The sequence below is a fragment of the Stegostoma tigrinum genome, chromosome 4 (assembly GCF_030684315.1).
Source record: "Stegostoma tigrinum isolate sSteTig4 chromosome 4, sSteTig4.hap1, whole genome shotgun sequence".
Classification (NCBI taxonomy): domain Eukaryota; kingdom Metazoa; phylum Chordata; class Chondrichthyes; order Orectolobiformes; family Stegostomatidae; genus Stegostoma; species Stegostoma tigrinum.
The window spans coordinates 82736895-82808983 of NC_081357.1; positions in this window are offsets into that span (position 1 = coordinate 82736895).

Here is a 72089-nt window from a genome sequence, read left to right on the forward strand (position 1 = left end):
ACTTCAGAAGAGCAAAATCTCAACTTCACCAAACGAATCAACTCTTGATTCTGCTTTCACTGAAAAGCATACTTCAGTGAGATAAGCACTTGAGAATATCAAAATCTCAATTTCACCAACTGGCTCAACATTTCATGTATGGTTTCACTGAAATGCTTATTTAAGTGAGATAAGCACTTCAGAAGAACAAAATCTCAACTTCACCAAACGAATCAACTCTTGATTCTGCTTTCACTGAAGAGCTTACTTCAGTGAGATAAGCACTTGAGAATATCAAAATCTCAATTTCACCAACTGGCTCAACATTTCATGCATGGTTTCACTGAAATGCTTATTACAGTACAATAAGCACTTTAGAATATCATAATCTCAACTTCAACAAACGACTCAACTTTTTGATGCTGGTTTCACTGAAATGCTTATTTGAGTGAGATAAGCACTTCGGAAGACTGATATATCAAATTTTCAAAACGTGGCAACTTTTAATGTTGGTTTCACTGAAATCCTTATTTCAGTGAGATAAGCACTTGAGAGTATCATATTCTCATCTTCACCAAACGACTCAACTTTTGATTCTGGTTTCATGAAATGCTTATTTCAGTGAGATAAGCACTTCAGCAGTGCTAAATCTCATCTTCACCAATCGACTCAACTTTTGATGGTGGTTTCACTGATCTGCTTACTTCTTTGAGATAAGCACTTCAGAAGAGCAAAATCTCAACTTCACCAAACGACTCAACTCTTGATTCTGCTTTCACTGAAAAGCTTACTTCAGTGAGATAAGCACTTCAGAATATCAAAATCTCAATTTCACCAACTGACTCAACATTTCATGCTGGTTTCACTGAAAAGCTTATTTCAATGAGACTAGAACTTCAGAAGACAAAAATCTCGACTTCACCAAACGAGGCAACTTTTGACGCTGGTTTCACGGAAATGCTTATTTGAGTGAGATAAGTACTTCAGAAGACTGACATCTCAAATTGTCAAAACGTGGCAACTTTTAATGTTGGTTTCACTGAAATGCTTATTTCAGTGAGATAAGCAATTCAGAAGACCAAAATCTCAACTTCTCCAAACGACTCAAATCTTGATTCTGCTTTCACTGAAAAGCTTATTTCAGTAAGATAAGCACTTCAGAAGACCAAAATCTCACCCTCTCCAAACGACTCAAATCTTGGTCCTGGTTTCACTGGAAAGCTTGTTTCACTCAGATAAGCACTTCAGAATATAAAAATCTCAAATTCACCAATCGACTAAACTTTTGATTTTGCTTTGACTGAACTGCTTATTTCAGTGAGATAAGCACTTCAGAAGACAAAAATCTCAACTTCTCCAAACGACTCAATTCTTGTTCCTGGTTTCACTGAAATGCTTATTTCAGTGAGATAAGCACTTCAGAATATCAAAATCTCAATGTCACCAACTGACTCAACATTTCATGCTGGTTACACTGAAATGCTTATTTCAGTGAGATAAGCACTTCAGAAGACCAAAATCTCAACCTCTCCAAACGACTCAAATCTTGTTCCTGGTTTCACTGGAAAGCTTGTTTCACTCAGATAAGCACTTCAGCATATCAAAATCTCAACTTCACCAACTGACTCAACATTTCATGCTGGTTTCACTGAAATGCTTATTACAGTACAATAAGCACTTCAGAATATCATAATCTCAACAAACGACTCAACTTTTTGTTGCTGGTTTCACTGAAATGCTTATTTGAGTGAGATAAGCACTACGGAAGACTGATATCTCAAATTGTCAAAACGTGGCAACTTTTAATGTTGGTTTCACTGAAATGCTTCTTTCAGTGAGATACACACTTCAGAAGAGCAAAATCTCAACTTCACCAAACGACTCAACTCTTGATTCTGCATTCACTGAAATGCTATTTCAAGGAGATAAGCACTTCAGAGTATCAAAATCTCATCTTCACCAAACGACTCAACTTTTGATTCTGGTTTCACTGAAATGCTTATTTCAGTGAGATAAGCACTTCAGAAGAGCTAAATCTCAACTTCATCAATCGACTCAACTTTTGATGGTGGTTTCATTGAACTGCTTATTTCAGTGAGATAAGCACTTCAGAAGAGCAAAATCTCAACTTCACCAAACGACTCAACTCTTCATTCTGGTTACACTGAATAGCTTACTTCAGTCAGATAAGCACTTCAGAAGAGCAAAATGTGAACTTCAGCAACTGACTCAACATTTCATGCTGGTTTCACTGGAAAGCTTGTTTCACTCAGATAAGCACCTCAGAATATCAAAATCTCAACTTCACCAACTGACTCAACATTTCATGCTGGTTTCACTGAAATGCTTATTTCAGTGAGATAAGCACTTCATAATATCATAATCTCAACTTCACCAAACGACTCAACATTTCATGCTGGTTTCACTGAAATGCTTATTACAGTACAATAAGCACTTCAGAATATCATAATCTCAACTTCAACAAACGACTCAACTTTTTGTTGCTGGTTTCACTGAAATGCTTATTTGAGTGAGATAAGCACTACGGAAGACTGATATCTCAAATTGTCAAAACGTGGCAACTTTTAATGTTGGTTTCACTGAAATGCTTCTTTCAGTGAGATACACACTTCAGAAGAGCAAAATCTCAACTTCACCAAACGACTCAACTCTTGATTCTGCATTCACTGAAATGCTATTTCAGTGAGATAAGCACTTCAGAGTATCAAAATCTCATCTTCACCAAACGACTCAACGTTTGATTCTGGTTTCACTGAAATGCTTATTTCAGTGAGATAAGCACTTCAGAAGAGCAAAATGTGAACTTCAGCAACTGACTCAACATTTCATGCTGGTTTCACTGGAAAGCTTGTTTCACTCAGATAAGCACCTCAGAATATCAAAATCTCAACTTCACCAACTGACTCAACATTTCATGCTGGTTTCACTGAAATGCTTATTTCAGTGAGATAAGCACTTCATAATATCATAATCTCAACTTCACCAAACGACTCAATTTTTAATGCTCGTTTCACTCAAATGCTTATTTCAATGAGACTAGCACATCAGAAGACAAAAATATCGACTTCACCAAACGAGGCAACTTTTGACGCTGGTTTCACTGAAATGCTTATTTGAACTCACTCAAATAAGCACTACAGAAGACTGATATCTCAAATTGTCAAAACGTGGCAACTTTTAATGTTGGTTTCACTGAAATGCTTATTTCAGTGAGATAAGCACTTCAGCAGTGCTAAATCTCATCTTCACCAATCGACTCAACTTTTGATGGTGGTTTCACTGATCTGCTTACTTCTTTGAGATAAGCACTTCAGAAGAGCAAAATCTCAACTTCACCAAACGACTCAACTCTTGATTCTGCTTTCACTGAAAAGCTTACTTCAGTGAGATAAGCACTTCAGAATATCAAAATCTCAATTTCACCAACTGACTCAACATTTCATGCTGGTTTCACTGAAAAGCTTATTTCAATGAGACTAGAACTTCAGAAGACAAAAATCTCGACTTCACCAAACGAGGCAACTTTTGACGCTGGTTTCACGGAAATGCTTATTTGAGTGAGATAAGTACTTCAGAAGACTGACATCTCAAATTGTCAAAACGTGGCAACTTTTAATGTTGGTTTCACTGAAATGCTCATTTCAGTGAGATAAGCAATTCAGAAGACCAAAATCTCAACTTCTCCAAACGACTCAAATCTTGATTCTGCTTTCACTGAAAAGCTTATTTCAGTAAGATAAGCACTTCAGAAGACCAAAATCTCACCCTCTCCAAACGACTCAAATCTTGGTCCTGGTTTCACTGGAAAGCTTGTTTCACTCAGATAAGCACTTCAGAATATAAAAATCTCAACTTCACCAATCGACTAAACTTTTGATTTTGCTTTGACTGAACTGCTTATTTCAGTGAGATAAGCACTTCAGAAGACAAAAATCTCAACTTCTCCAAACGACTCAATTCTTGTTCCTGGTTTCACTGAAATGCTTATTTCAGTGAGATAAGCACTTCAGAATATCAAAATCTCAATGTCACCAACTGACTCAACATTTCATGCTGGTTACACTGAAATGCTTATTTCAGTGCGATAAGCACTTCAGAAGACCAAAATCTCAACCTCTCCAAACGACTCAAATCTTGTTCCTGGTTTCACTGGAAAGCTTGTTTCACTCAGATAAGCACTTCAGCATATCAAAATCTCAACTTCACCAACTGACTCAACATTTCATGCTGGTTTCACTGAAATGCTTATTACAGTACAATAAGCACTTCAGAATATCATAATCTCAACAAACGACTCAACTTTTTGTTGCTGGTTTCACTGAAATGCTTATTTGAGCGAGATAAGCACTACGGAAGACTGATATCTCAAATTGTCAAAACGTGGCAACTTTTAATGTTGGTTTCACTGAAATGCTTCTTTCAGTGAGATACACACTTCAGAAGAGCAAAATCTCAACTTCACCAAACGACTCAACTCTTGATTCTGCATTCACTGAAATGCTATTTCAAGGAGATAAGCACTTCAGAGTATCAAAATCTCATCTTCACCAAACGACTCAACTTTTGATTCTGGTTTCACTGAAATGCTTATTTCAGTGAGATAAGCACTTCAGAAGAGCTAAATCTCAACTTCATCAATCGACTCAACTTTTGATGGTGGTTTCATTGAACTGCTTATTTCAGTGAGATAAGCACTTCAGAAGAGCAAAATCTCAACTTCACCAAACGACTCAACTCTTCATTCTGGTTACACTGAATAGCTTACTTCAGTGAGATAAGCACTTCAGAAGAGCAAAATGTGAACTTCAGCAACTGACTCAACATTTCATGCTGGTTTCACTGGAAAGCTTGTTTCACTCAGATAAGCACCTCAGAATATCAAAATCTCAACTTCACCAACTGACTCAACATTTCATGCTGGTTTCACTGAAATGCTTATTTCAGTGAGATAAGCACTTCATAATATCATAATCTCAACTTCACCAAACGACTCAACATTTCATGCTGGTTTCACTGAAATGCTTATTACAGTACAATAAGCACTTCAGAATATCATAATCTCAACTTCAACAAACGACTCAACTTTTTGTTGCTGGTTTCACTGAAATGCTTATTTGAGTGAGATAAGCACTACGGAAGACTGATATCTCAAATTGTCAAAACGTGGCAACTTTTAATGTTGGTTTCACTGAAATGCTTCTTTCAGTGAGATACACACTTCAGAAGAGCAAAATCTCAACTTCACCAAACGACTCAACTCTTGATTCTGCATTCACTGAAATGCTATTTCAGTGAGATAAGCACTTCAGAGTATCAAAATCTCATCTTCACCAAACGACTCAACGTTTGATTCTGGTTTCACTGAAATGCTTATTTCAGTGAGATAAGCACTTCAGAAGAGCAAAATGTGAACTTCAGCAACTGACTCAACATTTCATGCTGGTTTCACTGGAAAGCTTGTTTCACTCAGATAAGCACCTCAGAATATCAAAATCTCAACTTCACCAACTGACTCAACATTTCATGCTGGTTTCACTGAAATGCTTATTTCAGTGAGATAAGCACTTCATAATATCATAATCTCAACTTCACCAAACGACTCAATTTTTAATGCTCGTTTCACTCAAATGCTTATTTCAATGAGACTAGCACTTCAGAAGACAAAAATATCGACTTCACCAAACGAGGCAACTTTTGACGCTGGTTTCACTGAAATGCTTATTTGAGTGAGATAAGCACTATAGAAGACTGATATCTCAAATTGTCAAAACGTGGCAACTTTTAATGTTGGTTTCACTGAAATGCTTATTTCAGTGAGATACACACTTCAGAAGAGCAAAATCTCAACTTCACCAAACGAATCAACTCTTGATTCTGCTTTCACTGAAGAGCTTACTTCAGTGAGATAAGCACTTGAGAATATCAAAATCTCAATTTCACCAACTGGCTCAACATTTCATGCATGGTTTCACTGAAATGCTTATTACAGTACAATAAGCACTTCAGAATATCATAATCTCAACTTCAACAAACGACTCAACTTTTTGATGCTGGTTTCACTGAAATGCTTATTTGAGTGAGATAAGCACTTCGGAAGACTGATATATCAAATTTTCAAAACGTGGCAACTTTTAATGTTGGTTTCACTGAAATCCTTATTTCAGTGAGATAAGCACTTGAGAGTATCATATTCTCATCTTCACCAAACGACTCAACTTTTGATTCTGGTTTCATGAAATGCTTATTTCAGTGAGATAAGCACTTCAGCAGTGCTTAATCTCATCTTCACCAATCGACTCAACTTTTGATGGTGGTTTCACTGAAATGCTTATTTCAGTGAGATAAGGACTTCAGTTGAGCAAAATCTCAACTTCACCAAACGACTCAACTCTTGATTCTGGTTTCACTGAAAAGCTTACTTCAGTGAGATAAGCACTTCAGAATATCAAAATCTGCATTTCAGTAACTGACTCAACATTTCATGCTGGTTTCACTGAAATGCTTATTACAGTGAGATAAGCACTTCAGAAGACCAAAATCTCAACCTCTCCAAACGACTCAAATCTTGTTCCTGGTATCACTGGAAAGCTTGTTTCACTCAGATAAGCACTTTAGAATATCAAAATCTCAACTTCACCAACTGACTCAACATTTCATGCTGGTTTCACTGAAATGCTTATTACAGTGAGATAAGCACTTCATAATATCATAATCTCACCTTCACCAAACGACTCAATTTTTAATGCTCGTTTCACTCAAATGGTTATTTCAATTCTACTGGCACTTCAGAAGACAAAAATCTCGACTTCACCAAACGAGGCAACTTTTGACGCTGGTTTCACTGAAATGCTTATTTGAGTGAGATAAGCACTTCAGAAGACTGATATCTCAAATTGTCAAAGCGTGGCAACTTTTAATGTTGGTTTCACTGAAATGCTTCTTTCAGTGAGATACACACTTCAGAAGAGCAAAATCTCAACTTCACCAAACGACTGAACTCTTGATTCTGCATTCACTGAAATGCTATTTCAAGGAGATAAGCACTTCAGAGTATCAAAATCTCATCTTCACCAAACGACTCAACTTTTGATTCTGGTTTCACTGAAATGCTTATTTCAGTGAGATAAGCACTTCAGAAGAGCTAAGTCTCAACTTCATCAATCGATTCAACTTTTGATGGTGGTTTCATTGAACTGCTTATTTCAGTGCGATGCACACTTCAGAAGAGCAAAATCTCAACTTCACCAAACGACTCAACTCTTGATTCTGCTTTCACTGAAAAGCTTACTTCAGTGAGATAAGCACTTCAGAAGAGCAAAATGTGAACTTCAGCAACTGACTCAACATTTCATGCTGGTTTCACTGGAAAGCTTGTTTCACTCAGATAAGCACCTCAGAATATCAAAATCTCAACTTCACCAACTGACTCAACATTTCATGCTGGTTTCACTGAAATGCTTATTTCAGTGAGATAAGCACTTCATAATATCATAATCTCAACTTCACCAAACGGCTCAATTTTTAATGCTCGTTTCACTCAAATGCTTATTTCAATGAGACTAGCACATCAGAAGACAAAAATATCGACTTCACCAAACGAGGCAACTTTTGACGCTGGTTTCACTGAAATGCTTATTTGAACTCACTCAAATAAGCACTACAGAAGACTGATATCTCAAATTGTCAAAACGTGGCAACTTTTAATGTTGGTTTCACTGAAATGCTTATTTCAGTGAGATACACACTTCAGAAGAGCAAAATCTCAACTTCACCAAACGAATCAACTCTTGATTCTGCTTTCACTGAAAAGCATACTTCAGTGAGATAAGCACTTGAGAATATCAAAATCTCAATTTCACCAACTGGCTCAACATTTCATGTATGGTTTCACTGAAATGCTTATTTAAGTGAGATAAGCACTTCAGAAGAACAAAATCTCAACTTCACCAAACGAATCAACTCTTGATTCTGCTTTCACTGAAGAGCTTACTTCAGTGAGATAAGCACTTGAGAATATCAAAATCTCAATTTCACCAACTGGCTCAACATTTCATGCATGGTTTCACTGAAATGCTTATTACAGTACAATAAGCACTTTAGAATATCATAATCTCAACTTCAACAAACGACTCAACTTTTTGATGCTGGTTTCACTGAAATGCTTATTTGAGTGAGATAAGCACTTCGGAAGACTGATATATCAAATTTTCAAAACGTGGCAACTTTTAATGTTGGTTTCACTGAAATCCTTATTTCAGTGAGATAAGCACTTGAGAGTATCATATTCTCATCTTCACCAAACGACTCAACTTTTGATTCTGGTTTCATGAAATGCTTATTTCAGTGAGATAAGCACTTCAGCAGTGCTAAATCTCATCTTCACCAATCGACTCAACTTTTGATGGTGGTTTCACTGATCTGCTTACTTCTTTGAGATAAGCACTTCAGAAGAGCAAAATCTCAACTTCACCAAACGACTCAACTCTTGATTCTGCTTTCACTGAAAAGCTTACTTCAGTGAGATAAGCACTTCAGAATATCAAAATCTCAATTTCACCAACTGACTCAACATTTCATGCTGGTTTCACTGAAAAGCTTATTTCAATGAGACTAGAACTTCAGAAGACAAAAATCTCGACTTCACCAAACGAGGCAACTTTTGACGCTGGTTTCACGGAAATGCTTATTTGAGTGAGATAAGTACTTCAGAAGACTGACATCTCAAATTGTCAAAACGTGGCAACTTTTAATGTTGGTTTCACTGAAATGCTTATTTCAGTGAGATAAGCAATTCAGAAGACCAAAATCTCAACTTCTCCAAACGACTCAAATCTTGATTCTGCTTTCACTGAAAAGCTTATTTCAGTAAGATAAGCACTTCAGAAGACCAAAATCTCACCCTCTCCAAACGACTCAAATCTTGGTCCTGGTTTCACTGGAAAGCTTGTTTCACTCAGATAAGCACTTCAGAATATAAAAATCTCAACTTCACCAATCGACTAAACTTTTGATTTTGCTTTGACTGAACTGCTTATTTCAGTGAGATAAGCACTTCAGAAGACAAAAATCTCAACTTCTCCAAACGACTCAATTCTTGTTCCTGGTTTCACTGAAATGCTTATTTCAGTGAGATAAGCACTTCAGAATATCAAAATCTCAATGTCACCAACTGACTCAACATTTCATGCTGGTTACACTGAAATGCTTATTTCAGTGAGATAAGCACTTCAGAAGACCAAAATCTCAACCTCTCCAAACGACTCAAATCTTGTTCCTGGTTTCACTGGAAAGCTTGTTTCACTCAGATAAGCACTTCAGCATATCAAAATCTCAACTTCACCAACTGGCTCAACATTTCATGCATGGTTTCACTGAGATGCTTATTACAGTACAATAAGCACTTTAGAATATCATAATCTCAACTTCAACAAACGACTCAACTTTTTGATGCTGGTTTCACTGAAATGCTTATTTGAGTGAGATAAGCACTTCGGAAGACTGATATATCAAATTTTCAAAACGTGGCAACTTTTAATGTTGGTTTCACTGAAATCCTTATTTCAGTGAGATAAGCACTTGAGAGTATCATATTCTCATCTTCACCAAACGACTCAACTTTTAATTCTGGTTTCATGAAATGCTTATTTCAGTGAGATAAGCACTTCAGCAGTGCTAAATCTCATCTTCACCAATCGACTCAACTTTTGATGGTGGTTTCACTGATCTGCTTACTTCTTTGAGATAAGCACTTCAGAAGAGCAAAATCTCAACTTCACCAAACGACTCAACTCTTGATTCTGCTTTCACTGAAAAGCTTACTTCAGTGAGATAAGCACTTCAGAATATCAAAATCTCAATTTCACCAACTGACTCAACATTTCATGCTGGTTTCACTGAAAAGCTGATTTCAATGAGACTAGAACTTCAGAAGACAAAAATCTCGACTTCACCAAACGAGGCAACTTTTGACGCTGGTTTCACGGAAATGCTTATTTGAGTGAGATAAGTACTTCAGAAGACTGACATCTCAAATTGTCAAAACGTGGCAACTTTTAATGTTGGTTTCACTGAAATGCTTATTTCAGTGAGATAAGCAATTCAGAAGACCAAAATCTCAACTTCTCCAAACGACTCAAATCTTGATTCTGCTTTCACTGAAAAGCTTATTTCAGTAAGATAAGCACTTCAGAAGACCAAAATCTCACCCTCTCCAAACGACTCAAATCTTGGTCCTGGTTTCACTGGAAAGCTTGTTTCACTCAGATAAGCACTTCAGAATATAAAAATCTCAACTTCACCAATCGACTAAACTTTTGATTTTGCTTTGACTGAACTGCTTATTTCAGTGAGATAAGCACTTCAGAAGACAAAAATCTCAACTTCTCCAAACGACTCAATTCTTGTTCCTGGTTTCACTGAAATGCTTATTTCAGTGAGATAAGCACTTCAGAATATCAAAATCTCAATGTCACCAACTGACTCAACATTTCATGCTGGTTACACTGAAATGCTTATTTCAGTGAGATAAGCACTTCAGAAGACCAAAATCTCAACCTCTCCAAACGACTCAAATCTTGTTCCTGGTTTCACTGGAAAGCTTGTTTCACTCAGATAAGCACTTCAGCATATCAAAATCTCAACTTCACCAACTGGCTCAACATTTCATGCATGGTTTCACTGAGATGCTTATTACAGTACAATAAGCACTTTAGAATATCATAATCTCAACTTCAACAAACGACTCAACTTTTTGATGCTGGTTTCACTGAAATGCTTATTTGAGTGAGATAAGCACTTCGGAAGACTGATATATCAAATTTTCAAAACGTGGCAACTTTTAATGTTGGTTTCACTGAAATCCTTATTTCAGTGAGATAAGCACTTGAGAGTATCATATTCTCATCTTCACCAAACGACTCAACTTTTAATTCTGGTTTCATGAAATGCTTATTTCAGTGAGATAAGCACTTCAGCAGTGCTAAATCTCATCTTCACCAATCGACTCAACTTTTGATGGTGGTTTCACTGATCTGCTTACTTCTTTGAGATAAGCACTTCAGAAGAGCAAAATCTCAACTTCACCAAACGACTCAACTCTTGATTCTGCTTTCACTGAAAAGCTTACTTCAGTGAGATAAGCACTTCAGAATATCAAAATCTCAATTTCACCAACTGACTCAACATTTCATGCTGGTTTCACTGAAAAGCTGATTTCAATGAGACTAGAACTTCAGAAGACAAAAATCTCGACTTCACCAAACGAGGCAACTTTTGACGCTGGTTTCACGGAAATGCTTATTTGAGTGAGATAAGTACTTCAGAAGACTGACATCTCAAATTGTCAAAACGTGGCAACTTTTAATGTTGGTTTCACTGAAATGCTTATTTCAGTGAGATAAGCAATTCAGAAGACCAAAATCTCAACTTCTCCAAACGACTCAAATCTTGATTCTGCTTTCACTGAAAAGCTTATTTCAGTAAGATAAGCACTTCAGAAGACCAAAATCTCACCCTCTCCAAACGACTCAAATCTTGGTCCTGGTTTCACTGGAAAGCTTGTTTCACTCAGATAAGCACTTCAGAATATAAAAATCTCAACTTCACCAATCGACTAAACTTTTGATTTTGCTTTGACTGAACTGCTTATTTCAGTGAGATAAGCACTTCAGAAGACAAAAATCTCAACTTCTCCAAACGACTCAATTCTTGTTCCTGGTTTCACTGAAATGCTTATTTCAGTGAGATAAGCACTTCAGAATATCAAAATCTCAATGTCACCAACTGACTCAACATTTCATGCTGGTTACACTGAAATGCTTATTTCAGTGAGATAAGCACTTCAGAAGACCAAAATCTCAACCTCTCCAAACGACTCAAATCTTGTTCCTGGTTTCACTGGAAAGCTTGTTTCACTCAGATAAGCACTTCAGCATATCAAAATCTCAACTTCACCAACTGGCTCAACATTTCATGCATGGTTTCACTGAGATGCTTATTACAGTACAATAAGCACTTTAGAATATCATAATCTCAACTTCAACAAACGACTCAACTTTTTGATGCTGGTTTCACTGAAATGCTTATTTGAGTGAGATAAGCACTTCGGAAGACTGATATATCAAATTTTCAAAACGTGGCAACTTTTAATGTTGGTTTCACTGAAATCCTTATTTCAGTGAGATAAGCACTTGAGAGTATCATATTCTCATCTTCACCAAACGACTCAACTTTTAATTCTGGTTTCATGAAATGCTTATTTCAGTGAGATAAGCACTTCAGCAGTGCTAAATCTCATCTTCACCAATCGACTCAACTTTTGATGGTGGTTTCACTGATCTGCTTACTTCTTTGAGATAAGCACTTCAGAAGAGCAAAATCTCAACTTCACCAAACGACTCAACTCTTGATTCTGCTTTCACTGAAAAGCTTACTTCAGTGAGATAAGCACTTCAGAATATCAAAATCTCAATTTCACCAACTGACTCAACATTTCATGCTGGTTTCACTGAAAAGCTGATTTCAATGAGACTAGAACTTCAGAAGACAAAAATCTCGACTTCACCAAACGAGGCAACTTTTGACGCTGGTTTCACGGAAATGCTTATTTGAGTGAGATAAGTACTTCAGAAGACTGACATCTCAAATTGTCAAAACGTGGCAACTTTTAATGTTGGTTTCACTGAAATGCTTATTTCAGTGAGATAAGCAATTCAGAAGACCAAAATCTCAACTTCTCCAAACGACTCAAATCTTGATTCTGCTTTCACTGAAAAGCTTATTTCAGTAAGATAAGCACTTCAGAAGACCAAAATCTCACCCTCTCCAAACGACTCAAATCTTGGTCCTGGTTTCACTGGAAAGCTTGTTTCACTCAGATAAGCACTTCAGAATATAAAAATCTCAACTTCACCAATCGACTAAACTTTTGATTTTGCTTTGACTGAACTGCTTATTTCAGTGAGATAAGCACTTCAGAAGACAAAAATCTCAACTTCTCCAAACGACTCAATTCTTGTTCCTGGTTTCACTGAAATGCTTATTTCAGTGAGATAAGCACTTCAGAATATCAAAATCTCAATGTCACCAACTGACTCAACATTTCATGCTGGTTACACTGAAATGCTTATTTCAGTGAGATAAGCACTTCAGAAGACCAAAATCTCAACCTCTCCAAACGACTCAAATCTTGTTCCTGGTTTCACTGGAAAGCTTGTTTCACTCAGATAAGCACTTCAGCATATCAAAATCTCAACTTCACCAACTGGCTCAACATTTCATGCATGGTTTCACTGAGATGCTTATTACAGTACAATAAGCACTTTAGAATATCATAATCTCAACTTCAACAAACGACTCAACTTTTTGATGCTGGTTTCACTGAAATGCTTATTTGAGTGAGATAAGCACTTCGGAAGACTGATATATCAAATTTTCAAAACGTGGCAACTTTTAATGTTGGTTTCACTGAAATCCTTATTTCAGTGAGATAAGCACTTGAGAGTATCATATTCTCATCTTCACCAAACGACTCAACTTTTAATTCTGGTTTCATGAAATGCTTATTTCAGTGAGATAAGCACTTCAGCAGTGCTAAATCTCATCTTCACCAATCGACTCAACTTTTGATGGTGGTTTCACTGATCTGCTTACTTCTTTGAGATAAGCACTTCAGAAGAGCAAAATCTCAACTTCACCAAACGACTCAACTCTTGATTCTGCTTTCACTGAAAAGCTTACTTCAGTGAGATAAGCACTTCAGAATATCAAAATCTCAATTTCACCAACTGACTCAACATTTCATGCTGGTTTCACTGAAAAGCTGATTTCAATGAGACTAGAACTTCAGAAGACAAAAATCTCGACTTCACCAAACGAGGCAACTTTTGACGCTGGTTTCACGGAAATGCTTATTTGAGTGAGATAAGTACTTCAGAAGACTGACATCTCAAATTGTCAAAACGTGGCAACTTTTAATGTTGGTTTCACTGAAATGCTTATTTCAGTGAGATAAGCAATTCAGAAGACCAAAATCTCAACTTCTCCAAACGACTCAAATCTTGATTCTGCTTTCACTGAAAAGCTTATTTCAGTAAGATAAGCACTTCAGAAGACCAAAATCTCACCCTCTCCAAACGACTCAAATCTTGGTCCTGGTTTCACTGGAAAGCTTGTTTCACTCAGATAAGCACTTCAGAATATAAAAATCTCAACTTCACCAATCGACTAAACTTTTGATTTTGCTTTGACTGAACTGCTTATTTCAGTGAGATAAGCACTTCAGAAGACAAAAATCTCAACTTCTCCAAACGACTCAATTCTTGTTCCTGGTTTCACTGAAATGCTTATTTCAGTGAGATAAGCACTTCAGAATATCAAAATCTCAATGTCACCAACTGACTCAACATTTCATGCTGGTTACACTGAAATGCTTATTTCAGTGAGATAAGCACTTCAGAAGACCAAAATCTCAACCTCTCCAAACGACTCAAATCTTGTTCCTGGTTTCACTGGAAAGCTTGTTTCACTCAGATAAGCACTTCAGCATATCAAAATCTCAACTTCACCAACTGGCTCAACATTTCATGCATGGTTTCACTGAGATGCTTATTACAGTACAATAAGCACTTTAGAATATCATAATCTCAACTTCAACAAACGACTCAACTTTTTGATGCTGGTTTCACTGAAATGCTTATTTGAGTGAGATAAGCACTTCGGAAGACTGATATATCAAATTTTCAAAACGTGGCAACTTTTAATGTTGGTTTCACTGAAATCCTTATTTCAGTGAGATAAGCACTTGAGAGTATCATATTCTCATCTTCACCAAACGACTCAACTTTTGATTCTGGTTTCATGAAATGCTTATTTCAGTGAGATAAGCACTTCAGCAGTGCTAAATCTCATCTTCACCAATCGACTCAACTTTTGATGGTGGTTTCACTGATCTGCTTACTTCTTTGAGATAAGCACTTCAGAAGAGCAAAATCTCAACTTCACCAAACGACTCAACTCTTGATTCTGCTTTCACTGAAAAGCTTACTTCAGTGAGATAAGCACTTCAGAATATCAAAATCTCAATTTCACCAACTGACTCAACATTTCATGCTGGTTTCACTGAAAAGCTTATTTCAATGAGACTAGAACTTCAGAAGACAAAAATCTCGACTTCACCAAACGAGGCAACTTTTGACGCTGGTTTCACGGAAATGCTTATTTGAGTGAGATAAGTACTTCAGAAGACTGACATCTCAAATTGTCAAAACGTGGCAACTTTTAATGTTGGTTTCACTGAAATGCTTATTTCAGTGAGATAAGCAATTCAGAAGACCAAAATCTCAACTTCTCCAAACGACTCAAATCTTGATTCTGCTTTCACTGAAAAGCTTATTTCAGTAAGATAAGCACTTCAGAAGACCAAAATCTCACCCTCTCCAAACGACTCAAATCTTGGTCCTGGTTTCACTGGAAAGCTTGTTTCACTCAGATAAGCACTTCAGAATATAAAAATCTCAACTTCACCAATCGACTAAACTTTTGATTTTGCTTTGACTGAACTGCTTATTTCAGTGAGATAAGCACTTCAGAAGACAAAAATCTCAACTTCTCCAAACGACTCAATTCTTGTTCCTGGTTTCACTGAAATGCTTATTTCAGTGAGATAAGCACTTCAGAATATCAAAATCTCAATGTCACCAACTGACTCAACATTTCATGCTGGTTACACTGAAATGCTTATTTCAGTGAGATAAGCACTTCAGAAGACCAAAATCTCAACCTCTCCAAACGACTCAAATCTTGTTCCTGGTTTCACTGGAAAGCTTGTTTCACTCAGATAAGCACTTCAGCATATCAAAATCTCAACTTCACCAATTGACTCAACATTTCATGCTGGTTTCACTGAAATGCTTATTACAGTACAATAAGCACTTCAGAATATCATAATCTCAACAAACGACTCAACTTTTTGTTGCTGGTTTCACTGAAATGCTTATTTGAGTGAGATAAGCACTACGGAAGACTGATATCTCAAATTGTCAAAACGTGGCAACTTTTAATGTTGGTTTCACTGAAATGCTTCTTTCAGTGAGATACACACTTCAGAAGAGCAAAATCTCAACTTCACCAAACGACTCAACTCTTGATTCTGCATTCACTGAAATGCTATTTCAGTGAGATAAGCACTTCAGAGTATCAAAATCTCATCTTCACCAAACGACTCAACTTTTGATTCTGGTTTCACTGAAATGCTTATTTCAGTGAGATAAGCACTTCAGAAGAGCTAAATCTCAACTTCATCAATCGACTCAACTTTTGATGGTGGTTTCATTGAACTGCTTATTTCAGTGAGATAAGCACTTCAGAAGAGCAAAATCTCAACTTCACCAAACGACTCAACTCTTCATTCTGGTTACACTGAATAGCTTACTTCAGTGAGATAAGCACTTCAGAAGAGCAAAATGTGAACTTCAGCAACTGACTCAACATTTCATGCTGGTTTCACTGGAAAGCTTGTTTCACTCAGATAAGCACCTCAGAATATCAAAATCTCAACTTCACCAACTGACTCAACATTTCATGCTGGTTTCACTGAAATGCTTATTTCAGTGAGATAAGCACTTCATAATATCATAATCTCAACTTCAACAAACGACTCAACATTTCATGCTGGTTTCACTGAAATGCTTATTACAGTACAATAAGCACTTCAGAATATCATAATCTCAACTTCAACAAACGACTCAACTTTTTGTTGCTGGTTTCACTGAAATGCTTATTTGAGTGAGATAAGCACTACGGAAGACTGATATCTCAAATTGTCAAAACGTGGCAACTTTTAATGTTGGTTTCACTGAAATGCTTCTTTCAGTGAGATACACACTTCAGAAGAGCAAAATCTCAACTTCACCAAACGACTCAACTCTTGATTCTGCATTCACTGAAATGCTATTTCAGTGAGATAAGCACTTCAGAGTATCAAAATCTCATCTTCACCAAACGACTCAACTCTTCATTCTGGTTACACTGAATAGCTTATTTCAGTGAGATAAGCACTTCAGAAGAGCAAAATGTGAACTTCAGCAACTGACTCAACATTTCATGCTGGTTTCACTGGAAAGCTTGTTTCACTCAGATAAGCACCTCAGAATATCAAAATCTCAACTTCACCAACTGACTCAACATTTCATGCTGGTTTCACTGAAATGCTTATTTCAGTGAGATAAGCACTTCATAATATCATAATCTCAACTTCACCAAACGACTCAATTTTTAATGCTCGTTTCACTCAAATGCTTATTTCAATGAGACTAGCACATCAGAAGACAAAAATATCGACTTCACCAAACGAGGCAACTTTTGACGCTGGTTTCACTGAAATGCTTATTTGAGTGAGATAAGCACTATAGAAGACTGATATCTCAAATTGTCAAAACGTGGCAACTTTTAATGTTGGTTTCACTGAAATGCTTATTTCAGTGAGATACACACTTCAGAAGAGCAAAATCTCAACTTCACCAAACGAATCAACTCTTGATTCTGCTTTCACTGAAGAGCTTACTTCAGTGAGATAAGCACTTGAGAATATCAAAATCTCAATTTCACCAACTGGCTCAACATTTCATGCATGGTTTCACTGAAATGCTTATTACAGTACAATAAGCACTTCAGAATATCATAATCTCAACTTCAACAAACGACTCAACTTTTTGATGCTGGTTTCACTGAAATGCTTATTTGAGTGAGATAAGCACTTCGGAAGACTGATATATCAAATTTTCAAAACGTGGCAACTTTTAATGTTGGTTTCACTGAAATCCTTATTTCAGTGAGATAAGCACTTGAGAGTATCATATTCTCATCTTCACCAAACGACTCAACTTTTGATTCTGGTTTCATGAAATGCTTATTTCAGTGAGATAAGCACTTCAGCAGTGCTTAATCTCATCTTCACCAATCGACTCAACTTTTGATGGTGGTTTCACTGAAATGCTTATTTCAGTGAGATAAGGACTTCAGTTGAGCAAAATCTCAACTTCACCAAACGACTCAACTCTTGATTCTGGTTTCACTGAAAAGCTTACTTCAGTGAGATAAGCACTTCAGAATATCAAAATCTGCATTTCAGTAACTGACTCAACATTTCATGCTGGTTTCACTGAAATGCTTATTACAGTGAGATAAGCACTTCAGAAGACCAAAATCTCAACCTCTCCAAACGACTCAAATCTTGTTCCTGGTATCACTGGAAAGCTTGTTTCACTCAGATAAGCACTTTAGAATATCAAAATCTCAACTTCACCAACTGACTCAACATTTCATGCTGGTTTCACTGAAATGCTTATTACAGTGAGATAAGCACTTCATAATATCATAATCTCACCTTCACCAAACGACTCAATTTTTAATGCTCGTTTCACTCAAATGGTTATTTCAATTCTACTGGCACTTCAGAAGACAAAAATCTCGACTTCACCAAACGAGGCAACTTTTGACGCTGGTTTCACTGAAATGCTTATTTGAGTGAGATAAGCACTTCAGAAGACTGATATCTCAAATTGTCAAAGCGTGGCAACTTTTAATGTTGGTTTCACTGAAATGCTTCTTTCAGTGAGATACACACTTCAGAAGAGCAAAATCTCAACTTCACCAAACGACTGAACTCTTGATTCTGCATTCACTGAAATGCTATTTCAAGGAGATAAGCACTTCAGAGTATCAAAATCTCATCTTCACCAAACGACTCAACTTTTGATTCTGGTTTCACTGAAATGCTTATTTCAGTGAGATAAGCACTTCAGAAGAGCTAAGTCTCAACTTCATCAATCGACTCAACTTTTGATGGTGGTTTCATTGAACTGCTTATTTCAGTGCGATGCACACTTCAGAAGAGCAAAATCTCAACTTCACCAAACGACTCAACTCTTGATTCTGCTTTCACTGAAAAGCTTACTTCAGTGAGATAAGCACTTCAGAAGAGCAAAATCTCAACTTCACCAACTGACTCAACATTTCATGCTGGTTTCACTGAAATGCTTATTACAGTACAATAAGCACTTCAGAATATCATAATCTCAACTTCAACAAACGACTCAACTTTTTGTTGCTGGTTTCACTGAAATGCTTATTTGAGTGAGATAAGCACTACGGAAGACTGATATCTCAAATTGTCAAAACGTGGCAACTTTTAATGTTGGTTTCACTGAAATGCTTCTTTCAGTGAGATACACACTTCAGAAGAGCAAAATCTCAACTTCACCAAACGACTCAACTCTTGATTCTGCATTCACTGAAATGCTATTTCAGTGAGATAAGCACTTCAGAGTATCAAAATCTCATCTTCACCAAACGACTCAACTTTTGATTCTGGTTTCACTGAAATGCTTATTTCAGTGAGATAAGCACTTCAGAAGAGCTAAATCTCAACTTCATCAATCGACTCAACTTTTGATGGTGGTTTCATTGAACTGCTTATTTCAGTGAGATAAGCACTTCAGAAGAGCAAAATCTCAACTTCACCAAACGACTCAACTCTTCATTCTGGTTACACTGAATAGCTTACTTCAGTGAGATAAGCACTTCAGAAGAGCAAAATGTGAACTTCAGCAACTGACTCAACATTTCATGCTGGTTTCACTGGAAAGCTTGTTTCACTCAGATAAGCACCTCAGAATATCAAAATCTCAACTTCACCAACTGACTCAACATTTCATGCTGGTTTCACTGAAATGCTTATTTCAGTGAGATAAGCACTTCATAATATCATAATCTCAACTTCACCAAACGGCTCAATTTTTAATGCTCGTTTCACTCAAATGCTTATTTCAATGAGACTAGCACATCAGAAGACAAAAATATCGACTTCACCAAACGAGGCAACTTTTGACGCTGGTTTCACTGAAATGCTTATTTGAGCTCACTCAAATAAGCACTACAGAAGACTGATATCTCAAATTGTCAAAACGTGGCAACTTTTAATGTTGGTTTCACTGAAATGCTTATTTCAGTGAGATACACACTTCAGAAGAGCAAAATCTCAACTTCACCAAACGAATCAACTCTTGATTCTGCTTTCACTGAAAAGCTTACTTCAGTGAGATAAGCACTTCAGAATATCAAAATCTCAATTTCACCAACTGGCTCAACATTTCATGCATGGTTTCACTGAAATGCTTATTACAGTACAATAAGCACTTTAGAATATCATAATCTCAACTTCAACAAACGACTCAACTTTTTGATGCTGGTTTCACTGAAATGCTTATTTGAGTGAGATAAGCACTTCGGAAGACTGATATATCAAATTTTCAAAACGTGGCAACTTTTAATGTTGGTTTCACTGAAATCCTTATTTCAGTGAGATAAGCACTTGAGAGTATCATATTCTCATCTTCACCAAACGACTCAACTTTTGATTCTGGTTTCATGAAATGCTTATTTCAGTGAGATAAGCACTTCAGCAGTGCTAAATCTCATCTTCACCAATCGACTCAACTTTTGATGGTGGTTTCACTGATCTGCTTACTTCTTTGAGATAAGCACTTCAGAAGAGCAAAATCTCAACTTCACCAAACGACTCAACTCTTGATTCTGCTTTCACTGAAAAGCTTACTTCAGTGAGATAAGCACTTCAGAATATCAAAATCTCAATTTCACCAACTGACTCAACATTTCATGCTGGTTTCACTGAAAAGCTTATTTCAATGAGACTAGAACTTCAGAAGACAAAAATCTCGACTTCACCAAACGAGGCAACTTTTGACGCTGGTTTCACGGAAATGCTTATTTGAGTGAGATAAGTACTTCAGAAGACTGACATCTCAAATTGTCAAAACGTGGCAACTTTTAATGTTGGTTTCACTGAAATGCTTATTTCAGTGAGATAAGCAATTCAGAAGACCAAAATCTCAACTTCTCCAAACGACTCAAATCTTGATTCTGCTTTCACTGAAAAGCTTATTTCAGTAAGATAAGCACTTCAGAAGACCAAAATCTCACCCTCTCCAAACGACTCAAATCTTGGTCCTGGTTTCACTGGAAAGCTTGTTTCACTCAGATAAGCACTTCAGAATATAAAAATCTCAACTTCACCAATCGACTAAACTTTTGATTTTGCTTTGACTGAACTGCTTATTTCAGTGAGATAAGCACTTCAGAAGACAAAAATCTCAACTTCTCCAAACGACTCAATTCTTGTTCCTGGTTTCACTGAAATGCTTATTTCAGTGAGATAAGCACTTCAGAATATCAAAATCTCAATGTCACCAACTGACTCAACATTTCATGCTGGTTACACTGAAATGCTTATTTCAGTGAGATAAGCACTTCAGAAGACCAAAATCTCAACCTCTCCAAACGACTCAAATCTTGTTCCTGGTTTCACTGGAAAGCTTGTTTCACTCAGATAAGCACTTCAGCATATCAAAATCTCAACTTCACCAACTGACTCAACATTTCATGCTGGTTTCACTGAAATGCTTATTGCAGTGAGATAAGCACTTCATAATATCACAATCTCACCTTCACCAAACGACTCAATTTTTAATGCTGGTTTCGCTGAAATGGTTATTTCAATTCTACCGGCACTTCAGAAGACAAAAATCTCGACTTCACCAAACGAGGCAACTTTTGACGCTGGTTTCACTGAAATGCTTATTTAGGTGAGATAAGCATTTCAGAAGACTGATATCTCAAATTGTCAAAACGTGGCAACTTTTAATGTTGGTTTCACTGAAATGCTTATTTCAGTGCGATGCACACTTCAGAACAGCAAAATCTCAACTTCACCAAACGACTCAACTCTTGATTCTGCTTTCACTGAAAAGCTTACTTCAGTGAGATAAGCACTTCAGAATATCAAAATCTCAATTTCACCAACTGACTCAACATTTCATGCATGGTTTCACTGAAATGCTTATTTCAGTGAGATAAGCACTTCAGAAGAGCAAAATCTCAACTTCACCAACTGACTCAACATTTCATGCTGGTTTCACTGAAATGCTTATTACAGTACAATAAGCACTTCAGAATATCATAATCTCAAGTTCAACAAACGACTCAACTTTTTGTTGCTGGTTTCACTGAAATGCTTATTTGAGTGAGATAAGCACTACGGAAGACTGATATCTCAAATTGTCAAAACGTGGCAACTTTTAATGTTGGTTTCACTGAAATGCTTCTTTCAGTGAGATACACACTTCAGAAGAGCAAAATCTCAACTTCACCAAACGACTCAACTCTTGATTCTGCATTCACTGAAATGCTATTTCAAGGAGATAAGCACTTCAGAGTATCAAAATCTCATCTTCACCAAACGACTCAACTTTTGATTCTGGTTTCACTGAAATGCTTATTTCAGTGAGATAAGCACTTCAGAAGAGCTAAATCTCAACTTCATCAATCGACTCAACTTTTGATGGTGGTTTCATTGAACTGCTTATTTCAGTGAGATAAGCACTTCAGAAGAGCAAAATCTCAACTTCACCAAACGACTCAACTCTTCATTCTGGTTACACTGAATAGCTTACTTCAGTGAGATAAGCACTTCAGAAGAGCAAAATGTGAACTTCAGCAACTGACTCAACATTTCATGCTGGTTTCACTGGAAAGCTTGTTTCACTCAGATAAGCACCTCAGAATATCAAAATCTCAACTTCACCAACTGACTCAACATTTCATGCTGGTTTCACTGAAATGCTTATTTCAGTGAGATAAGCACTTCATAATATCATAATCTCAACTTCACCAAACGACTCAACATTTCATGCTGGTTTCACTGAAATGCTTATTACAGTACAATAAGCACTTCAGAATATCATAATCTCAACTTCAACAAACGACTCAACTTTTTGTTGCTGGTTTCACTGAAATGCTTATTTGAGTGAGATAAGCACTACGGAAGACTGATATCTCAAATTGTCAAAACGTGGCAACTTTTAATGTTGGTTTCACTGAAATGCTTCTTTCAGAGAGATACACACTTCAGAAGAGCAAAATCTCAACTTCACCAAACGACTCAACTCTTGATTCTGCATTCACTGAAATGCTATTTCAGTGAGATAAGCACTTCAGAGTATCAAAATCTCATCTTCACCAAACGACTCAACTTTTGATTCTGGTTTCACTGAAATGCTCATTTCAGTGAGATAAGCACTTCAGAAGAGCTAAATCTCAACTTCATCAATCGACTCAACTTTTGATGGTGGTTTCATTGAACTGCTTATTTCAGTGAGATAAGCACTTCAGAAGAGCAAAATCTCAACTTCACCAAACGACTCAACTCTTCATTCTGGTTACACTGAATAGCTTACTTCAGTGAGATAAGCACTTCAGAAGAGCAATATGTGAACTTCAGCAACTGACTCAACATTTCATGCTGGTTTCACTGGAAAGCTTGTTTCACTCAGATAAGCACCTCAGAATATCAAAATCTCAACTTCACCAACTGACTCAACATTTCATGCTGGTTTCACTGAAATGCTTATTTCAGTGAGATAAGCACTTCATAATATCATAATCTCAACTTCACCAAACGGCTCAATTTTTAATGCTCGTTTCACTCAAATGCTTATTTCAATGAGACTAGCACATCAGAAGACAAAAATATCGACTTCACCAAACGAGGCAACTTTTGACGCTGGTTTCACTGAAATGCTTATTTGAGCTCACTCAAATAAGCACTACAGAAGACTGATATCTCAAATTGTCAAACGTGGCAACTTCTAATGTTGGTTTCACTGAAATGCTTATTTCAGTGAGATACACACTTCAGAAGAGCAAAATCTCAACTTCACCAAACGAATCAACTCTTGATTCTGCTTTCACTGAAAAGCATACTTCAGTGAGATAAGCACTTGAGAATATCAAAATCTCAATTTCACCAACTGGCTCAACATTTCATGCATGGTTTCACTGAAATGCTTATTACAGTACAATAAGCACTTTAGAATATCATAATCTCAACTTCAACAAACGACTCAACTTTTTGATGCTGGTTTCACTGAAATGCTTATTTGAGTGAGATAAGCACTTCGGAAGACTGATATATCAAATTTTCAAAACGTGGCAACTTTTAATGTTGGTTTCACTGAAATCCTTATTTCAGTGAGATAAGCACTTGAGAGTATCATATTCTCATCTTCACCAAACGACTCAACTTTTGATTCTGGTTTCATGAAATGCTTATTTCAGTGAGATAAGCACTTCAGCAGTGCTAAATCTCATCTTCACCAATCGACTCAACTTTTGATGGTGGTTTCACTGATCTGCTTACTTCTTTGAGATAAGCACTTCAGAAGAGCAAAATCTCAACTTCACCAAACGACTCAACTCTTGATTCTGCTTTCACTGAAAAGCTTACTTCAGTGAGATAAGCACTTCAGAATATCAAAATCTCAATTTCACCAACTGACTCAACATTTCATGCTGGTTTCACTGAAAAGCTTATTTCAATGAGACTAGAACTTCAGAAGACAAAAATCTCGACTTCACCAAACGAGGCAACTTTTGACGCTGGTTTCACGGAAATGCTTATTTGAGTGAGATAAGTACTTCAGAAGACTGACATCTCAAATTGTCAAAACGTGGCAACTTTTAATGTTGGTTTCACTGAAATGCTTATTTCAGTGAGATAAGCAATTCAGAAGACCAAAATCTCAACTTCTCCAAACGACTCAAATCTTGATTCTGCTTTCACTGAAAAGCTTATTTCAGTAAGATAAGCACTTCAGAAGACCAAAATCTCACCCTCTCCAAACGACTCAAATCTTGGTCCTGGTTTCACTGGAAAGCTTGTTTCACTCAGATAAGCACTTCAGAATATAAAAATCTCAACTTCACCAATCGACTAAACTTTTGATTTTGCTTTGACTGAACTGCTTATTTCAGTGAGATAAGCACTTCAGAAGACAAAAATCTCAACCTCTCCAAACGACTCAATTCTTGTTCCTGGTTTCACTGAAATGCTTATTTCAGTGAGATAAGCACTTCAGAATATCAAAATCTCAATGTCACCAACTGACTCAACATTTCATGCTGGTTACACTGAAATGCTTATTTCAGTGAGATAAGCACTTCAGAAGACCAAAATCTCAACCTCTCCAAACGACTCAAATCTTGTTCCTGGTTTCACTGGAAAGCTTGTTTCACTCAGATAAGCACTTCAGCATATCAAAATCTCAACTTCACCAACTGACTCAACATTTCATGCTGGTTTCACTGAAATGCTTATTGCAGTGAGATAAGCACTTCATAATATCACAATCTCACCTTCACCAAACGACTCAATTTTTAATGCTGGTTTCGCTGAAATGGTTATTTCAATTCTACCGGCACTTCAGAAGACAAAAATCTCGACTTCACCAAACGAGGCAACTTTTGACGCTGGTTTCACTGAAATGCTTATTTAGGTGAGATAAGCATTTCAGAAGACTGATATCTCAAATTGTCAAAACGTGGCAACTTTTAATGTTGGTTTCACTGAAATGCTTATTTCAGTGCGATGCACACTTCAGAAGAGCAAAATCTCAACTTCACCAAACGACTCAACTCTTGATTCTGCTTTCACTGAAAAGCTTACTTCAGTGAGATAAGCACTTCAGAATATCAAAATCTCAATTTCACCAACTGACTCAACATTTCATGCATGGTTTCACTGAAATGCTTATTTCAGTGAGATAAGCACTTCAGAAGAGCAAAATCTCAACTTCACCAACTGACTCAACATTTCATGCTGGTTTCACTGAAATGCTTATTACAGTACAATAAGCACTTCAGAATATCATAATCTCAACTTCAACAAACGACTCAACTTTTTGTTGCTGTTTTCACTGAAATGCTTATTTGAGTGAGATAAGCACTACGGAAGACTGATATCTCAAATTGTCAAAACGTGGCAACTTTTAATGTTGGTTTCACTGAAATGCTTCTTTCAGTGAGATACACACTTCAGAAGAGCAAAATCTCAACTTCACCAAACGACTCAACTCTTGATTCTGCATTCACTGAAATGCTATTTCAAGGAGATAAGCACTTCAGAGTATCAAAATCTCATCTTCACCAAACGACTCAACTTTTGATTCTGGTTTCACTGAAATGCTTATTTCAGTGAGATAAGCACTTCAGAAGAGCTAAATCTCAACTTCATCAATCGACTCAACTTTTGATGGTGGTTTCATTGAACTGCTTATTTCAGTGAGATAAGCACTTCAGAAGAGCAAAATCTCAACTTCACCAAACGACTCAACTCTTCATTCTGGTTACACTGAATAGCTTACTTCAGTGAGATAAGCACTTCAGAAGAGCAAAATGTGAACTTCAGCAACTGACTCAACATTTCATGCTGGTTTCACTGGAAAGCTTGTTTCACTCAGATAAGCACCTCAGAATATCAAAATCTCAACTTCACCAACTGACTCAACATTTCATGCTGGTTTCACTGAAATGCTTATTTCAGTGAGATAAGCACTTCATAATATCATAATCTCAACTTCACCAAACGACTCAACATTTCATGCTGGTTTCACTGAAATGCTTATTACAGTACAATAAGCACTTCAGAATATCATAATCTCAACTTCAACAAACGACTCAACTTTTTGTTGCTGGTTTCACTGAAATGCTTATTTGAGTGAGATAAGCACTACGGAAGACTGTTATCTCAAATTGTCAAAACGTGGCAACTTTTAATGTTGGTTTCACTGAAATGCTTCTTTCAGTGAGATACACACTTCAGAAGAGCAAAATCTCAACTTCACCAAACGACTCAACTCTTGATTCTGCATTCACTGAAATGCTATTTCAGTGAGATAAGCACTTCAGAGTATCAAAATCTCATCTTCACCAAACGCCTAAACTTTTGATTCTGGTTTCACTGAAATGCTCATTTCAGTGAGATAAGCACTTCAGAAGAGCTAAATCTCAACTTCATCAATCGAATCAACTTTTGATGGTGGTTTCATTGAACTGCTTATTTCAGTGAGATAAGCACTTCAGAAGAGCAAAATCTCAACTTCACCAAACGACTCAACTCTTCATTCTGGTTACACTGAATAGCTTACTTCAGTGAGATAAGCACTTCAGAAGAGCAAAATGTGAACTTCAGCAACTGACTCAACATTTCATGCTGGTTTCACTGGAAAGCTTGTTTCACTCAGATAAGCACCTCAGAATATCAAAATCTCAACTTCACCAACTGACTCAACATTTCATGCTGGTTTCACTGAAATGCTTATTTCAGTGAGATAAGCACTTCATAATATCATAATCTCAACTTCACAAAACGGCTCAATTTTTAATGCTCGTTTCACTCAAATGCTTATTTCAATGAGACTAGCACATCAGAAGACAAAAATATCGACTTCACCAAACGAGGCAACTTTTGACGCTGGTTTCACTGAAATGCTTATTTGAGCTCACTCAAATAAGCACTACAGAAGACTGATATCTCAAATTGTCAAACGTGGCAACTTCTAATGTTGGTTTCACTGAAATGCTTATTTCAGTGAGATACACACTTCAGAAGAGCAAAATCTCAACTTCACCAAACGAATCAACTCTTGATTCTGCTTTCACTGAAAAGCATACTTCAGTGAGATAAGCACTTGAGAATATCAAAATCTCAATTTCACCAACTGGCTCAACATTTCATGCATGGTTTCACTGAAATGCTTATTACAGTACAATAAGCACTTTAGAATATCATAATCTCAACTTCAACAAACGACTCAACTTTTTGATGCTGGTTTCACTGAAATGCTTATTTGAGTGAGATAAGCACTTCGGAAGACTGATATATCAAATTTTCAAAACGTGGCAACTTTTAATGTTGGTTTCACTGAAATCCTTATTTCAGTGAGATAAGCACTTGAGAGTATCATATTCTCATCTTCACCAAACGACTCAACTTTTGATTCTGGTTTCATGAAATGCTTATTTCAGTGAGATAAGCACTTCAGCAGTGCTAAATCTCATCTTCACCAATCGACTCAACTTTTGATGGTGGTTTCACTGATCTGCTTACTTCTTTGAGATAAGCACTTCAGAAGAGCAAAATCTCAACTTCACCAAACGACTCAACTCTTGATTCTGCTTTCACTGAAAAGCTTACTTCAGTGAGATAAGCACTTCAGAATATCAAAATCTCAATTTCACCAACTGACTCAACATTTCATGCTGGTTTCACTGAAAAGCTTATTTCAATGAGACTAGAACTTCAGAAGACAAAAATCTCGACTTCACCAAACGAGGCAACTTTTGACGCTGGTTTCACGGAAATGCTTATTTGAGTGAGATAAGTACTTCAGAAGACTGACATCTCAAATTGTCAAAACGTGGCAACTTTTAATGTTGGTTTCACTGAAATGCTTATTTCAGTGAGATAAGCAATTCAGAAGACCAAAATCTCAACTTCTCCAAACGACTCAAATCTTGATTCTGCTTTCACTGAAAAGCTTATTTCAGCAAGATAAGCACTTCAGAAGACCAAAATCTCACCCTCTCCAAACGACTCAAATCTTGGTCCTGGTTTCACTGGAAAGCTTGTTTCACTCAGATAAGCACTTCAGAATATAAAAATCTCAACTTCACCAATCGACTAAACTTTTGATTTTGCTTTGACTGAACTGCTTATTTCAGTGAGATAAGCACTTCAGAAGACAAAAATCTCAACCTCTCCAAACGACTCAATTCTTGTTCCTGGTTTCACTGAAATGCTTATTTCAGTGAGATAAGCACTTCAGAATATCAAAATCTCAATGTCACCAACTGACTCAACATTTCATGCTGGTTACACTGAAATGCTTATTTCAGTGAGATAAGCACTTCAGAAGACCAAAATCTCAACCTCTCCAAACGACTCAAATCTTGTTCCTGGTTTCACTGGAAAGCTTGTTTCACTCAGATAAGCACTTCAGCATATCAAAATCTCAACTTCACCAACTGACTCAACATTTCATGCTGGTTTCACTGAAATGCTTATTGCAGTGAGATAAGCACTTCATAATATCACAATCTCACCTTCACCAAACGACTCAATTTTTAATGCTGGTTTCGCTGAAATGGTTATTTCAATTCTACCGGCACTTCAGAAGACAAAAATCTCGACTTCACCAAACGAGGCAACTTTTGACGCTGGTTTCACTGAAATGCTTATTTAGGTGAGATAAGCATTTCAGAAGACTGATATCTCAAATTGTCAAAACGTGGCAACTTTTAATGTTGGTTTCACTGAAATGCTTATTTCAGTGCGATGCACACTTCAGAAGAGCAAAATCTCAACTTCACCAAACGACTCAACTCTTGATTCTGCTTTCACTGAAAAGCTTACTTCAGTGAGATAAGCACTTCAGAATATCAAAATCTCAATTTCACCAACTGACTCAACATTTCATGCATGGTTTCACTGAAATGCTTATTTCAGTGAGATAAGCACTTCAGAAGAGCAAAATCTCAACTTCACCAACTGACTCAACATTTCATGCTGGTTTCACTGAAATGCTTATTACAGTACAATAAGCACTTCAGAATATCATAATCTCAACTTCAACAAACGACTCAACTTTTTGTTGCTGGTTTCACTGAAATGCTTATTTGAGTGAGATAAGCACTACGGAAGACCGATATCTCAAATTGTCAAAACGTGGCAACTTTTAATGTTGGTTTCACTGAAATGCTTCTTTCAGTGAGATACACACTTCAGAAGAGCAAAATCTCAACTTCACCAAACGACTCAACTCTTGATTCTGCATTCACTGAAATGCTATTTCAAGGAGATAAGCACTTCAGAGTATCAAAATCTCATCTTCACCAAACGACTCAACTTTTGATTCTGGTTTCACTGAAATGCTTATTTCAGTGAGATAAGCACTTCAGAAGAGCTAAATCTCAACTTCATCAATCGACTCAACTTTTGATGGTGGTTTCATTGAACTGCTTATTTCAGTGAGATAAGCACTTCAGAAGAGCAAAATCTCAACTTCACCAAACGACTCAACTCTTCATTCTGGTTACACTGAATAGCTTACTTCAGTGAGATAAGCACTTCAGAAGAGCAAAATGTGAACTTCAGCAACTGACTCAACATTTCATGCTGGTTTCACTGGAAAGCTTGTTTCACTCAGATAAGCACCTCAGAATATCAAAATCTCAACTTCACCAACTGACTCAACATTTCATGCTGGTTTCACTGAAATGCTTATTTCAGTGAGATAAGCACTTCATAATATCATAATCTCAACTTCACCAAACGACTCAACATTTCATGCTGGTTTCACTGAAATGCTTATTACAGTACAATAAGCACTTCAGAATATCATAATCTCAACTTCAACAAACGACTCAACTTTTTGTTGCTGGTTTCACTGAAATGCTTATTTGAGTGAGATAAGCACTACGGAAGACTGATATCTCAAATTGTCAAAACGTGGCAACTTTTAATGTTGGTTTCACTGAAATGCTTCTTTCAGTGAGATACACACTTCAGAAGAGCAAAATCTCAACTTCACCAAACGACTCAACTCTTGATTCTGCATTCACTGAAATGCTATTTCAGTGAGATAAGCACTTCAGAGTATCAAAATCTCATCTTCACCAAACGCCTCAACTTTTGATTCTGGTTTCACTGAAATGCTTATTTCAGTGAGATAAGCACTTCAGAAGAGCTAAATCTCAACTTCATCAATCGAATCAACTTTTGATGGTGGTTTCATTGAACTGCTTATTTCAGTGAGATAAGCACTTCAGAAGAGCAAAATCTCAACTTCACCAAACGACTCAACTCTTCATTCTGGTTACACTGAATAGCTTACTTCAGTGAGATAAGCACTTCAGAAGAGCAAAATGTGAACTTCAGCAACTGACTCAACATTTCATGCTGGTTTCACTGGAAAGCTTGTTTCACTCAGATAAGCACCTCAGAATATCAAAATCTCAACTTCACCAACTGACTCAACATTTCATGCTGGTTTCACTGAAATGCTTATTTCAGTGAGATAAGCACTTCATAATATCATAATCTCAACTTCACCAAACGGCTCAATTTTTAATGCTCGTTTCACTCAAATGCTTATTTCAATGAGACTAGCACATCAGAAGACAAAAATATCGACTTCACCAAACGAGGCAACTTTTGACGCTGGTTTCACTGAAATGCTTATTTGAGCTCACTCAAATAAGCACTACAGAAGACTGATATCTCAAATTGTCAAAACGTGGCAACTTTTAATGTTGGTTTCACTGAAATGCTTATTTCAGTGAGATACACACTTCAGAAGAGCAAAATCTCAACTTCACCAAACGAATCAACTCTTGATTCTGCTTTCACTGAAAAGCATACTTCAGTGAGATAAGCACTTGAGAATATCAAAATCTCAATTTCACCAACTGGCTCAACATTTCATGTATGGTTTCACTGAAATGCTTATTTAAGTGAGATAAGCACTTCAGAAGAACAAAATCTCAACTTCACCAAACGAATCAACTCTTGATTCTGCTTTCACTGAAAAGCTTACTTCAGTGAGATAAGCACTTCAGAATATCAAAATCTCAATTTCACCAACTGGCTCAACATTTCATGCATGGTTTCACTGAAATGCTTATTACAGTACAATAAGCACTTTAGAATATCATAATCTCAACTTCAACAAACGACTCAACTTTTTGATGCTGGTTTCACTGAAATGCTTATTTGAGTGAGATAAGCACTTCGGAAGACTGATATATCAAATTTTCAAAACGTGGCAACTTTTAATGTTGGTTTCACTGAAATCCTTATTTCAGTGAGATAAGCACTTGAGAGTATCATATTCTCATCTTCACCAAACGACTCAACTTTTGATTCTGGTTTCATGAAATGCTTATTTCAGTGAGATAAGCACTTCAGCAGTGCTAAATCTCATCTTCACCAATCGACTCAACTTTTGATGGTGGTTTCACTGATCTGCTTACTTCTTTGAGATAAGCACTTCAGAAGAGCAAAATCTCAACTTCACCAAACGACTCAACTCTTGATTCTGCTTTCACTGAAAAGCTTACTTCAGTGAGATAAGCACTTCAGAATATCAAAATCTCAATTTCACCAACTGACTCAACATTTCATGCTGGTTTCACTGAAAAGCTTATTTCAATGAGACTAGAACTTCAGAAGACAAAAATCTCGACTTCACCAAACGAGGCAACTTTTGACGCTGGTTTCACGGAAATGCTTATTTGAGTGAGATAAGTACTTCAGAAGACTGACATCTCAAATTGTCAAAACGTGGCAACTTTTAATGTTGGTTTCACTGAAATGCTTATTTCAGTGAGATAAGCAATTCAGAAGACCAAAATCTCAACTTCTCCAAACGACTCAAATCTTGATTCTGCTTTCACTGAAAAGCTTATTTCAGTAAGATAAGCACTTCAGAAGACCAAAATCTCACCCTCTCCAAACGACTCAAATCTTGGTCCTGGTTTCACTGGAAAGCTTGTTTCACTCAGATAAGCACTTCAGAATATAAAAATCTCAACTTCACCAATCGACTAAACTTTTGATTTTGCTTTGACTGAACTGCTTATTTCAGTGAGATAAGCACTTCAGAAGACAAAAATCTCAACTTCTCCAAACGACTCAATTCTTGTTCCTGGTTTCACTGAAATGCTTATTTCAGTGAGATAAGCACTTCAGAATATCAAAATCTCAATGTCACCAACTGACTCAACATTTCATGCTGGTTACACTGAAATGCTTATTTCAGTGAGATAAGCACTTCAGAAGACCAAAATCTCAACCTCTCCAAACGACTCAAATCTTGTTCCTGGTTTCACTGGAAAGCTTGTTTCACTCAGATAAGCACTTCAGCATATCAAAATCTCAACTTCACCAACTGACTCAACATTTCATGCTGGTTTCACTGAAATGCTTATTGCAGTGAGATAAGCACTTCATAATATCACAATCTCACCTTCACCAAACGACTCAATTTTTAATGCTGGTTTCGCTGAAATGGTTATTTCAATTCTACCGGCACTTCAGAAGACAAAAATCTCGACTTCACCAAACGAGGCAACTTTTGACGCTGGTTTCACTGAAATGCTTATTTAGGTGAGATAAGCATTTCAGAAGACTGATATCTCAAATTGTCAAAACGTGGCAACTTTTAATGTTGGTTTCACTGAAATGCTTATTTCAGTGCGATGCACACTTCAGAAGAGCAAAATCTCAACTTCTCCAAACGACTCAACTCTTGATTCTGCTTTCACTGAAAAGCTTACTTCAGTGAGATAAGCACTTCAGAATATCAAAATCTCAATTTCACCAACTGACTCAACATTTCATGCATGGTTTCACTGAAATGCTTATTTCAGTGAGATAAGCACTTCAGAAGAGCAAAATCTCAACTTCACCAACTGACTCAACATTTCATGCTGGTTTCACTGAAATGCTTATTACAGTACAATAAGCACTTCAGAATATCATAATCTCAACTTCAACAAACGACTCAACTTTTTGTTGCTGGTTTCACTGAAATGCTTATTTGAGTGAGATAAGCACTACGGAAGACTGATATCTCAAATTGTCAAAACGTGGCAACTTTTAATGTTGGTTTCACTGAAATGCTTCTTTCAGTGAGATACACACTTCAGAAGAGCAAAATCTGAACTTCAGCAAACGACTGAACTCTTGATTCTGCATTCACTGAAATGCTATTTCAAGGAGATAAGCACTTCAGAGTATCAAAATCTCATCTTCACCAAACGACTCAACTTTTGATTCTGGTTTCACTGAAATGCTTATTTCAGTGAGATAAGCACTTCAGAAGAGCTAAGTCTCAACTTCATCAATCGACTCAACTTTTGATGGTGGTTTCATTGAACTGCTTATTTCAGTGCGATGCACACTTCAGAAGAGCAAAATCTCAACTTCACCAAACGACTCAACTCTTGATTCTGCTTTCACTGAAAAGCTTACTTCAGTGAGATAAGCACTTCAGAAGAGCAAAATCTCAACTTCACCAACTGACTCAACATTTCATGCTGGTTTCACTGAAATGCTTATTACAGTACAATAAGCACTTCAGAATATCATAATCTCAACTTCAACAAACGACTCAACTTTTTGTTGCTGGTTTCACTGAAATGCTTATTTGAGTGAGATAAGCACTACGGAAGACTGATATCTCAAATTGTCAAAACGTGGCAACTTTTAATGTTGGTTTCACTGAAATGCTTCTTTCAGTGAGATACACACTTCAGAAGAGCAAAATCTCAACTTCACCAAACGACTCAACTCTTGATTCTGCATTCACTGAAATGCTATTTCAGTGAGATAAGCACTTCAGAGTATCAAAATCTCATCTTCACCAAACGACTCAACTTTTGATTCTGGTTTCACTGAAATGCTTATTTCAGTGAGATAAGCACTTCAGAAGAGCTAAATCTCAACTTCATCAATCGACTCAACTTTTGATGGTGGTTTCATTGAACTGCTTATTTCAGTGAGATAAGCACTTCAGAAGAGCAAAATCTCAACTTCACCAAACGACTCAACTCTTCATTCTGGTTACACTGAATAGCTTACTTCAGTGAGATAAGCACTTCAGAAGAGCAAAATGTGAACTTCAGCAACTGACTCAACATTTCATGCTGGTTTCACTGGAAAGCTTGTTTCACTCAGATAAGCACCTCAGAATATCAAAATCTCAACTTCACCAACTGACTCAACATTTCATGCTGGTTTCACTGAAATGCTTATTTCAGTGAGATAAGCACTTCATAATATCATAATCTCAACTTCACCAAACGGCTCAATTTTTAATGCTCGTTTCACTCAAATGCTTATTTCAATGAGACTAGCACATCAGAAGACAAAAATATCGACTTCACCAAACGAGGCAACTTTTGACGCTGGTTTCACTGAAATGCTTATTTGAGCTCACTCAAATAAGCACTACAGAAGACTGATATCTCAAATTGTCAAAACGTGGCAACTTTTAATGTTGGTTTCACTGAAATGCTTATTTCAGTGAGATACACACTTCAGAAGAGCAAAATCTCAACTTCACCAAACGAATCAACTCTTGATTCTGCTTTCACTGAAAAGCATACTTCAGTGAGATAAGCACTTGAGAATATCAAAATCTCAATTTCACCAACTGGCTCAACATTTCATGTATGGTTTCACTGAAATGCTTATTTAAGTGAGATAAGCACTTCAGAAGAACAAAATCTCAACTTCACCAAACGAATCAACTCTTGATTCTGCTTTCACTGAAGAGCTTACTTCAGTGAGATAAGCACTTGAGAATATCAAAATCTCAATTTCACCAACTGGCTCAACATTTCATGCATGGTTTCACTGAAATGCTTATTACAGTACAATAAGCACTTTAGAATATCATAATCTCAACTTCAACAAACGACTCAACTTTTTGATGCTGGTTTCACTGAAATGCTTATTTGAGTGAGATAAGCACTTCGGAAGACTGATATATCAAATTTTCAAAACGTGGCAACTTTTAATGTTGGTTTCACTGAAATCCTTATTTCAGTGAGATAAGCACTTGAGAGTATCATATTCTCATCTTCACCAAACGACTCAACTTTTGATTCTGGTTTCATGAAATGCTTATTTCAGTGAGATAAGCACTTCAGCAGTGCTAAATCTCATCTTCACCAATCGACTCAACTTTTGATGGTGGTTTCACCGATCTGCTTACTTCTTTGAGATAAGCACTTCAGAAGAGCAAAATCTCAACTTCACCAAACGACTCAACTCTTGATTCTGCTTTCACTGAAAAGCTTACTTCAGTGAGATAAGCACTTCAGAATATCAAAATCTCAATTTCACCAACTGACTCAACATTTCATGCTGGTTTCACTGAAAAGCTTATTTCAATGAGACTAGAACTTCAGAAGACAAAAATCTCGACTTCACCAAACGAGGCAACTTTTGACGCTGGTTTCACGGAAATGCTTATTTGAGTGAGATAAGTACTTCAGAAGACTGACATCTCAAATTGTCAAAACGTGGCAACTTTTAATGTTGGTTTCACTGAAATGCTCATTTCAGTGAGATAAGCAATTCAGAAGACCAAAATCTCAACTTCTCCAAACGACTCAAATCTTGATTCTGCTTTCACTGAAAAGCTTATTTCAGTAAGATAAGCACTTCAGAAGACCAAAATCTCACCCTCTCCAAACGACTCAAATCTTGGTCCTGGTTTCACTGGAAAGCTTGTTTCACTCAGATAAGCACTTCAGAATATAAAAATCTCAACTTCACCAATCGACTAAACTTTTGATTTTGCTTTGACTGAACTGCTTATTTCAGTGAGATAAGCACTTCAGAAGACAAAAATCTCAACTTCTCCAAACGACTCAATTCTTGTTCCTGGTTTCACTGAAATGCTTATTTCAGTGAGATAAGCACTTCAGAATATCAAAATCTCAATGTCACCAACTGACTCAACATTTCATGCTGGTTACACTGAAATGCTTATTTCAGTGAGATAAGCACTTCAGAAGACCAAAATCTCAACCTCTCCAAACGACTCAAATCTTGTTCCTGGTTTCACTGGAAAGCTTGTTTCACTCAGATAAGCACTTCAGCATATCAAAATCTCAACTTCACCAACTGACTCAACATTTCATGCTGGTTTCACTGAAATGCTTATTGCAGTGAGATAAGCACTTCATAATATCACAATCTCACCTTCACCAAACGACTCAATTTTTAATGCTGGTTTCGCTGAAATGGTTATTTCAATTCTACCGGCACTTCAGAAGACAAAAATCTCGACTTCACCAAACGAGGCAACTTTTGACGCTGGTTTCACTGAAATGCTTATTTAGGTGAGATAAGCATTTCAGAAGACTGATATCTCAAATTGTCAAAACGTGGCAACTTTTAATGTTGGTTTCACTGAAATGCTTATTTCAGTGCGATGCACACTTCAGAAGAGCAAAATCTCAACTTCACCAAACGACTCAACTCTTGATTCTGCTTTCACTGAAAAGCTTACTTCAGTGAGATAAGCACTTCAGAATATCAAAATCTCAATTTCACCAACTGACTCAACATTTCATGCATGGTTTCACTGAAATGCTTATTTAAGTGAGATAAGCACTTCAGAAGAGCAAAATCTCAACTTCACCAACTGACTCAACATTTCATGCTGGTTTCACTGGAAAGCTTGTTTCACTCAGATAAGCACCTCAGAATATCAAAATCTCAACTTCACCAACTGACTCAACATTTCATGCTGGTTTCACTGAAATGCTTATTACAGTACAATAAGCACTTCAGAATATCATAATCTCAACTTCAACAAACGACTCAACTTTTTGTTGCTGGTTTCACTGAAATGCTTATTTGAGTGAGATAAGCACTACGGAAGACTGATATCTCAAATTGTCAAAACGTGGCAACTTTTAATGTTGGTTTCACTGAAATGCTTATTTCAGTGAGATACACACTTCAGAAGAGCAAAATCTCAACTTCACCAAACGAATCAACTCTTGATTCTGCTTTCACTGAAGAGCTTACTTCAGTGAGATAAGCACTTGAGAATATCAAAATCTCAATTTCACCAACTGGCTCAACATTTCATGCATGGTTTCACTGAAATGCTTATTACAGTACAATAAGCACTTCAGAATATCATAATCTCAACTTCAACAAACGACTCAACTTTTTGATGCTGGTTTCACTGAAATGCTTATTTGAGTGAGATAAGCACTTCGGAAGACTGATATATCAAATTTTCAAAACGTGGCAACTTTTAATGTTGGTTTCACTGAAATCCTTATTTCAGTGAGATAAGCACTTGAGAGTATCATATTCTCATCTTCACCAAACGACTCAACTTTTGATTCTGGTTTCATGAAATGCTTATTTCAGTGAGATAAGCACTTCAGCAGTGCTTAATCTCATCTTCACCAATCGACTCAACTTTTGATGGTGGTTTCACTGAAATGCTTATTTCAGTGAGATAAGGACTTCAGTTGAGCAAAATCTCAACTTCACCAAACGACTCAACTCTTGATTCTGGTTTCACTGAAAAGCTTACTTCAGTGAGATAAGCACTTCAGAATATCAAAATCTGCATTTCAGTAACTGACTCAACATTTCATGCTGGTTTCACTGAAATGCTTATTACAGTGAGATAAGCACTTCAGAAGACCAAAATCTCAACCTCTCCAAACGACTCAAATCTTGTTCCTGGTATCACTGGAAAGCTTGTTTCACTCAGATAAGCACTTTAGAATATCAAAATCTCAACTTCACCAACTGACTCAACATTTCATGCTGGTTTCACTGAAATGCTTATTACAGTGAGATAAGCACTTCATAATATCATAATCTCACCTTCACCAAACGACTCAATTTTTAATGCTCGTTTCACTCAAATGGTTATTTCAATTCTACTGGCACTTCAGAAGACAAAAATCTCGACTTCACCAAACGAGGCAACTTTTGACGCTGGTTTCACTGAAATGCTTATTTGAGTGAGATAAGCACTTCAGAAGACTGATATCTCAAATTGTCAAAACGTGGCAACTTTTAATGTTGGTTTCACTGAAATGCTTCTTTCAGTGAGATACACACTTCAGAAGAGCAAAATCTCAACTTCACCAAACGACTGAACTCTTGATTCTGCATTCACTGAAATGCTATTTCAAGGAGATAAGCACTTCAGAGTATCAAAATCTCATCTTCACCAAACGACTCAACTTTTGATTCTGGTTTCACTGAAATGCTTATTTCAGTGAGATAAGCACTTCAGAAGAGCTAAGTCTCAACTTCATCAATCGACTCAACTTTTGATGGTGGTTTCATTGAACTGCTTATTTCAGTGCGATGCACACTTCAGAAGAGCAAAATCTCAACTTCACCAAACGACTCAACTCTTGATTCTGCTTTCACTGAAAAGCTTACTTCAGTGAGATAAGCACTTCAGAAGAGCAAAATCTCAACTTCACCAACTGACTCAACATTTCATGCTGGTTTCACTGAAATGCTTATTACAGTACAATAAGCACTTCAGAATATCATAATCTCAACTTCAACAAACGACTCAACTTTTTGTTGCTGGTTTCACTGAAATGCTTATTTGAGTGAGATAAGCACTACGGAAGACTGATATCTCAAATTGTCAAAACGTGGCAACTTTTAATGTTGGTTTCACTGAAATGCTTCTTTCAGTGAGATACACACTTCAGAAGAGCAAAATCTCAACTTCACCAAACGACTCAACTCTTGATTCTGCATTCACTGAAATGCTATTTCAGTGAGATAAGCACTTCAGAGTATCAAAATCTCATCTTCACCAAACGACTCAACTTTTGATTCTGGTTTCACTGAAATGCTCATTTCAGTGAGATAAGCACTTCAGAAGAGCTAAATCTCAACTTCATCAATCGACTCAACTTTTGATGGTGGTTTCATTGAACTGCTTATTTCAGTGAGATAAGCACTTCAGAAGAGCAAAATCTCAACTTCACCAAACGACTCAACTCTTCATTCTGGTTACACTGAATAGCTTACTTCAGTGAGATAAGCACTTCAGAAGAGCAAAATGTGAACTTCAGCAACTGACTCAACATTTCATGCTGGTTTCACTGGAAAGCTTGTTTCACTCAGATAAGCACCTCAGAATATCAAAATCTCAACTTCACCAACTGACTCAACATTTCATGCTGGTTTCACTGAAATGCTTATTTCAGTGAGATAAGCACTTCATAATATCATAATCTCAACTTCACCAAACGGCTCAATTTTTAATGCTCGTTTCACTCAAATGCTTATTTCAATGAGACTAGCACATCAGAAGACAAAAATATCGACTTCACCAAACGAGGCAACTTTTGACGCTGGTTTCACTGAAATGCTTATTTGAGCTCACTCAAATAAGCACTACAGAAGACTGATATCTCAAATTGTCAAAACGTGGCAACTTTTAATGTTGGTTTCACTGAAATGCTTATTTCAGTGAGATACACACTTCAGAAGAGCAAAATCTCAACTTCACCAAACGAATCAACTCTTGATTCTGCTTTCACTGAAAAGCATACTTCAGTGAGATAAGCACTTGAGAATATCAAAATCTCAATTTCACCAACTGGCTCAACATTTCATGCATGGTTTCACTGAAATGCTTATTACAGTACAATAAGCACTTTAGAATATCATAATCTCAACTTCAACAAACGACTCAACTTTTTGATGCTGGTTTCACTGAAATGCTTATTTGAGTGAGATGAGCACTTCGGAAGACTGATATATCAAATTTTCAAAACGTGGCAACTTTTAATGTTGGTTTCACTGAAATCCTTATTTCAGTGAGATAAGCACTTGAGAGTATCATATTCTCATCTTCACCAAACGACTCAACTTTTGATTCTGGTTTCATGAAATGCTTATTTCAGTGAGATAAGCACTTCAGCAGTGCTAAATCTCATCTTCACCAATCGACTCAACTTTTGATGGTGGTTTCACTGATCTGCTTACTTCTTTGAGATAAGCACTTCAGAAGAGCAAAATCTCAACTTCACCATACGACTCAACTCTTGATTCTGCTTTCACTGAAAAGCTTACTTCAGTGAGATAAGCACTTCAGAATATCAAAATCTCAATTTCACCAACTGACTCAACATTTCATGCTGGTTTCACTGAAAAGCTTATTTCAATGAGACTAGAACTTCAGAAGACAAAAATCTCGACTTCACCAAACGAGGCAACTTTTGACGCTGGTTTCACGGAAATGCTTATTTGAGTGAGATAAGTACTTCAGAAGACTGACATCTCAAATTGTCAAAACGTGGCAACTTTTAATGTTGGTTTCACTGAAATGCTTATTTCAGTGAGATAAGCAATTCAGAAGACCAAAATCTCAACTTCTCCAAACGACTCAAATCTTGATTCTGCTTTCACTGAAAAGCTTATTTCAGTAAGATAAGCACTTCAGAAGACCAAAATCTCACCCTCTCCAAACGACTCAAATCTTGGTCCTGGTTTCACTGGAAAGCTTGTTTCACTCAGATAAGCACTTCAGAATATAAAAATCTCAACTTCACCAATCGACTAAACTTTTGATTTTGCTTTGACTGAACTGCTTATTTCAGTGAGATAAGCACTTCAGAAGACAAAAATCTCAACTTCTCCAAACGACTCAATTCTTGTTCCTGGTTTCACTGAAATGCTTATTTCAGTGAGATAAGCACTTCAGAATATCAAAATCTCAATGTCACCAACTGACTCAACATTTCATGCTGGTTACACTGAAATGCTTATTTCAGTGAGATAAGCACTTCAGAAGACCAAAATCTCAACCTCTCCAAACGACTCAAATCTTTTTCCTGGTTTCACTGGAAAGCTTGTTTCACTCAGATAAGCACTTCAGCATATCAAAATCTCAACTTCACCAACTGACTCAACATTTCATGCTGGTTTCACTGAAATGCTTATTGCAGTGAGATAAGCACTTCATAATATCACAATCTCACCTTCACCAAACGACTCAATTTTTAATGCTGGTTTCGCTGAAATGGTTATTTCAATTCTACCGGCACTTCAGAAGACAAAAATCTCGACTTCACCAAACGAGGCAACTTTTGACGCTGGTTTCACTGAAATGCTTATTTAGGTGAGATAAGCATTTCAGAAGACTGATATCTCAAATTGTCAAAACGTGGCAACTTTTAATGTTGGTTTCACTGAAATGCTTATTTCAGTGCGATGCACACTTCAGAAGAGCAAAATCTCAACTTCACCAAACGACTCAACTCTTGATTCTGCTTTCACTGAAAAGCTTACTTCAGTGAGATAAGCACTTCAGAATATCAAAATCTCAATTTCACCAACTGACTCAACATTTCATGCATGGTTTCACTGAAATGCTTATTTCAGTGAGATAAGCACTTCAGAAGAGCAAAATCTCAACTTCACCAACTGACTCAACATTTCATGCTGGTTTCACTGAAATGCTTATTACAGTACAATAAGCACTTCAGAATATCATAATCTCAACTTCAACAAACGACTCAACTTTTTGTTGCTGGTTTCACTGAAATGCTTATTTGAGTGAGATAAGCACTACGGAAGACTGATATCTCAAATTGTCAAAACGTGGCAACTTTTAATGTTGGTTTCACTGAAATGCTTCTTTCAGTGAGATACACACTTCAGAAGAGCAAAATCTGAACTTCAGCAAACGACTGAACTCTTGATTCTGCATTCACTGAAATGCTATTTCAGTGAGATAAGCACTTCAGAGTATCAAAATCTCATCTTCACCAAACGACTCAACTTTTGATTCTGGTTTCACTGAAATGCTTATTTCAGTGAGATAAGCACTTCAGAAGAGCTAAATCTCAACTTCATCAATCGACTCAACTTTTGATGGTGGTTTCATTGAACTGCTTATTTCAGTGAGATAAGCACTTCAGAAGAGCAAAATCTCAACTTCACCAAACGACTCAACTCTTCATTCTGGTTACACTGAATAGCTTACTTCAGTGAGATAAGCACTTCAGAAGAGCAAAATGTGAACTTCAGCAACTGACTCAACATTTCATGCTGGTTTCACTGGAAAGCTTGTTTCACTCAGATAAGCACCTCAGAATATCAAAATCTCAACTTCACCAACTGACTCAACATTTCATGCTGGTTTCACTGAAATGCTTATTTCAGTGAGATAAGCACTTCATAATATCATAATCTCAACTTCACCAAACGACTCAACATTTCATGCTGGTTTCACTGAAATGCTTATTACAGTACAATAAGCACTTCAGAATATCATAATCTCAACTTCAACAAACGACTCAACTTTTTGTTGCTGGTTTCACTGAAATGCTTATTTGAGTGAGATAAGCACTGCGGAAGACTGATATCTCAAATTGTCAAAACGTGGCAACTTTTAATGTTGGTTTCACTGAAATGCTTCTTTCAGTGAGATACACACTTCAGAAGAGCAAAATCTCAACTTCACCAAACGACTCAACTCTTGATTCTGCATTCACTGAAATGCTATTTCAGTGAGATAAGCACTTCAGAGTATCAAAATCTCATCTTCACCAAACGACTCAACTTTTGATTCTGGTTTCACTGAAATGCTCATTTCAGTGAGATAAGCACTTCAGAAGAGCTAAATCTCAACTTCATCAATCGACTCAACTTTTGATGGTGGTTTCATTGAACTGCTTATTTCAGTGAGATAAGCACTTCAGAAGAGCAAAATCTCAACTTCACCAAACGACTCAACTCTTCATTCTGGTTACACTGAATAGCTTACTTCAGTGAGATAAGCACTTCAGAAGAGCAAAATGTGAACTTCAGCAACTGACTCAACATTTCATGCTGGTTTCACTGGAAAGCTTGTTTCACTCAGATAAGCACCTCAGAATATCAAAATCTCAACTTCACCAACTGACTCAACATTTCATGCTGGTTTCACTGAAATGCTTATTTCAGTGAGATAAGCACTTCATAATATCATAATCTCAACTTCACCAAACGGCTCAATTTTTAATGCTCGTTTCACTCAAATGCTTATTTCAATGAGACTAGCACATCAGAAGACAAAAATATCGACTTCACCAAACGAGGCAACTTTTGACGCTGGTTTCACTGAAATGCTTATTTGAGCTCACTCAAATAAGCACTACAGAAGACTGATATCTCAAATTGTCAAAACGTGGCAACTTTTAATGTTGGTTTCACTGAAATGCTTATTTCAGTGAGATACACACTTCAGAAGAGCAAAATCTCAACTTCACCAAACGAATCAACTCTTGATTCTGCTTTCACTGAAAAGCATACTTCAGTGAGATAAGCACTTGAGAATATCAAAATCTCAATTTCACCAACTGGCTCAACATTTCATGCATGGTTTCACTGAAATGCTTATTACAGTACAATAAGCACTTTAGAATATCATAATCTCAACTTCAACAAACGACTCAACTTTTTGATGCTGGTTTCACTGAAATGCTTATTTGAGTGAGATGAGCACTTCGGAAGACTGATATATCAAATTTTCAAAACGTGGCAACTTTTAATGTTGGTTTCACTGAAATCCTTATTTCAGTGAGATAAGCACTTGAGAGTATCATATTCTCATCTTCACCAAACGACTCAACTTTTGATTCTGGTTTCATGAAATGCTTATTTCAGTGAGATAAGCACTTCAGCAGTGCTAAATCTCATCTTCACCAATCGACTCAACTTTTGATGGTGGTTTCACTGATCTGCTTACTTCTTTGAGATAAGCACTTCAGAAGAGCAAAATCTCAACTTCACCAAACGACTCAACTCTTGATTCTGCTTTCACTGAAAAGCTTACTTCAGTGAGATAAGCACTTCAGAATATCAAAATCTCAATTTCACCAACTGACTCAACATTTCATGCTGGTTTCACTGAAAAGCTTATTTCAATGAGACTAGAACTTCAGAAGACAAAAATCTCGACTTCACCAAACGAGGCAACTTTTGACGCTGGTTTCACGGAAATGCTTATTTGAGTGAGATAAGTACTTCAGAAGACTGACATCTCAAATTGTCAAAACGTGGCAACTTTTAATGTTGGTTTCACTGAAATGCTTATTTCAGTGAGATAAGCAATTCAGAAGACCAAAATCTCAACTTCTCCAAACGACTCAAATCTTGATTCTGCTTTCACTGAAAAGCTTATTTCAGTAAGATAAGCACTTCAGAAGACCAAAATCTCACCCTCTCCAAACGACTCAAATCTTGGTCCTGGTTTCACTGGAAAGCTTGTTTCACTCAGATAAGCACTTCAGAATATAAAAATCTCAACTTCACCAATCGACTAAACTTTTGATTTTGCTTTGACTGAACTGCTTATTTCAGTGAGATAAGCACTTCAGAAGACAAAAATCTCAACTTCTCCAAACGACTCAATTCTTGTTCCTGGTTTCACTGAAATGCTTATTTCAGTGAGATAAGCACTTCAGAATATCAAAATCTCAATGTCACCAACTGACTCAACATTTCATGCTGGTTACACTGAAATGCTTATTTCAGTGAGATAAGCACTTCAGAAGACCAAAATCTCAACCTCTCCAAACGACTCAAATCTTGTTCCTGGTTTCACTGGAAAGCTTGTTTCACTCAGATAAGCACTTCAGCATATCAAAATCTCAACTTCACCAACTGACTCAACATTTCATGCTGGTTTCACTGAAATGCTTATTGCAGTGAGATAAGCACTTCATAATATCACAATCTCACCTTCACCAAACGACTCAATTTTTAATGCTGGTTTCGCTGAAATGGTTATTTCAATTCTACCGGCACTTCAGAAGACAAAAATCTCGACTTCACCAAACGAGGCAACTTTTGACGCTGGTTTCACTGAAATGCTTATTTAGGTGAGATAAGCATTTCAGAAGACTGATATCTCAAATTGTCAAAACGTGGCAACTTTTAATGTTGGTTTCACTGAAATGCTTATTTCAGTGCGATGCACACTTCAGAAGAGCAAAATCTCAACTTCACCAAACGACTCAACTCTTGATTCTGCTTTCACTGAAAAGCTTACTTCAGTGAGATAAGCACTTCAGAATATCAAAATCTCAATTTCACCAACTGACTCAACATTTCATGCATGGTTTCACTGAAATGCTTATTTCAGTGAGATAAGCACTTCAGAAGAGCAAAATCTCAACTTCACCAACTGACTCAACATTTCATGCTGGTTTCACTGAAATGCTTATTACAGTACAATAAGCACTTCAGAATATCATAATCTCAACTTCAACAAACGACTCAACTTTTTGTTGCTGGTTTCACTGAAATGCTTATTTGAGTGAGATAAGCACTACGGAAGACTGATATCTCAAATTGTCAAAACGTGGCAACTTTTAATGTTGGTTTCACTGAAATGCTTCTTTCAGTGAGATACACACTTCAGAAGAGCAAAATCTGAACTTCAGCAAACGACTGAACTCTTGATTCTGCATTCACTGAAATGCTATTTCAGTGAGATAAGCACTTCAGAGTATCAAAATCTCATCTTCACCAAACGACTCAACTTTTGATTCTGGTTTCACTGAAATGCTTATTTCAGTGAGATAAGCACTTCAGAAGAGCTAAATCTCAACTTCATCAATCGACTCAACTTTTGATGGTGGTTTCATTGAACTGCTTATTTCAGTGAGATAAGCACTTCAGAAGAGCAAAATCTCAACTTCACCAAACGACTCAACTCTTCATTCTGGTTACACTGAATAGCTTACTTCAGTGAGATAAGCACTTCAGAAGAGCAAAATGTGAACTTCAGCAACTGACTCAACATTTCATGCTGGTTTCACTGGAAAGCTTGTTTCACTCAGATAAGCACCTCAGAATATCAAAATCTCAACTTCACCAACTGACTCAACATTTCATGCTGGTTTCACTGAAATGCTTATTTCAGTGAGATAAGCACTTCATAATATCATAATCTCAACTTCACCAAACGACTCAACATTTCATGCTGGTTTCACTGAAATGCTTATTACAGTACAATAAGCACTTCAGAATATCATAATCTCAACTTCAACAAACGACTCAACTTTTTGTTGCTGGTTTCACTGAAATGCTTATTTGAGTGAGATAAGCACTACGGAAGACTGATATCTCAAATTGTCAAAACGTGGCAACTTTTAATGTTGGTTTCACTGAAATGCTTCTTTCAGTGAGATACACACTTCAGAAGAGCAAAATCTCAACTTCACCAAACGACTCAACTCTTGATTCTGCATTCACTGAAATGCTATTTCAGTGAGATAAGCACTTCAGAGTATCAAAATCTCATCTTCACCAAACGACTCAACTTTTGATTCTGGTTTCATTGAAATGCTCATTTCAGTGAGATAAGCACTTCAGAAGAGCTAAATCTCAACTTCATCAATCGACTCAACTTTTGATGGTGGTTTCATTGAACTGCTTATTTCAGTGAGATAAGCACTTCAGAAGAGCAAAATCTCAACTTCACCAAACGACTCAACTCTTCATTCTGGTTACACTGAATAGCTTACTTCAGTGAGATAAGCACTTCAGAAGAGCAAAATGTGAACTTCAGCAACTGACTCAACATTTCATGCTGGTTTCACTGGAAAGCTTGTTTCACTCAGATAAGCACCTCAGAATATCAAAATCTCAACTTCACCAACTGACTCAACATTTCATGCTGGTTTAACTGAAATGCTTATTTCAGTGAGATAAGCACTTCATAATATCATAATCTCAACTTCACCAAACGGCTCAATTTTTAATGCTCGTTTCACTCAAATGCTTATTTCAATGAGACTAGCACATCAGAAGACAAAAATATCGACTTCACCAAACGAGGCAACTTTTGACGCTGGTTTCACTGAAATGCTTATTTGAGCTCACTCAAATAAGCACTACAGAAGACTGATATCTCAAATTGTCAAAACGTGGCAACTTTTAATGTTGGTTTCACTGAAATGCTTATTTCAGTGAGATACACACTTCAGAAGAGCAAAATCTCAACTTCACCAAACGAATCAACTCTTGATTCTGCTTTCACTGAAAAGCATACTTCAGTGAGATAAGCACTTGAGAATATCAAAATCTCAATTTCACCAACTGGCTCAACATTTCATGCATGGTTTCACTGAAATGCTTATTACAGTACAATAAGCACTTTAGAATATCATAATCTCAACTTCAACAAACGACTCAACTTTTTGATGCTGGTTTCACTGAAATGCTTATTTGAGTGAGATGAGCACTTCGGAAGACTGATATATCAAATTTTCAAAACGTGGCAACTTTTAATGTTGGTTTCACTGAAATCCTTATTTCAGTGAGATAAGCACTTGAGAGTATCATATTCTCATCTTCACCAAACGACTCAACTTTTGATTCTGGTTTCATGAAATGCTTATTTCAGTGAGATAAGCACTTCAGCAGTGCTAAATCTCATCTTCACCAATCGACTCAACTTTTGATGGTGGTTTCACTGATCTGCTTACTTCTTTGAGATAAGCACTTCAGAAGAGCAAAATCTCAACTTCACCAAACGACTCAACTCTTGATTCTGCTTTCACTGAAAAGCTTACTTCAGTGAGATAAGCACTTCAGAATATCAAAATCTCAATTTCACCAACTGACTCAACATTTCATGCTGGTTTCACTGAAAAGCTTATTTCAATGAGACTAGAACTTCAGAAGACAAAAATCTCGACTTCACCAAACGAGGCAACTTTTGACGCTGGTTTCACGGAAATGCTTATTTGAGTGAGATAAGTACTTCAGAAGACTGACATCTCAAATTGTCAAAACGTGGCAACTTTTAATGTTGGTTTCACTGAAATGCTTATTTCAGTGAGATAAGCAATTCAGAAGACCAAAATCTCAACTTCTCCAAACGACTCAAATCTTGATTCTGCTTTCACTGAAAAGCTTATTTCAGTAAGATAAGCACTTCAGAAGACCAAAATCTCACCCTCTCCAAACGACTCAAATCTTGGTCCTGGTTTCACTGGAAAGCTTGTTTCACTCAGATAAGCACTTCAGAATATAAAAATCTCAACTTCACCAATCGACTAAACTTTTGATTTTGCTTTGACTGAACTGCTTATTTCAGTGAGATAAGCACTTCAGAAGACAAAAATCTCAACTTCTCCAAACGACTCAATTCTTGTTCCTGGTTTCACTGAAATGCTTATTTCAGTGAGATAAGCACTTCAGAATATCAAAATCTCAATGTCACCAACTGACTCAACATTTCATGCTGGTTACACTGAAATGCTTATTTCAGTGAGATAAGCACTTCAGAAGACCAAAATCTCAACCTCTCCAAACGACTCAAATCTTGTTCCTGGTTTCACTGGAAAGCTTGTTTCACTCAGATAAGCACTTCAGCATATCAAAATCTCAACTTCACCAACTGACTCAACATTTCATGCTGGTTTCACTGAAATGCTTATTGCAGTGAGATAAGCACTTCATAATATCACAATCTCACCTTCACCAAACGACTCAATTTTTAATGCTGGTTTCGCTGAAATGGTTATTTCAATTCTACCGGCACTTCAGAAGACAAAAATCTCGACTTCACCAAACGAGGCAACTTTTGACGCTGGTTTCACTGAAATGCTTATTTAGGTGAGATAAGCATTTCAGAAGACTGATATCTCAAATTGTCAAAACGTGGCAACTTTTAATGTTGGTTTCACTGAAATGCTTATTTCAGTGCGATGCACACTTCAGAAGAGCAAAATCTCAACTTCACCAAACGACTCAACTCTTGATTCTGCTTTCACTGAAAAGCTTACTTCAGTGAGATAAGCACTTCAGAATATCAAAATCTCAATTTCACCAACTGACTCAACATTTCATGCATGGTTTCACTGAAATGCTTATTTCAGTGAGATAAGCACTTCAGAAGAGCAAAATCTCAACTTCACCAACTGACTCAACATTTCATGCTGGTTTCACTGAAATGCTTATTACAGTACAATAAGCACTTCAGAATATCATAATCTCAACTTCAACAAACGACTCAACTTTTTGTTGCTGGTTTCACTGAAATGCTTATTTGAGTGAGATAAGCACTACGGAAGACTGATATCTCAAATTGTCAAAACGTGGCAACTTTTAATGTTGGTTTCACTGAAATGCTTCTTTCAGTGAGATACACACTTCAGAAGAGCAAAATCTGAACTTCAGCAAACGACTCAACTCTTGATTCTGCATTCACTGAAATGCTATTTCAGTGAGATAAGCACTTCAGAGTATCAAAATCTCATCTTCACCAAACGACTCAACTTTTGATTCTGGTTTCACTGAAATGCTTATTTCAGTGAGATAAGCACTTCAGAAGAGCTAAATCTCAACTTCATCAATCGACTCAACTTTTGATGGTGGTTTCATTGAACTGCTTATTTCAGTGAGATAAGCACTTCAGAAGAGCAAAATCTCAACTTCACCAAACGACTCAACTCTTCATTCTGGTTACACTGAATAGCTTACTTCAGTGAGATAAGCACTTCAGAAGAGCAAAATGTGAACTTCAGCAACTGACTCAACATTTCATGCTGGTTTCACTGGAAAGCTTGTTTCACTCAGATAAGCACCTCAGAATATCAAAATCTCAACTTCACCAACTGACTCAACATTTCATGCTGGTTTCACTGAAATGCTTATTTCAGTGAGATAAGCACTTCATAATATCATAATCTCAACTTCACCAAACGGCTCAATTTTTAATGCTCGTTTCACTCAAATGCTTATTTCAATGAGACTAGCACATCAGAAGACAAAAATATCGACTTCACCAAACGAGGCAACTTTTGACGCTGGTTTCACTGAAATGCTTATTTGAGCTCACTCAAATAAGCACTACAGAAGACTGATATCTCAAATTGTCAAAACGTGGCAACTTTTAATGTTGGTTTCACTGAAATGCTTATTTCAGTGAGATACACACTTCAGAAGAGCAAAATCTCAACTTCACCAAACGAATCAACTCTTGATTCTGCTTTCACTGAAAAGCATACTTCAGTGAGATAAGCACTTGAGAATATCAAAATCTCAATTTCACCAACTGGCTCAACATTTCATGTATGGTTTCACTGAAATGCTTATTTAAGTGAGATAAGCACTTCAGAAGAACAAAATCTCAACTTCACCAAACGAATCAACTCTTGATTCTGCTTTCACTGAAAAGCTTACTTCAGTGAGATAAGCACTTCAGAATATCAAAATCTCAATTTCACCAACTGGCTCAACATTTCATGCATGGTTTCACTGAAATGCTTATTACAGTACAATAAGCACTTTAGAATATCATAATCTCAACTTCAACAAACGACTCAACTTTTTGATGCTGGTTTCACTGAAATGCTTATTTGAGTGAGATAAGCACTTCGGAAGACTGATATATCAAATTTTCAAAACGTGGCAACTTTTAATGTTGGTTTCACTGAAATCCTTATTTCAGTGAGATAAGCACTTGAGAGTATCATATTCTCATCTTCACCAAACGACTCAACTTTTGATTCTGGTTTCATGAAATGCTTATTTCAGTGAGATAAGCACTTCAGCAGTGCTAAATCTCATCTTCACCAATCGACTCAACTTTTGATGGTGGTTTCACTGATCTGCTTACTTCTTTGAGATAAGCACTTCAGAAGAGCAAAATCTCAACTTCACCAAACGACTCAACTCTTGATTCTGCTTTCACTGAAAAGCTTACTTCAGTGAGATAAGCACTTCAGAATATCAAAATCTCAATTTCACCAACTGACTCAACATTTCATGCTGGTTTCACTGAAAAGCTTATTTCAATGAGACTAGAACTTCAGAAGACAAAAATCTCGACTTCACCAAACGAGGCAACTTTTGACGCTGGTTTCACGGAAATGCTTATTTGAGTGAGATAAGTACTTCAGAAGACTGACATCTCAAATTGTCAAAACGTGGCAACTTTTAATGTTGGTTTCACTGAAATGCTTATTTCAGTGAGATAAGCAATTCAGAAGACCAAAATCTCAACTTCTCCAAACGACTCAAATCTTGATTCTGCTTTCACTGAAAAGCTTATTTCAGTAAGATAAGCACTTCAGAAGACCAAAATCTCACCCTCTCCAAACGACTCAAATCTTGGTCCTGGTTTCACTGGAAAGCTTGTTTCACTCAGATAAGCACTTCAGAATATAAAAATCTCAACTTCACCAATCGACTAAACTTTTGATTTTGCTTTGACTGAACTGCTTATTTCAGTGAGATAAGCACTTCAGAAGACAAAAATCTCAACTTCTCCAAACGACTCAATTCTTGTTCCTGGTTTCACTGAAATGCTTATTTCAGTGAGATAAGCACTTCAGAATATCAAAATCTCAATGTCACCAACTGACTCAACATTTCATGCTGGTTACACTGAAATGCTTATTTCAGTGAGATAAGCACTTCAGAAGACCAAAATCTCAACCTCTCCAAACGACTCAAATCTTGTTCCTGGTTTCACTGGAAAGCTTGTTTCACTCAGATAAGCACTTCAGCATATCAAAATCTCAACTTCACCAACTGACTCAACATTTCATGCTGGTTTCACTGAAATGCTTATTGCAGTGAGATAAGCACTTCATAATATCACAATCTCACCTTCACCAAACGACTCAATTTTTAATGCTGGTTTCGCTGAAATGGTTATTTCAATTCTACCGGCACTTCAGAAGACAAAAATCTCGACTTCACCAAACGAGGCAACTTTTGACGCTGGTTTCACTGAAATGCTTATTTAGGTGAGATAAGCATTTCAGAAGACTGATATCTCAAATTGTCAAAACGTGGCAACTTTTAATGTTGGTTTCACTGAAATGCTTATTTCAGTGCGATGCACACTTCAGAAGAGCAAAATCTCAACTTCTCCAAACGACTCAACTCTTGATTCTGCTTTCACTGAAAAGCTTACTTCAGTGAGATAAGCACTTCAGAATATCAAAATCTCAATTTCACCAACTGACTCAACATTTCATGCATGGTTTCACTGAAATGCTTATTTCAGTGAGATAAGCACTTCAGAAGAGCAAAATCTCAACTTCACCAACTGACTCAACATTTCATGCTGGTTTCACTGAAATGCTTATTACAGTACAATAAGCACTTCAGAATATCATCATCTCAACTTCAACAAACGACTCAACTTTTTGTTGCTGGTTTCACTGAAATGCTTATTTGAGAGAGATAAGCACTACGGAAGACTGATATCTCAAATTGTCAAAACGTGGCAACTTTTAATGTTGGTTTCACTGAAATGCTTCTTTCAGTGAGATACACACTTCAGAAGAGCAAAATCTCAACTTCACCAAACGACTGAACTCTTGATTCTGCATTCACTGAAATGCTATTTCAAGGAGATAAGCACTTCAGAGTATCAAAATCTCATCTTCACCAAACGACTCAACTTTTGATTCTGGTTTCACTGAAATGCTTATTTCAGTGAGATAAGCACTTCAGAAGAGCTAAGTCTCAACTTCATCAATCGACTCAACTTTTGATGGTGGTTTCATTGAACTGCTTATTTCAGTGCGATGCACACTTCAGAAGAGCAAAATCTCAACTTCACCAAACGACTCAACTCTTGATTCTGCTTTCACTGAAAAGCTTACTTCAGTGAGATAAGCACTTCAGAAGAGCAAAATCTCAACTTCACCAACTGACTCAACATTTCATGCTGGTTTCACTGAAATGCTTATTACAGTACAATAAGCACTTCAGAATATCATAATCTCAACTTCAACAAACGACTCAACTTTTTGTTGCTGGTTTCACTGAAATGCTTATTTGAGTGAGATAAGCACTACGGAAGACTGATATCTCAAATTGTCAAAACGTGGCAACTTTTAATGTTGGTTTCACTGAAATGCTTCTTTCAGTGAGATACACACTTCAGAAGAGCAAAATCTCAACTTCACCAAACGACTCAACTCTTGATTCTGCATTCACTGAAATGCTATTTCAGTGAGATAAGCACTTCAGAGTATCAAAATCTCATCTTCACCAAACGACTCAACTTTTGATTCTGGTTTCACTGAAATGCTTATTTCAGTGAGATAAGCACTTCAGAAGAGCTAAATCTCAACTTCATCAATCGACTCAACTTTTGATGGTGGTTTCATTGAACTGCTTATTTCAGTGAGATAAGCACTTCAGAAGAGCAAAATCTCAACTTCACCAAACGACTCAACTCTTCATTCTGGTTACACTGAATAGCTTACTTCAGTGAGATAAGCACTTCAGAAGAGCAAAATGTGAACTTCAGCAACTGACTCAACATTTCATGCTGGTTTCACTGGAAAGCTTGTTTCACTCAGATAAGCACCTCAGAATATCAAAATCTCAACTTCACCAACTGACTCAACATTTCATGCTGGTTTCACTGAAATGCTTATTTCAGTGAGATAAGCACTTCATAATATCATAATCTCAACTTCACCAAACGGCTCAATTTTTAATGCTCGTTTCACTCAAATGCTTATTTCAATGAGACTAGCACATCAGAAGACAAAAATATCGACTTCACCAAACGAGGCAACTTTTGACGCTGGTTTCACTGAAATGCTTATTTGAGCTCACTCAAATAAGCACTACAGAAGACTGATATCTCAAATTGTCAAAACGTGGCAACTTTTAATGTTGGTTTCACTGAAATGCTTATTTCAGTGAGATACACACTTCAGAAGAGCAAAATCTCAACTTCACCAAACGAATCAACTCTTGATTCTGCTTTCACTGAAAAGCATACTTCAGTGAGATAAGCACTTGAGAATATCAAAATCTCAATTTCACCAACTGGCTCAACATTTCATGTATGGTTTCACTGAAATGCTTATTTAAGTGAGATAAGCACTTCAGAAGAACAAAATCTCAACTTCACCAAACGAATCAACTCTTGATTCTGCTTTCACTGAAAAGCTTACTTCAGTGAGATAAGCACTTCAGAATATCAAAATCTCAATTTCACCAACTGGCTCAACATTTCATGCATGGTTTCACTGAAATGCTTATTACAGTACAATAAGCACTTTAGAATATCATAATCTCAACTTCAACAAACGACTCAACTTTTTGATGCTGGTTTCACTGAAATGCTTATTTGAGTGAGATAAGCACTTCGGAAGACTGATATATCAAATTTTCAAAACGTGGCAACTTTTAATGTTGGTTTCACTGAAATCCTTATTTCAGTGAGATAAGCACTTGAGAGTATCATATTCTCATCTTCACCAAACGACTCAACTTTTGATTCTGGTTTCATGAAATGCTTATTTCAGTGAGATAAGCACTTCAGCAGTGCTAAATCTCATCTTCACCAATCGACTCAACTTTTGATGGTGGTTTCACTGATCTGCTTACTTCTTTGAGATAAGCACTTCAGAAGAGCAAAATCTCAACTTCACCAAACGACTCAACTCTTGATTCTGCTTTCACTGAAAAGCTTACTTCAGTGAGATAAGCACTTCAGAATATCAAAATCTCAATTTCACCAACTGACTCAACATTTCATGCTGGTTTCACTGAAAAGCTTATTTCAATGAGACTAGAACTTCAGAAGACAAAAATCTCGACTTCACCAAACGAGGCAACTTTTGACGCTGGTTTCACGGAAATGCTTATTTGAGTGAGATAAGTACTTCAGAAGACTGACATCTCAAATTGTCAAAACGTGGCAACTTTTAATGTTGGTTTCACTGAAATGCTTATTTCAGTGAGATAAGCAATTCAGAAGACCAAAATCTCAACTTCTCCAAACGACTCAAATCTTGATTCTGCTTTCACTGAAAAGCTTATTTCAGTAAGATAAGCACTTCAGAAGACCAAAATCTCACCCTCTCCAAACGACTCAAATCTTGGTCCTGGTTTCACTGGAAAGCTTGTTTCACTCAGATAAGCACTTCAGAATATAAAAATCTCAACTTCACCAATCGACTAAACTTTTGATTTTGCTTTGACTGAACTGCTTATTTCAGTGAGATAAGCACTTCAGAAGACAAAAATCTCAACTTCTCCAAACGACTCAATTCTTGTTCCTGGTTTCACTGAAATGCTTATTTCAGTGAGATAAGCACTTCAGAATATCAAAATCTCAATGTCACCAACTGACTCAACATTTCATGCTGGTTACACTGAAATGCTTATTTCAGTGAGATAAGCACTTCAGAAGACCAAAATCTCAACCTCTCCAAACGACTCAAATCTTGTTCCTGGTTTCACTGGAAAGCTTGTTTCACTCAGATAAGCACTTCAGCATATCAAAATCTCAACTTCACCAACTGACTCAACATTTCATGCTGGTTTCACTGAAATGCTTATTGCAGTGAGATAAGCACTTCATAATATCACAATCTCACCTTCACCAAACGACTCAATTTTTAATGCTGGTTTCGCTGAAATGGTTATTTCAATTCTACCGGCACTTCAGAAGACAAAAATCTCGACTTCACCAAACGAGGCAACTTTTGACGCTGGTTTCACTGAAATGCTTATTTAGGTGAGATAAGCATTTCAGAAGACTGATATCTCAAATTGTCAAAACGTGGCAACTTTTAATGTTGGTTTCACTGAAATGCTTATTTCAGTGCGATGCACACTTCAGAAGAGCAAAATCTCAACTTCTCCAAACGACTCAACTCTTGATTCTGCTTTCACTGAAAAGCTTACTTCAGTGAGATAAGCACTTCAGAATATCAAAATCTCAATTTCACCAACTGACTCAACATTTCATGCATGGTTTCACTGAAATGCTTATTTCAGTGAGATAAGCACTTCAGAAGAGCAAAATCTCAACTTCACCAACTGACTCAACATTTCATGCTGGTTTCACTGAAATGCTTATTACAGTACAATAAGCACTTCAGAATATCATCATCTCAACTTCAACAAACGACTCAACTTTTTGTTGCTGGTTTCACTGAAATGCTTATTTGAGTGAGATAAGCACTACGGAAGACTGATATCTCAAATTGTCAAAACGTGGCAACTTTTAATGTTGGTTTCACTGAAATGCTTCTTTCAGTGAGATACACACTTCAGAAGAGCAAAATCTCAACTTCACCAAACGACTGAACTCTTGATTCTGCATTCACTGAAATGCTATTTCAAGGAGATAAGCACTTCAGAGTATCAAAATCTCATCTTCACTAAACGACTCAACTTTTGATTCTGGTTTCACTGAAATGCTTATTTCAGTGAGATAAGCACTTCAGAAGAGCTAAGTCTCAACTTCATCAATCGACTCAACTTTTGATGGTGGTTTCATTGAACTGCTTATTTCAGTGCGATGCACACTTCAGAAGAGCAAAATCTCAACTTCACCAAACGACTCAACTCTTGATTCTGCTTTCACTGAAAAGCTTACTTCAGTGAGATAAGCACTTCAGAAGAGCAAAATCTCAACTTCACCAACTGACTCAACATTTCATGCTGGTTTCACTGAAATGCTTATTACAGTACAATAAGCACTTCAGAATATCATAATCTCAACTTCAACAAACGACTCAACTTTTTGTTGCTGGTTTCACTGAAATGCTTATTTGAGTGAGATAAGCACTACGGAAGACTGATATCTCAAATTGTCAAAACGTGGCAACTTTTAATGTTGGTTTCACTGAAATGCTTCTTTCAGTGAGATACACACTTCAGAAGAGCAAAATCTCAACTTCACCAAACGACTCAACTCTTGATTCTGCATTCACTGAAATGCTATTTCAGTGAGATAAGCACTTCAGAGTATCAAAATCTCATCTTCACCAAACGACTCAACTTTTGATTCTGGTTTCACTGAAATGCTTATTTCAGTGAGATAAGCACTTCAGAAGAGCTAAATCTCAACTTCATCAATCGACTCAACTTTTGATGGTGGTTTCATTGAACTGCTTATTTCAGTGAGATAAGCACTTCAGAAGAGCAAAATCTCAACTTCACCAAACGACTCAACTCTTCATTCTGGTTACACTGAATAGCTTACTTCAGTGAGATAAGCACTTCAGAAGAGCAAAATGTGAACTTCAGCAACTGACTCAACATTTCATGCTGGTTTCACTGGAAAGCTTGTTTCACTCAGATAAGCACCTCAGAATATCAAAATCTCAACTTCACCAACTGACTCAACATTTCATGCTGGTTTCACTGAAATGCTTATTTCAGTGAGATAAGCACTTCATAATATCATAATCTCAACTTCACCAAACGGCTCAATTTTTAATGCTCGTTTCACTCAAATGCTTATTTCAATGAGACTAGCACATCAGAAGACAAAAATATCGACTTCACCAAACGAGGCAACTTTTGACGCTGGTTTCACTGAAATGCTTATTTGAGCTCACTCAAATAAGCACTACAGAAGACTGATATCTCAAATTGTCAAAACGTGGCAACTTTTAATGTTGGTTTCACTGAAATGCTTATTTCAGTGAGATACACACTTCAGAAGAGCAAAATCTCAACTTCACCAAACGAATCAACTCTTGATTCTGCTTTCACTGAAAAGCATACTTCAGTGAGATAAGCACTTGAGAATATCAAAATCTCAATTTCACCAACTGGCTCAACATTTCATGTATGGTTTCACTGAAATGCTTATTTAAGTGAGATAAGCACTTCAGAAGAACAAAATCTCAACTTCACCAAACGAATCAACTCTTGATTCTGCTTTCACTGAAAAGCTTACTTCAGTGAGATAAGCACTTCAGAATATCAAAATCTCAATTTCACCAACTGGCTCAACATTTCATGCATGGTTTCACTGAAATGCTTATTACAGTACAATAAGCACTTTAGAATATCATAATCTCAACTTCAACAAACGACTCAACTTTTTGATGCTGGTTTCACTGAAATGCTTATTTGAGTGAGATAAGCACTTCGGAAGACTGATATATCAAATTTTCAAAACGTGGCAACTTTTAATGTTGGTTTCACTGAAATCCTTATTTCAGTGAGATAAGCACTTGAGAGTATCATATTCTCATCTTCACCAAACGACTCAACTTTTGATTCTGGTTTCATGAAATGCTTATTTCAGTGAGATAAGCACTTCAGCAGTGCTAAATCTCATCTTCACCAATCGACTCAACTTTTGATGGTGGTTTCACTGATCTGCTTACTTCTTTGAGATAAGCACTTCAGAAGAGCAAAATCTCAACTTCACCAAACGACTCAACTCTTGATTCTGCTTTCACTGAAAAGCTTACTTCAGTGAGATAAGCACTTCAGAATATCAAAATCTCAATTTCACCAACTGACTCAACATTTCATGCTGGTTTCACTGAAAAGCTTATTTCAATGAGACTAGAACTTCAGAAGACAAAAATCTCGACTTCACCAAACGAGGCAACTTTTGACGCTGGTTTCACGGAAATGCTTATTTGAGTGAGATAAGTACTTCAGAAGACTGACATCTCAAATTGTCAAAACGTGGCAACTTTTAATGTTGGTTTCACTGAAATGCTTATTTCAGTGAGATAAGCAATTCAGAAGACCAAAATCTCAACTTCTCCAAACGACTCAAATCTTGATTCTGCTTTCACTGAAAAGCTTATTTCAGTAAGATAAGCACTTCAGAAGACCAAAATCTCACCCTCTCCAAACGACTCAAATCTTGGTCCTGGTTTCACTGGAAAGCTTGTTTCACTCAGATAAGCACTTCAGAATATAAAAATCTCAACTTCACCAATCGACTAAACTTTTGATTTTGCTTTGACTGAACTGCTTATTTCAGTGAGATAAGCACTTCAGAAGACAAAAATCTCAACTTCTCCAAACGACTCAATTCTTGTTCCTGGTTTCACTGAAATGCTTATTTCAGTGAGATAAGCACTTCAGAATATCAAAATCTCAATGTCACCAACTGACTCAACATTTCATGCTGGTTACACTGAAATGCTTATTTCAGTGAGATAAGCACTTCAGAAGACCAAAATCTCAACCTCTCCAAACGACTCAAATCTTGTTCCTGGTTTCACTGGAAAGCTTGTTTCACTCAGATAAGCACTTCAGCATATCAAAATCTCAACTTCACCAACTGACTCAACATTTCATGCTGGTTTCACTGAAATGCTTATTGCAGTGAGATAAGCACTTCATAATATCACAATCTCACCTTCACCAAACGACTCAATTTTTAATGCTGGTTTCGCTGAAATGGTTATTTCAATTCTACCGGCACTTCAGAAGACAAAAATCTCGACTTCACCAAACGAGGCAACTTTTGACGCTGGTTTCACTGAAATGCTTATTTAGGTGAGATAAGCATTTCAGAAGACTGATATCTCAAATTGTCAAAACGTGGCAACTTTTAATGTTGGTTTCACTGAAATGCTTATTTCAGTGCGATGCACACTTCAGAAGAGCAAAATCTCAACTTCTCCAAACGACTCAACTCTTGATTCTGCTTTCACTGAAAAGCTTACTTCAGTGAGATAAGCACTTCAGAATATCAAAATCTCAATTTCACCAACTGACTCAACATTTCATGCATGGTTTCACTGAAATGCTTATTTCAGTGAGATAAGCACTTCAGAAGAGCAAAATCTCAACTTCACCAACTGACTCAACATTTCATGCTGGTTTCACTGAAATGCTTATTACAGTACAATAAGCACTTCAGAATATCATCATCTCAACTTCAACAAACGACTCAACTTTTTGTTGCTGGTTTCACTGAAATGCTTATTTGAGTGAGATAAGCACTACGGAAGACTGATATCTCAAATTGTCAAAACGTGGCAACTTTTAATGTTGGTTTCACTGAAATGCTTCTTTCAGTGAGATACACACTTCAGAAGAGCAAAATCTCAACTTCACCAAACGACTGAACTCTTGATTCTGCATTCACTGAAATGCTATTTCAAGGAGATAAGCACTTCAGAGTATCAAAATCTCATCTTCACTAAACGACTCAACTTTTGATTCTGGTTTCACTGAAATGCTTATTTCAGTGAGATAAGCACTTCAGAAGAGCTAAGTCTCAACTTCATCAATCGACTCAACTTTTGATGGTGGTTTCATTGAACTGCTTATTTCAGTGCGATGCACACTTCAGAAGAGCAAAATCTCAACTTCACCAAACGACTCAACTCTTGATTCTGCTTTCACTGAAAAGCTTACTTCAGTGAGATAAGCACTTCAGAAGAGCAAAATCTCAACTTCACCAACTGACTCAACATTTCATGCTGGTTTCACTGAAATGCTTATTACAGTACAATAAGCACTTCAGAATATCATAATCTCAACTTCAACAAACGACTCAACTTTTTGTTGCTGGTTTCACTGAAATGCTTATTTGAGTGAGATAAGCACTACGGAAGACTGATATCTCAAATTGTCAAAACGTGGCAACTTTTAATGTTGGTTTCACTGAAATGCTTCTTTCAGTGAGATACACACTTCAGAAGAGCAAAATCTCAACTTCACCAAACGACTCAACTCTTGATTCTGCATTCACTGAAATGCTATTTCAGTGAGATAAGCACTTCAGAGTATCAAAATCTCATCTTCACCAAACGACTCAACTTTTGATTCTGGTTTCACTGAAATGCTTATTTCAGTGAGATAAGCACTTCAGAAGAGCTAAATCTCAACTTCATCAATCGACTCAACTTTTGATGGTGGTTTCATTGAACTGCTTATTTCAGTGAGATAAGCACTTCAGAAGAGCAAAATCTCAACTTCACCAAACGACTCAACTCTTCATTCTGGTTACACTGAATAGCTTACTTCAGTGAGATAAGCACTTCAGAAGAGCAAAATGTGAACTTCAGCAACTGACTCAACATTTCATGCTGGTTTCACTGGAAAGCTTGTTTCACTCAGATAAGCACCTCAGAATATCAAAATCTCAACTTCACCAACTGACTCAACATTTCATGCTGGTTTCACTGAAATGCTTATTTCAGTGAGATAAGCACTTCATAATATCATAATCTCAACTTCACCAAACGGCTCAATTTTTAATGCTCGTTTCACTCAAATGCTTATTTCAATGAGACTAGCACATCAGAAGACAAAAATATCGACTTCACCAAACGAGGCAACTTTTGACGCTGGTTTCACTGAAATGCTTATTTGAGCTCACTCAAATAAGCACTACAGAAGACTGATATCTCAAATTGTCAAAACGTGGCAACTTTTAATGTTGGTTTCACTGAAATGCTTATTTCAGTGAGATACACACTTCAGAAGAGCAAAATCTCAACTTCACCAAACGAATCAACTCTTGATTCTGCTTTCACTGAAAAGCATACTTCAGTGAGATAAGCACTTGAGAATATCAAAATCTCAATTTCACCAACTGGCTCAACATTTCATGTATGGTTTCACTGAAATGCTTATTTAAGTGAGATAAGCACTTCAGAAGAACAAAATCTCAACTTCACCAAACGAATCAACTCTTGATTCTGCTTTCACTGAAGAGCTTACTTCAGTGAGATAAGCACTTGAGAATATCAAAATCTCAATTTCACCAACTGGCTCAACATTTCATGCATGGTTTCACTGAAATGCTTATTACAGTACAATAAGCACTTTAGAATATCATAATCTCAACTTCAACAAACGACTCAACTTTTTGATGCTGGTTTCACTGAAATGCTTATTTGAGTGAGATAAGCACTTCGGAAGACTGATATATCAAATTTTCAAAACGTGGCAACTTTTAATGTTGGTTTCACTGAAATCCTTATTTCAGTGAGATAAGCACTTGAGAGTATCATATTCTCATCTTCACCAAACGACTCAACTTTTGATTCTGGTTTCATGAAATGCTTATTTCAGTGAGATAAGCACTTCAGCAGTGCTAAATCTCATCTTCACCAATCGACTCAACTTTTGATGGTGGTTTCACCGATCTGCTTACTTCTTTGAGATAAGCACTTCAGAAGAGCAAAATCTCAACTTCACCAAACGACTCAACTCTTGATTCTGCTTTCACTGAAAAGCTTACTTCAGTGAGATAAGCACTTCAGAATATCAAAATCTCAATTTCACCAACTGACTCAACATTTCATGCTGGTTTCACTGAAAAGCTTATTTCAATGAGACTAGAACTTCAGAAGACAAAAATCTCGACTTCACCAAACGAGGCAACTTTTGACGCTGGTTTCACGGAAATGCTTATTTGAGTGAGATAAGTACTTCAGAAGACTGACATCTCAAATTGTCAAAACGTGGCAACTTTTAATGTTGGTTTCACTGAAATGCTTATTTCAGTGAGATAAGCAATTCAGAAGACCAAAATCTCAACTTCTCCAAACGACTCAAATCTTGATTCTGCTTTCACTGAAAAGCTTATTTCAGTAAGATAAGCACTTCAGAAGACCAAAATCTCACCCTCTCCAAACGACTCAAATCTTGGTCCTGGTTTCACTGGAAAGCTTGTTTCACTCAGATAAGCACTTCAGAATATAAAAATTTCAACTTCACCAATCGACTAAACTTTTGATTTTGCTTTGACTGAACTGCTTATTTCAGTGAGATAAGCACTTCAGAAGACAAAAATCTCAACTTCTCCAAACGACTCAATTCTTGTTCCTGGTTTCACTGAAATGCTTATTTCAGTGAGATAAGCACTTCAGAATATCAAAATCTCAATGTCACCAACTGACTCAACATTTCATGCTGGTTACACTGAAATGCTTATTTCAGTGAGATAAGCACTTCAGAAGACCAAAATCTCAACCTCTCCAAACGACTCAAATCTTGTTCCTGGTTTCACTGGAAAGCTTGTTTCACTCAGATAAGCACTTCAGCATATCAAAATCTCAACTTCACCAACTGACTCAACATTTCATGCTGGTTTCACTGAAATGCTTATTGCAGTGAGATAAGCACTTCATAATATCACAATCTCACCTTCACCAAACGACTCAATTTTTAATGCTGGTTTCGCTGAAATGGTTATTTCAATTCTACCGGCACTTCAGAAGACAAAAATCTCGACTTCACCAAACGAGGCAACTTTTGACGCTGGTTTCACTGAAATGCTTATTTAGGTGAGATAAGCATTTCAGAAGACTGATATCTCAAATTGTCAAAACGTGGCAACTTTTAATGTTGGTTTCACTGAAATGCTTATTTCAGTGCGATGCACACTTCAGAAGAGCAAAATCTCAACTTCACCAAACGACTCAACTCTTGATTCTGCTTTCACTGAAAAGCTTACTTCAGTGAGATAAGCACTTCAGAATATCAAAATCTCAATTTCACCAACTGACTCAACATTTCATGCATGGTTTCACTGAAATGCTTATTTCAGTGAGATAAGCACTTCAGAAGAGCAAAATCTCAACTTCACCAACTGACTCAACATTTCATGCTGGTTTCACTGAAATGCTTATTACAGTACAATAAGCACTTCAGAATATCATAATCTCAACTTCAACAAACGACTCAACTTTTTGTTGCTGGTTTCACTGAAATGCTTATTTGAGTGAGATAAGCACTACGGAAGACTGATATCTCAAATTGTCAAAACGTGGCAACTTTTAATGTTGGTTTCACTGAAATGCTTCTTTCAGTGAGATACACACTTCAGAAGAGCAAAATCTCAACTTCAGCAAACGACTGAACTCTTGATTCTGCATTCACTGAAATGCTATTTCAAGGAGATAAGCACTTCAGAGTATCAAAATCTCATCTTCACCAAACGACTCAACTTTTGATTCTGGTTTCACTGAAATGCTTATTTCAGTGAGATAAGCACTTCAGAAGAGCTAAATCTCAACTTCATCAATCGACTCAACTTTTGATGGTGGTTTCATTGAACTGCTTATTTCAGTGTGATAAGCACTTCAGAAGAGCAAAATCTCAACTTCACCAAACGACTCAACTCTTCATTCTGGTTACACTGAATAGCTTACTTCAGTGAGATAAGCACTTCAGAAGAGCAAAATGTGAACTTCAGCAACTGACTCAACATTTCATGCTGGTTTCACTGGAAAGCTTGTTTCCCTCAGATAAGCACCTCAGAATATCAAAATCTCAACTTCACCAACTGACTCAACATTTCATGCTGGTTTCACTGAAATGCTTATTTCAGTGAGATAAGCACTTCATAATATCATAATCTCAACTTCACCAAACGGCTCAATTTTTAATGCTCGTTTCACTCAAATGCTTATTTCAATGAGACTAGCACATCAGAAGACAAAAATATCGACTTCACCAAACGAGGCAACTTTTGACGCTGGTTTCACTGAAATGCTTATTTGAGCTCACTCAAATAAGCACTACAGAAGACTGATATCTCAAATTGTCAAAACGTGGCAACTTTTAATGTTGGTTTCACTGAAATGCTTATTTCAGTGAGATACACACTTCAGAAGAGCAAAATCTCAACTTCACCAAACGAATCAACTCTTGATTCTGCTTTCACTGAAAAGCATACTTCAGTGAGATAAGCACTTGAGAATATCAAAATCTCAATTTCACCAACTGGCTCAACATTTCATGTATGGTTTCACTGAAATGCTTATTTAAGTGAGATAAGCACTTCAGAAGAACAAAATCTCAACTTCACCAAACGAATCAACTCTTGATTCTGCTTTCACTGAAGAGCTTACTTCAGTGAGATAAGCACTTGAGAATATCAAAATCTCAATTTCACCAACTGGCTCAACATTTCATGCATGGTTTCACTGAAATGCTTATTACAGTACAATAAGCACTTTAGAATATCATAATCTCAACTTCAACAAACGACTCAACTTTTTGATGCTGGTTTCACTGAAATGCTTATTTGAGTGAGATAAGCACTTCGGAAGACTGATATATCAAATTTTCAAAACGTGGCAACTTTTAATGTTATTTTCACTGAAATCCTTATTTCAGTGAGATAAGCACTTGAGAGTATCATATTCTCATCTTCACCAAACGACTCAACTTTTGATTCTGGTTTCATGAAATGCTTATTTCAGTGAGATAAGCACTTCAGCAGTGCTAAATCTCATCTTCACCGATCGACTCAACTTTTGATGGTGGTTTCACTGATCTGCTTACTTCTTTGAGATAAGCACTTCAGAAGAGCAAAATCTCAACTTCACCAAACGACTCAACTCTTGATTCTGCTTTCACTGAAAAGCTTACTTCAGTGAGATAAGCACTTCAGAATATCAAAATCTCAATTTCACCAACTGACTCAACATTTCATGCTGGTTTCACTGAAAAGCTTATTTCAATGAGACTAGAACTTCAGAAGACAAAAATCTCGACTTCACCAAACGAGGCAACTTTTGACGCTGGTTTCACGGAAATGCTTATTTGAGTGAGATAAGCACTTCAGAAGACTGATATCTCAAATTGTCAAAACGTGGCAACTTTTAATGTTGGTTTCACTGAAATGCTTATTTCAGTGAGATAAGCAATTCAGAAGACCAAAATCTCAACTTCTCCAAACGACTCAAATCTTGATTCTGCTTTCACTGAAAAGCTTATTTCAGTAAGATAAGCACTTCAGAAGACCAAAATCTCACCCTCTCCAAACGACTCAAATCTTGGTCCTGGTTTCACTGGAAAGCTTGTTTCACTCAGATAAGCACTTCAGAATATAAAAATCTCAACTTCACCAATCGACTAAACTTTTGATTTTGCTTTGACTGAACTGCTTATTTCAGTGAGATAAGCACTTCAGAAGACAAAAATCTCAACTTCTCCAAACGACTCAATTCTTGTTCCTGGTTTCACTGAAATGCTTATTTCAGTGAGATAAGCACTTCAGAATATCAAAATCTCAATGTCACCAACTGACTCAACATTTCATGCTGGTTACACTGAAATGCTTATTTCAGTGAGATAAGCACTTTAGAAGACCAAAATCTCAACCTCTCCAAACGACTCAAATCTTGTTCCTGGTTTCACTGGAAAGCTTGTTTCACTCAGATAAGCACTTCAGCATATCAAAATCTCAACTTCACCAACTGACTCAACATTTCATGCTGGTTTCACTGAAATGCTTATTGCAGTGAGATAAGCACTTCATAATATCACAATCTCACCTTCACCAAACGACTCAATTTTTAATGCTGGTTTCGCTGAAATGGTTATTTCAATTCTACCGGCACTTCAGAAGACAAAAATCTCGACTTCACCAAACGAGGCAACTTTTGACGCTGGTTTCACTGAAATGCTTATTTAGGTGAGATAAGCATTTCAGAAGACTGATATCTCAAATTGTCAAAACGTGGCAACTTTTAATGTTGGTTTCACTGAAATGCTTATTTCAGTGCGATGCACACTTCAGAAGAGCAAAATCTCAACTTCTCCAAACGACTCAACTCTTGATTCTGCTTTCACTGAAAAGCTTACTTCAGTGAGATAAGCACTTCAGAATATCAAAATCTCAATTTCACCAACTGACTCAACATTTCATGCATGGTTTCACTGAAATGCTTATTTCAGTGAGATAAGCACTTCAGAAGAGCAAAATCTCAACTTCACCAACTGACTCAACATTTCATGCTGGTTTCACTGAAATGCTTATTACAGTACAATAAGCACTTCAGAATATCATAATCTCAACTTCAACAAACGACTCAACTTTTTGTTGCTGGTTTCACTGAAATGCTTATTTGAGTGAGATAAGCACTACGGAAGACTGATATCTCAAATTGTCAAAACGTGGCAACTTTTAATGTTGGTTTCACTGAAATGCTTCTTTCAGTGAGATACACACTTCAGAAGAGCAAAATCTGAACTTCAGCAAACGACTGAACTCTTGATTCTGCATTCACTGAAATGCTATTTCAAGGAGATAAGCACTTCAGAGTATCAAAATCTCATCTTCACCAAACGACTCAACTTTTGATTCTGGTTTCACTGAAATGCTTATTTCAGTGAGATAAGCACTTCAGAAGAGCTAAATCTCAACTTCATCAATCGACTCAACTTTTGATGGTGGTTTCATTGAACTGCTTATTTCAGTGAGATAAGCACTTCAGAAGAGCAAAATCTCAACTTCACCAAACGACTCAACTCTTCATTCTGGTTACACTGAATAGCTTACTTCAGAGAGATAAGCACTTCAGAAGAGCAAAATGTGAACTTCAGCAACTGACTCAACATTTCATGCTGGTTTCACTGGAAAGCTTGTTTCACTCAGATAAGCACCTCAGAATATCAAAATCTCAACTTCACCAACTGACTCAACATTTCATGCTGGTTTCACTGAAATGCTTATTTCAGTGAGATAAGCACTTCATAATATCATAATCTCAACTTCACCAAACGACTCAACATTTCATGCTGGTTTCACTGAAATGCTTATTACAGTACAATAAGCACTTCAGAATATCATAATCTCAACTTCAACAAACGACTCAACTTTTTGTTGCTGGTTTCACTGAAATGCTTATTTGAGTGAGATAAGCACTACGGAAGACTGATATCTCAAATTGTCAAAACGTGGCAACTTTTAATGTTGGTTTCACTGAAATGCTTCTTTCAGTGAGATACACACTTCAGAAGAGCAAAATCTCAACTTCACTAAACGACTCAACTCTTGATTCTGCATTCACTGAAATGCTATTTCAGTGAGATAAGCACTTCAGAGTATCAAAATCTCATCTTCACCAAACGACTCAACGTTTGATTCTGGTTTCACTGAAATGCTTATTTCAGTGAGAAAAGCACTTCAGAAGAGCAAAATGTGAACTTCAGCAACTGACTCAACATTTCATGCTGGTTTCACTGGAAAGCTTGTTTCACTCAGATAAGCACCTCAGAATATCAAAATCTCAACTTCACCAACTGACTCAACATTTCATGCTGGTTTCACTGAAATGCTTATTTCAGTGAGATAAGCACTTCATAATATCATAATCTCAACTTCACCAAACGACTCAATTTTTAATGCTCGTTTCACTCAAATGCTTATTTCAATGAGACTAGCACATCAGAAGACAAAAATATCGACTTCACCAAACGAGGCAACTTTTGACGCTGGTTTCACTGAAATGCTTATTTGAGTGAGATAAGCACTATAGAAGACTGATATCTCAAATTGTCAAAACGTGGCAACTTTTAATGTTGGTTTCACTGAAATGCTTATTTCAGTGAGATACACACTTCAGAAGAGCAAAATCTCAACTTCACCAAACGAATCAACTCTGAATTCTGCTTTCACTGTAGAGCTTACTTCAGTGAGATAAGCACTTGAGAATATCAAAATCTCAATTTCACCAACTGGCTCAACATTTCATGCATGGTTTCACTGAAATGCTTATTACAGTACAATAAGCACTTCAGAATATCATAATCTCAACTTCAACAAACGACTCAACTTTTTGATGCTGGTTTCACTGAAATGCTTATTTGAGTGAGATAAGCACTTCGGAAGACTGATATATCAAATTTTCAAAACGTGGCAACTTTTAATATTGGTTTCACTGAAATCCTTATTTCAGTGAGATAAGCACTTCAGCAGTGCTTAATCTCATCTTCACCAATCGACTCAACTTTTGATGGTGGTTTCACTGAAATGCTTATTTCAGTGAGATAAGGACTTCAGTTGAGCAAAATCTCAACTTCACCAAACGACTCAACTCTTGATTCTGCTTTCACTGAAAAGCTTACTTCAGTGAGATAAGCACTTCAGAATATCAAAATCTGCATTTCAGCAACTGACTCAACATTTCATGCTGGTTTCACTGAAATGCTTATTACAGTGAGATAAGCACTTCAGAAGACCAAAATCTCAACCTCTCCAAACGACTCAAATCTTGTTCCTGGTATCACTGGAAAGCTTGTTTCACTCAGATAAGCACTTTAGAATATCAAAATCTCAACTTCACCAACTGACTCAACATTTCATGCTGGTTTCACTGAAATGCTTATTACAGTGAGATAAGCACTTCATAATATCATAATCTCACCTTCACCAAACGACTCAATTTTTAATGCTCGTTTCACTCAAATGGTTATTTCAATTCTACTGGCACTTCAGAAGACAAAAATCTCGACTTCACCAAACGAGGCAACTTTTGACGCTGGTTTCACTGAAATGCTTATTTGAGTGAGATAAGCACTTCAGAAGACTGATATCTCAAATTGTCAAAGCGTGGCAACTTTTATGTTGGTTTCACTGAAATGCTTCTTTCAGTGAGATACACACTTCAGAAGAGCAAAATCTCAACTTCACCAAACGACTGAACTCTTGATTCTGCATTCACTGAAATGCTATTTCAAGGAGATAAGCACTTCAGAGTATCAAAATCTCATCTTCACCAAACGACTCAACTTTTGATTCTGGTTTCACTGAAATGCTTATTTCAGTGAGATAAGCACTTCAGAAGAGCTAAGTCTCAACTTCATCAATCGACTCAACTTTTGATGGTGGTTTCATTGAACTGCTTATTTCAGTGCGATGCACACTTCAGAAGAGCAAAATCTCAACTTCACCAAACGACTCAACTCTTGATTCTGCTTTCACTGAAAAGCTTACTTCAGTGAGATAAGCACTTCAGAAGAGCAAAATCTCAACTTCACCAACTGACTCAACATTTCATGCTGGTTTCACTGAAATGCTTATTACAGTACAATAAGCACTTCAGAATATCATAATCTCAACTTCAACAAACGACTCAACTTTTTGTTGCTGGTTTCACTGAAATGCTTATTTGAGTGAGATAAGCACTACGGAAGACTGATATCTCAAATTGTCAAAACGTGGCAACTTTTAATGTTGGTTTCACTGAAATGCTTCTTTCAGTGAGATACACACTTCAGAAGAGCAAAATCTCATCTTCACCAAACGACTCAACTCTTGATTCTGCATTCACTGAAATGCTATTTCAGTGAGATAAGCACTTCAGAGTATCAAAATCTCATCTTCACCAAACGACTCAACTTTTGATTCTGGTTTCACTGAAATGCTTATTTCAGTGAGATAAGCACTTCAGAAGAGCTAAATCTCAACTTCATCAATCGACTCAACTTTTGATGGTGGTTTCATTGAACTGCTTATTTCAGTGAGATAAGCACTTCAGAAGAGCAAAATCTCAACTTCACCAAACGACTCAACTCTTCATTCTGGTTACACTGAATAGCTTACTTCAGTGAGATAAGCACTTCAGAAGAGCAAAATGTGAACTTCAGCAACTGACTCAACATTTCATGCTGGTTTCACTGGAAAGCTTGTTTCACTCAGATAAGCACCTCAGAATATCAAAATCTCAACTTCACCAACTGACTCAACATTTCATGCTGGTTTCACTGAAATGCTTATTTCAGTGAGATAAGCACTTCATAATATCATAATCTCAACTTCACCAAACGGCTCAATTTTTAATGCTCGTTTCACTCAAATGCTTATTTCAATGAGACTAGCACATCAGAAGACAAAAATATCGACTTCACCAAACGAGGCAACTTTTGACGCTGGTTTCACTGAAATGCTTATTTGAGCTCACTCAAATAAGCACTACAGAAGACTGATATCTCAAATTGTCAAAACGTGGCAACTTTTAATGTTGGTTTCACTGAAATGCTTATTTCAGTGAGATACACACTTCAGAAGAGCAAAATCTCAACTTCACCAAACGACTGAACTCTTGATTCTGCATTCACTGAAAAGCATACTTCAGTGAGATAAGCACTTGAGAATATCAAACTCTCAATTTCACCAACTGGCTCAACATTTCATGTATGGTTTCACTGAAATGCTTATTTAAGTGAGATAAGCACTTCAGAAGAACAAAATCTCAACTTCACCAAACGAATCAACTCTTGATTCTGCTTTCACTGAAGAGCTTACTTCAGTGAGATAAGCACTTGAGAATATCAAAATCTCAATTTCACCAACTGGCTCAACATTTCATGCATGGTTTCACTGAAATGCTTATTACAGTACAATAAGCACTTTAGAATATCATAATCTCAACTTCAACAAACGACTCAACTTTTTGATGCTGGTTTCACTGAAATGCTTATTTGAGTGAGATAAGCACTTCGGAAGACTGATATATCAAATTTTCAAAACGTGGCAACTTTTAATGTTGGTTTCACTGAAATCCTTATTTCAGTGAGATAAGCACTTGAGAGTATCATATTCTCATCTTCACCAAACGACTCAACTTTTGATTCTGGTTTCATGAAATGCTTATTTCAGTGAGATAAGCACTTCAGCAGTGCTAAATCTCATCTTCACCAATCGACTCAACTTTTGATGGTGGTTTCACCGATCTGCTTACTTCTTTGAGATAAGCACTTCAGAAGAGCAAAATCTCAACTTCACCAAACGACTCAACTCTTGATTCTGCTTTCACTGAAAAGCTTACTTCAGTGAGATAAGCACTTCAGAATATCAAAATCTCAATTTCACCAACTGACTCAACATTTCATGCTGGTTTCACTGAAAAGCTTATTTCAATGAGACTAGAACTTCAGAAGACAAAAATCTCGACTTCACCAAACGAGGCAACTTTTGACGCTGGTTTCACGGAAATGCTTATTTGAGTGAGATAAGTACTTCAGAAGACTGACATCTCAAATTGTCAAAACGTGGCAACTTTTAATGTTGGTTTCACTGAAATGCTTATTTCAGTGAGATAAGCAATTCAGAAGACCAAAATCTCAACTTCTCCAAACG